The sequence below is a fragment of the Camellia sinensis genome, chromosome 9, assembly GCF_055761805.1.
Source record: "Camellia sinensis isolate YWXY chromosome 9, ASM5576180v1, whole genome shotgun sequence".
NCBI lineage: Eukaryota > Viridiplantae > Streptophyta > Magnoliopsida > Ericales > Theaceae > Camellia > Camellia sinensis.
Window position 1 is genome coordinate 100550636 of NC_138969.1, and position 72089 is coordinate 100622724.

The following is a 72089-nucleotide window of genomic DNA, read 5'->3' on the forward strand; positions in this document are numbered from 1 at the left end:
TGACGATTTTTCCCTTGAAATTAAGCAATGATATCTTCAATTGTCCTTATTTGAAACGAGATTCAAAATTCAGGGTCAAATGTATTACAATTGAAAAGTCAGGAACATGAGTCCCAAATTATAGGGACGGTTAGTGTAATTTGCCCAAAAATAATTTAAAAATAAAAAATTTCATAATTTATCATTTTCTATAATGATTCCATGATTTATGATTTGGAAAAGGAAAGATGAATAAGATCCGTCCTGTGTGCTCTTTCTCTAACTAATTCTTTCTCCTTTCCAAAAACCATAGCCATCATATATTACAACTTCTCCAAGTCAGTCGCATCATCCTCATTCTATAAATATTACATATATGGAATGATGAAACTCATTATTTTTTCTCTTTCTTTATGAGACAATTGGATGTTAGTTTATATTTAGTCTCTTACATTATTTAAATAGACTATTTTATCATTTAAGTATGTTATTTTTTTTTTATTTTACTTTTGACCATTTTTTATTTTTGCATTTCATATTTTGTGTACCATTTCTCCCTCTACTCTCTACTGACCATTATTTGTTTTTTAGTTATAACCATTTTTTGTTAGGAAATATTATTTCACTAGAATTTTTATGCGAAATTTTTATTCTAAAATGAAGTGATAGTGTCATTTGTATAATAAAAAAGCATGTCAATGGACTCTTTATTATTAGCTGATAGATCAAAATCCAACTAAATTATTATTAATAACATTTAGAAAAATACTAGAGACCCCAAAAGTTTTACTAAAATTTCTACCAAATGTTTCATATGGGTGGGAGACCCACACTCATGTGAGACATTTGGTAAAAATTTTGGTAGAACTTTTGAGATCTCTAGCATTACTCTAATATTTTTGTATTGATTTTATGTTTGTGTGTTGTGTTAATACTTTTTATTTTTTATTTTTTTACTTTTAATATTTTTTGATATCATGATATGTGTTAATTGACAATTGGTGTAGAATATTATTTCAAAAGTACCTAATAGTTTTTGTTTTCCTAGCCTAATGAATAAAAGATTATTACATGTAATTTATTTTTTTTCAAAGCTATTAAATATGTATAAATATGTACATTTTATTATGAATTTTTTTTTATTAATGATGTATGTTTACCAATTTAAAAACTATTTACGTAAATAAATTGGTCAAGTGACTCTTTAATTTGTGTTGATTGACATAAATTTAACATGGACTATGTAGCTAAATCATCTCATAAAATTAAAAAAAAAAAAATTAAGTACCCTTACACTTCACGGTCAATTTAAATTTATCATATTCTATCAATTGACAAACCAAATTCTACTAATACGCAAAATAATTTTCCTCATGTACTAGCTGAAATAAATATGAAAATTTAAATATTTCATTTCAATTTTTATGCCACATCGCTTTAAAAATAAAGAGAGATAGAAGATGAGTGGGAGAGAGGAAAAGAGACAGCAACAAAAAAAAGAAAAAGAAAAAGAAGAGATTATTATATCACTTGACAAACTGTGAAAGGATGAATTATAATTACGAATGTTATAAATAATGTAATTATACTTGACCGAAAGTATTATTTTTGTAATTTTAGAAAATTCATTTTTTTAAATTTTACCAATTGAATTATTATATATCTATTTGTTATATAATACTTAGGACACAACAGTAATAGCAATAAAAAATAAAAAAATAAAAATTGTGTAACTCATGCCATGTTTGTGATGCTATCTTTTTGATTAAAAAGTCAAAAAACTAAATAGTGCTAAAATAAGTTTGGCATGTACAAAAAAAGGGGGGGGGGGGGGGAGAGGGGGGGGTTTGTTGTAGGAAATCTTTGTACCAGATTGAAAAGACAACAATTCTTGTGAGTGAGTGCATAAGTGTTTACATCTTTGGAAGGGTAAAATGCAAAATTTTAAGTAACAAATAAAAATATGATATCACTTATTTGCATTTTCCCATACAATTAAAAAACTATTCCATAAATATATTAACATTTTTTTATATATATCTCTTAAAAAAAAGTTGAAAAGCCACTTAATGAGCTAATTTCAAATACTCTCTTTGTTAAAAAATACTAATAATAAAACTTACTTTAATCTTATTTAATTTTTTCTCAAAATTATTTTTAATTAATTAACAAATAAATTTATCAATCATTGTTTAATCCCGGGCATAACACGGATTATATACTAGCATTAATGCATGCATTCAATGACTGTACATTCTAAATACATATAATTATGTGGAAATATAATATAAGTAATATAATTATTTTTTTAATCATTTTCAATAATATAATTATAATTATATATATTTTTTGATTTTCAATTGGTGGTAATTAACAATCTAATCTAAAATTTATAATTTTTTTAAGGACCCTCGGTCCAAAAATCTAAATTTCAATTTTGTTTGTCAATAGTCCAGGCGCTGAAACACTTTGTCTAAAAGAACAAACTCAAGCAAAATGATTGAGGCTTGTGTTGGACACATTCTCTTTATGGTAGATTTCACCCTTGCGTTGGCGCTTCAAGATTTAACGACGTCTACTTCTCAGGATGCAACGACTAATACTTGATTCGCAACACTACAAACTCAAGTCTGGCGAACCAAAACTATGCTAGAACTCTCTTCCTAAGATTAAATACAGAACAGATACAGAAGACAGGAGGACAATAAGATGAAGAATAATGAAGAAATGTTAAAGAAAATTGGATGGAATGAAATGCTGGAATGGTAGGCTATTTATAGCCAACCATGCACCTGTTCAGGTAGGCCTTGGTAGCTGTTCGGACATGGCCGGATAGTTGCGACTGGAACAGTACCGGTTTGGAAAAGAAGCGGCCTAAAAATTTAGAAATTTGAATTTAAAAATTTCGCATAAAATTTGAATTATTTCCGTAAGGAAAAAAAAATTCCGCAAAAATTTGAAAAAATTCAAACGAATTTTGTCCAAAAAATTAAAGTTAGGAGCCGACTCGACCCAAAAGACATACCAAAAGATATGGCTTACAGTGTAGTCAATATCCAGTGGTACTAGAAGAGTAGTGATGTAAATTGGATATAAAAGACTGAAAATCCATGAGTGGATATGCCTTGACCCTGGGAGGCGATGCAATCTCTTGGAAATTATCCAAACAGACTTACATTGAAACCAAAGACATACATTGAGCATCAAATAAAACTAATGAAAAAGTAGAGTGGTTTCAAAATTTTCTAGAAGAGATTCAAAGGCGACCTAAAAATGTGCTAACTGTGGAGAAGTATTTTGTGAATGATAGTACGTGGCTAAGGTGACGCCGAAGTGTCAATCGAGGTGCCACGTGGCCTGGTCATGCTATTGAGATGATCTCGGCTAGGTTGAGGTTATTTGCGGAGATACCAGAATCTAAGGTAAGCAGATAAAGGACAAGAGTCCTAGAATAGGGAAGGATCTCAGTCTGGATAAAGATAAGGCTCAAGAAGAGTTTATCTCTATCTAGATGTGGGTCCAGGATAGGCATTGAGCCTAAATCTACTGAAGTGAGGCTTTTAAAGAGATCAGGTCACTGCTGGTTATAAAAACAGGGTACCCCCGTAGATCTCAGGTATGTGTGGTATACTTTGAGCAGTGACTTGTGAGTTATACTCTGATTTAATATCTTTGAGAGATTACTGACTTGATCGTCGGAGTGTCCCTGGGTGGCGAACCACCGCGGTATTCTCATCTTCTTGCTATAGGTTATTGGGCTTAATCTATTCAGCCAGTGCTCTCTAGCTGAATTCCCCCTATTGGTTGTGTGGTCAAAAATCAACATCCACAATTTGGTGCCGTCTGTGGGAACTTAAGGAGAATAGATGGCCAACAATGGACAAGAAGAAAAGATTAGGGACGACGTCCATAGTGAAAGTTATGAACATACAGATCCTAGCGTCATGGAGGAAAATCATAATAAAGGAGCACAGGATTCGAATCCTGGGGAGAAGAATGTCGGCAAAGAGGGTAACGCCCTAAAAAAAGCTAGTCGAGATGAGTATTACAACGAAAGCGACCTCCGGGTATGGAAGGATATATGCCTGAAGAGGATCGGTGAGATGAAAGAGATGGAAAACAAGGTGGCAGACCTACAGTGGGTTGTCAACTTTATGATACAAAACAATGTGATGCAACCACCGTTCCCGTTGTAGGACACGCCGATACCAGGGGCCAAAACTAATGCCCAAAAAGAAGGGCAGAAAACAATCGTAGTAGTCCCGCAGCATGGCAAGGAAAAGGAGCGCTCACATTGCCTTCACGGGATGTCGGGTGAGCAGAGTCAGTAACAGGTAAGTCGCAGAGGACACCACGAACCAAGTGGACCTATGTCAAAGAACCTTGGCATATCTAAGGGAAAGGCCTTCGTTTTGACACAATGAATAAAGAAAAGTCCAAAAGAATGCACAACGACATTGGGAGCAGTGTGCCAAAAAGGCTAAAATCTGTTGATAGCCAAGCTCCTGGTCGAACGAATGAAGACTTGAGAGACTACCTCCCAAAGAAGCGGCATAATGCCGAGATCACATCCCCATCAAGCCAAGAACGCCGTTCTCAGTGGAGTTGGATACGTTTGAAGCCCCAAAGAGGTTTCACATACCGAAGTTCCAGATTTATGACGATAAGTCTGATCTGAACTTTCATGTTTGTTTATATTTGAATTCGATGGCTTTGTGGAGTGAAAAAGAGCAGTTGTTGTGCAAGGTGTTCCCCGTATCCTTTGGGCAGATCACATCAGATTGGTTCCACAAGTTGCCGAAAGGAACTATGAAGAGTTGGGAAGGCCTAGCCGAGATGTTTGTGGCCAAGTTTGTTACAAACAAGCTATAGCCACTAAGGGTAGACTCCTTGATGGCTTTAAACATTAGCGAGGGAGAAAGCCTCAGGGCTTACACCAAGGGATATTATGAGGTATTCAACCAAATTCCTGCTTGCAACCAGGAGCTGGTGGTCGTATCATTCAAAAACGGCCTGGATGATGAATGCTCACTTCGAAAATCACTGGCAAAAACTCTACCAAAGAGAATGGAGGAGATCATGGCGTGGATTGAGAAGTATGCTAGAGCAGAAGAGGATACGTAAGGAATGGAGACACCAAAGCAAGAGAAGAGAAACAACTCGTCGAAGAGAGGTCATTTTGGTGCAAACAGGCAAGAGACAAGGTTGAGGGCTGCACAGGCACTCACCACTGTATTTAGGATCCCGATCTACAAAGTTCTAGAAAGGATCAGGAACAGCCATACTACAAAACATCAGAGAAAATCCCTGGCAAGTTTAGGGAAAAAAGTATTGGGAAGCACTGTGCTTAGCACAATGAGGATGGACACTTGACTTAGGAGTGCAAGGCTCTAAAGACACACTTGGAGGATTTGGTTAGACAGGGTCACCTAAGAGACCTAGTAGATGAGGCCAGGACAAGGGAAGAGCAAACAAGGCTACCCTAGGCACTAGCAGCACCACCTCCATCACCACCGCCACAGCAAGCAGATGGGCCTCGGGTGATCAATGTGATTCACTCAAAGGTTAATGAGAATGATGTATGAGGAGAGACCCAGAGAGTTAGGCACCTACAACATGTGTATCAGGTCTAGCAAAAGAAGCCTAGGATAAATAAGTACCAGGGACCAATGGTTTCTTTTATTGAGGCAGACTTGGATGTAGTGCAGCATCCACACAACGATGCCCTGGTGATAACGCTGAAGATTAAAGAATGCCAGGTGAGGCACATACTGGCTAATCAAGGTAGTTCTTGTGACATCATGTACGCTAGATGTTACAAGGAGCTCGACCTTCACCCAAATGATCTGAAACAATTTGACAGCCCGATGGTTGGATTCAATGGAACGCCAACGTGGCCTCTTGGAGCCACGAATTTAGAGGTGCAGGTAGGCGCCAAGAAGGTAAGCACGGAGTTTACAGTAATTGACACCCTCTCTCTTTACAATGTTATTTTGGAAAGACTGTGGTTGCACGCAATGAGGGTTATTCCCTCAACGCTACACCAGCTGTTGCGATTCCCAACCGAACAGGGGATCGAGGAGGCTAGAGGGGATCAGGTGTAGGCAAAAAATTACTCCATTGAAGCAATGAAGTCCATCTACAATGTGCGAGAAGCAGAGACAGTAGAAATTGAAGATGAGAACAAAGAGGTCCTAGATGATGTCGGCAAAGAACCAGCCGACAAGGGTGAGAAAGCTTTGAAGAAAATTCTAGTCCAAGAGGGTGATGAAGAACACTTCTTCCTTCTCGACTCAGGCTTAGCCAAGGAGGAGGAAATGAAGTTTGAGGTTTTTCTACGAGCAAACATAAAGGTGTTTGTCTGGACGCCCTATGAGATGCTTGGCATTGACCCCGAGGTTACTTGCCATAGGCTCAATGTAGATATGTCGTCTAAACCTGTTATACAGGCAAGGAGGCTGACGTTGATACATGTGGAGGCAGTCGAGGAGGAAGTAGATAAGTTACTAGAAGCCCAAGCCATTCGAGAAGTGAAACCCTACCTAGCTGTCCAACATAGTGGTGGTGAAAAAGAAAAATGGCATGTGGAGGGTTTGCGTGGACTTCACCAGTCTAAATAAGGTTTGTCCCAAGGATAGCTTCCCGTTGCCTAAGATCGATTAGTTGATGGATGCCACATCAGGGCATGGGAGGATGAGTTTCCTGGACGCATACAGAGTCTACCACCAGATAGCAATATATGCTCCAGATGAAAAGAAGACGACATTCAATACCTCAAAAGGACTCTAATGTTACAGAGTGATGCCTTTCGGGTTAAAGAATGCAGAAGCAACCTACCTGAGGTTAGTAATCAAGATATTCAAGAACCTGATTAGGAGGACAGTAGAGGTCTACATCGATGACATGGTTGTGAAGACCAAAGAACCTGGGAACCATCTGGCCAACTTATAGGCAGTTTTTGATATCCTACAAACAGATCGGCTTCGGTTCAATGCCTTCAAATGTGCATTTGGAGTCGGATCCAGTAACTTTCTAGGATACCTGGTCACCAGGAGGGGCATTGAAGCAGGCCCAAACCAAATTAGGGCCATCCTTAACTTAAAGAGCCCAACAAAAGCCAAGCAAGTCCATATTCTGACCAGCAAGGCAGCAGCCCTGAACAGGTTTATCAGTCGAAGTTCTAATAAATGTAAATCATTTTTTTAATTGTTGAAGAAGGCCACAGATTTTTATGGGCAGAAGAATGCGAAGTCGCCCTTGCCGACTTGAAAAGGTACTTGACAACAGCTCCAGTTTTGTCAACTCCAAAATCTGGAGAAGAACTGTTCATGTACTTGGCAGTTTCAGACCACGCTGTCAGTGTGGTGGCGATCCACGAAGAGAAGAGGGAATAGAAAGCAGTATACTACGTAAGCAAGACCCTAGCAAGTGTGGAAACCAGGTACTTGCCCTTGGAGAAACCCACTCTGCCCTTCTCCATCGTTCTCTCTTTCCAAATCACCTATGTGTTCAATGCTCAATTCCAAAAGGATGAATTTCAATTCGCTTAAAATTTCGCTCTATTCCCCTTTTCTTTTCTCTCACTTTCTCTTTTAGCGCTCAGGAAGAAAGTTTCTACCTAACTCTCCTCGCCCTTCTCTGTGGCGCTCTCTTTTGTTCTAGAAACTAGTTAGTTTGGGCAACTAATAGTTTCGTTAGCTTAAGTGGCTAATTTTAACACAAACTAATCTTGCTCAACTTCCAAGTGAGCAATTGTGGCTTAACAATATTGGTTTCACTTATGTTAAGGTTTCCTAAAAGTTATTCACCCAAAAAAAAAAGGTTTCCTAAAACAACTAAGTGTTCAATTCTCATTTACTAAAGGATGAGTTTCAATTCGCTTTCATTTTTATCGTATTTTCCATTCTTTTCTCCGACTTTCTCTTCTGCCACCCTTGAAGAAAGTTTCTCTCTTACTCTATCTGCCCTTCCCCGTCCATCTCTCTTCTGATCCAGTAACTGATTAGCTTAGGCAATTATTAGCTTAATCAGCTTAAGTGGCCAAATTCAACTCAAACTAAACTTAGTTAGCTTTCAAGGAGCAGATTTTGCCGTGTAATTGTGGCATAACGATATTACTTTAACTTCGGGAACTCATTTCATGTTTTCTAAATCACCTATGCGTACAATTCTCCAGTCCAAGTGGATGAATTTCAATTCGCCTAGGATTTTGCCCTATTCCCCTTTTCTTTTCTCTCACTTTCTCTTTTAGCACTCAGGAAGAAAGTTTCTCCCCAACTCTCTCCGCCCTTCTCCATGGCGCTCTCTTTTGTTCTAGAAACTAATTAGTTTGGGCAACTAATAGTTTCCTTAGCTGAAGTGGCCAATTTTAACTCAAACTAGTCTTGCTCTCCTTCCAAGTGAGTAATTGTAACTTAACGATATTAGTTTCACTAAAGAAACTCATTTAAGGCTTCCTCAATCACCTCAGTGTTCAATTCTCATTTACAAAAGGATAAATTTCAATTCACTTTCATTTTTTTCCCCCTCCAACTCACTCCGCCCTTCTCCATCGTTGTCTCTTTCTAAATCACCTATGTGTTCAATTCACAATTCCAAAAGGGTGAGTTTAAATTCGCTTAAAATTTGCACCTTATTCCCCCTTTCATTTCTCTCACTTTCTCTTTTAGTGCTCAGGAAGAAAGTTTCACCCTTACTCTCTCAGCCCTTCTCCACGGTGCTCTCTTTTGTTCTAGAAACCAATTAGTTTGGGCAACTAATAGGTTCATCAGCTTAAGCGGCCAATTTTAACTCAAACTAATCTTGCTCTAATTCCAAGTGAGTAATTGTAGCTTAACAATATTAGTTTCACTTAAGAAACTCTTTTAAGGTTTCCTAAATCACCTAAGTGTTCAATTCTCATTTACAAAAGAACGAATTTCAATTTGCTTTCATTTTTATCGTATTTCTCTTTCTTTTCTCCAATTTTCTCTTCCACCACTCAAGAGGAAAGTTTTTCTCTAACTCTATCCGTCCTTATCCATCCTTCCCTCTTCTGCTCCACTAACTAATTAGCTTAGGCAATTATTAGTTTAATCAGCCTAAGTGTCCAAGTTCAACTCAAACTAATCTTGCTTATCTTTCAACGAGGAGATTTTGCTGAGTAATTTTAGCATAACGATATTACTTTGACTTAAGGAACTTATTTCATGTTTTCTAAATCACCTATGTGTACAATTCTCAAGTCCAAAAGGATGAATTTCAATTCGCTTAAAATTTCATCCTATTCCCCTTTTCTTTTCTCTCACTTTCTCTTTTAGCGCTCAGGAAGAAAGTTTCTCCCTAACTCTCTCCGCCCTTCTCCATGGCGCTCTCTTTTGTTCTAGAAACTAATTACTTTGGGCAACTAACAGCTTCATTAGCTTAAGTGGCCAATTTTAACTCAAACTAATCTTGCTCTACTTCCAAGTGAGTAATTGTAGCTTAACGATATTAGTTTCACTTAAGAAACTCAATTAAGGCTTCCTAAATCACCCAAGTGTTCAATTCTCATTTACAAAAGGATGAATTTCAATTCGCTTTCATTTTTTTCCCCCTCTAACCCACTCTGCCCTTCTCCATCGTTCTCTCTTTCCAAATCACATACATCGTTCTCTCTTTCCAAATCACCTATGTGTTCAATGCTCAATTCCAAAAGGATGAATTTCAATTCGCTTAAAATTTCGCTCTATTCCCCTTTTCTTTTCTGTCACTTTCTCTTTAGCGCTCAGGAAGAAAGTTTCTCCCTAACTCTCCTTGTCCTTCTTTGTGGCGCTCTCTTTTGTTCTAGAAACTAGTTAGTTTGGGCAACTAATAGTTTCGTTAGCTTAAGTGGCCAATTTTAACACAAACTAATCTTGCTCTACTTCCAAGTGAGCAATTGTGGCTTAACAATATTGGTTTCACTTATGTTAAGGTTTCCTAAAAGTTATTCACCAAAAAAAAAAAAAAAAGGTTTCCTAAAACAACTAAGTGTTCAATTCTCATTTACTAAAGGATGAGTTTCAATTTGCTTTCATTTTTATCGTATTTTCCATTCTTTTCTCCAACTTTCTCTTCTGCCACTCTTGAAGAAAGTTTCTCTCTTACTCTATCTGTCCTTCCCCGTCCATCTCTCTTCTGATCCATAACTAATTAGCTTAGGCAATTATTAGCTTAATCAGCTTAAGTGGCCAAATTCAGCTCAAACTAAACTTGGTTAGCATTCAAGGAGCAGATTTTGCCGTGTAATTGTGGCATAACGATATTACTTTAACTTAGGGAACTCATTTCATGTTTTCTAAATCACCTATGCGTACAATTCTCCAGTCCAAGAGGATGAATTTCAATTTGCCTAGGATTTTGCCCTATTCCCCTTTTCTTTTCTCTCACTTTCTCTTTTAGCGCTCAGGAAGAAAGTTTCTCCCTAACTCTCTCCGCCCTTCTCCATGGCGCTTTCTTTTGTTCTAGAAACTAATTAGTTTGGGCAACTAATAGTTTCCTTAGCTGAAGTGACCAATTTTAACTCAAACTAGTCTTGCTCTCCTTCCAAGTGAGTAATTGTAACTTAACGATATTAGTTTCACTAAAGAAACTCATTTAAGGCTTCCTCAATCACCTCAGTGTTCAATTCTCATTTACAAAAGGATAAATTTCAATTCACTTTCATTTTTTCCCCCCTCCAACTCACTCCGCCCTTCTCCATCGTTGTCTCTTTCTAAATCACCTATTTGTTCAATTAACAATTCCAAAAGGGTGAGTTTCAATCCGCTTAAAATTTGTGCCTTATTCCCCCTTTCATTTCTCTCACTTTCTCTTTTAGTGCTCAGGAAGAAAGTTTCACCCTAACTCTCTCTCAGCCTTCTCCACGGCGCTCTCTTTTGTTCTAGAAACCAATCAGTTTGGGCAACTAATAGGTTCATCAGCTTAAGCGGCCAATTTTAACTCAAACTAATCTTGCTCTAATTCCAAGTGAGTAATTGTAGCTTAACAATATTAGTTTCACTTAAGAAACTCTTTTAAGGTTTCCTAAATCACCTAAGTGTTCAATTCTCATTTACAAAAGGATGAATTTCAATTTGCTTTCATTTTTATCGTATTTCTCTTTCTTTTCTCCAATTTTCTTTTCTACCACTCAAGAGGAAAGTTTTTCTCTAACTCTATCCGTCCTTCTCCATCCTTCCCTCTTCTGCTCCACTAACTAATTAGCTTAGGCAATTATTAGTTTAATCAGCCTAAGTGTCCAAGTTCAACTCAAACTAATCTTGCTTATCTTTCAACGAGGAGATTTTGCTGAGTAATTTTAGCATAACGATATTACTTTGACTTAAGGAACTCATTTCATGTTTTCTAAATCACCTATGTGTACAATTCTCAAATCCAAAATGATGAATTTCAATTCGCTTAAAATTTCATCCTATTCCCCTTTTCTTTTCTCTCACTTTCTCTTTTAGCGCTCGGGAAGAAAGTTTCTCCCTAACTCTCTCCGCCCTTCTCCATGGCGCTCTCTTTTGTTCTAGAAACTAATTACTTTGGGCAACTAACAGCTTCATTAGCTTAAGTGGCCAATTTTAACTCAAACTAATCTTGCTCTACTTCCAAGTGAGTAATTGTAGCTTAACGATATTAGTTTCACTTAAGAAACTCAATTAAGGCTTCTTAAATCACCTAAGTGTTCAATTCTCATTTACAAAAGGATGAATTTCAGTTCGCTTTCATTTTTTTCCCCCCTCCAACCCACTCTTCCCTTCTCCATCGTTCTCTCTTTCCAAATCACATACATCGTTCTCTCTTTCCAAATCACCTATGTGTTCAATTAGCTTACTCTATCACCTATGTGTACAATTCTCCAGTCCAAGAGGATGAATTTCAATTTGCCTAGGATTTTGCCCTATTCCCCTTTTCTTTTCTCTCACTTTCTCTTTTAGCGCTCAGGAAGAAAGTTTCTCCCTAACTCTCTCCGCCCTTCTCCATGGCGCTCTCTTTTGTTCTAGAAACTAATTAGTTTGGCCAACTAATAGTTTCCTTAGCTGAAGTGGCCAATTTTAACTCAAACTAGTCTTGCTCTCCTTCCAAGTGAGTAATTGTAACTTAACGATATTAGTTTCACTAAAGAAACTCATTTAAGGCTTACTAAATCACCTCAGTGTTCAATTCTCATTTTCAAAAGGATAAAGGCGGCGAGAGCTGCTATGGAAAATGCACAGGCCGAGGCCGAGGAGGAAAAGCCCAGGACGGCGGATCGACTCAAAGCTGATGCTGAGAAGAGGGCAAATGTAAGCGAGGACTCGCTCAAGTTAGCCAAGGAGGCGCTTGCCAAGCTCGAGGCCGAGTTTGAGTAGTCGAACCAGGCCAAGGAGAAAACCGATTCTGAGTCTTCGGCAGCGTTCGAAGCGGGAAAAAACTCCGCCCTTCAGGACTATGTAGAGGAGGTTCCCAAATTCGAGAATCGGGGGTTCAAACACGGTTGGCTCAAAGCCCTTGCTACCACTGGAGTTACATTGGCCATGCCAATTCCTTGCGAGCAAGTGGATGTTGAGCCGCTTGAGTCTGACCTTGAGACTTGATTTGGGAGACATTCTAGTTTTGCTAGGCTTTTTGTACTTTCAATGTCTGTTTTTTGTCTAGTAGATTTTCGTCTATTTTGGATTTTCATATGTAAAAATGTCCGCTGTTAGCGTTCAATTTTATGAATGAAAATTTTATATGCTTTTCCAGACATTTTTCGTATTGTTTGTTGTATGAGTAGACAATTAGGAGCATTAGTAGTTATGACAAAATTTCAAGACTACGTGAGCTGGCAGGCTTAGGAACCGAATAACACTTTGATGATTCTTGTGTTGATGAATCGATTCGTGGAACGGTTGGGGCATTTGAGCTGAATGGATTGATGAATCTGCCCTTGCCCCAGCGGGTCCACAATCGCAGCTCGCCGAATAACGTTTTCATGATTCTTGTGTTGATGAATCGATTCATGGAACGGCTGGGGCATTTGAGCCGAATGGATTGATGAATCTGCCCTTGCCCCCCGGGTCCACAATCGCAGCTCGCCGAATAACGTTTTCATGATTCTTGTGTTGATGAATCGATTTGTGGAGCGGCTGGGTCATTTGAGCTGAATAGATTGATGAATCAGCCCCTGGCCCAGCGGGTCCACAATCGCAGCACACCGAATAACACTTATATCGATTCATGGAATGGCTGGGGTATGCGGGCCGAATAGATTGATGAATCTGCCGTTGTCCCAGCGGGTCCACAATCGTAGCCCGCCGAATAACGTTTTCTCATGCGCTCAGCGCACAATCCAGTCGGCACCGGGTTGTTTGGCGCTTCGACATTAAGGATATTGCCTCAGAGGTGTCGTCCCGCAGGTAATAAATGGGCGTGTACTTCGTGAACAAGGGTCCTATTTACGTGTTCAATCGGCAGTTCAGTCCAGCTCTTTCGAGGAATATTAAATAAGCGCAAATGTCAGATAAACTTTTCTTCAACAATAGAGGAGAAGCGAAGACGCTAGCTGAGCTGGGAGGAGCCATGAGTCGAAACGGTGAGCCTTCACATACAGGTAATAGGACTTTGAGGGATCGGGAAAGACGCCAATCTCCTTGTCGTCGGAGTAGGTAGCCCAGAAAGGACAAACAACCTCACCGTAAGTCTCCTCAACCCAGTCCAGGCAGGCAATATGACGCGACTCCTTGTCCATTGAGTTTCGCAGTCTTCGTGGGTAATAGACCAATGATAGAGGCGAACTCAATCATTCGAGATCCAATCATGGCAGTCGAGTTTGCTCGACAGATTTTCCCGCCCGAAGTTCAACAGTCGATGGTAGGTCGGCAGGATTTCGAAGTGTTTCGCGAAGGTGTTCACGGGGCGGTGAGAGGACTATATACGGCTTACGAGATTGGCATGCGTCTCCGCGCCGCACGCCGCGATATCGAACAGAGAGATGACTGCATTCGGAAATTGGAGGCTCGCGTCAAGAAGGCCGAGCGCGAATTAAGGAAAATCAAGTCTGCGGGGCCCCAATCGACCAGCCACCCCAACTCGATTGTTGAAGAGAGGGTTACTCAGGCTGATTAACGACGCGCTCGCCGATCGAAATACGGCTAGTACGTTTACGATCGAGACTGCGAGGACAACGGCTTATGAAAAAGGCTTCCACGACGGCCGAAAGATCGGAATTCAGAAGACCAAGGAGAAGCTCGCCGAAGAAGTCTGCCGATGCAAAAATCGCGAATTTAAGCACGGTTGGATCAAGGTGCTTTAGCAAGCAGAGAGTCTCCGGGTGGCAGGACTGGATTCGGCATTTCCGTTGTGTCAACAGAATGATCTTCCCTTCTTTGCATTTGAAATTGAGAAAAGCGATGACGAAGAAGACGACGAACCAAAGAAAACTTTGTAATACTTTGTAATGCTTTGTAAAAGTGAAGTTATGTATTTACTAGCTGAATTTAATAAAATGCTTAATTTTCAGTTCTTTGTAGTAGCGCACTTGTTGTTTATATTAGATGCTTGTGTGGTTTGAACATTCTTATTCGGAATTTGAAAATTTTGTTCGGCACATGGGTAATTTCTGCGGGTCCTTTTTCGGCCCAAAGATTTGGATTGACTCTGAACTCGGAGACTTCGATTGGCCGATCGTGATATCCATGAAGGGCGCTCCGACTCCGGAGGATTTCTCGGCCTAAAGAGGTCTTGCGCCGAGGGCGCTCTGAATCCGGAGGCTTTGATTTGGCCAATCATGTTATCCACGAAGGGCGCTCTGAATTCGGAGGCTTTGATTTGGCCAATTGTGATATCCACGAAGGGCGCTCTGAATCCGGAGACTTTCTCGGCCCAAAGACGCCTTGCGCTGAGGGCGCTCTGAATCCGGAGGCTTTGATTTGGCCAATCGTGATATCCACGAAGGGTGCTCCGAATTCGGAGACTTTCTCGCCCCAAAGACGCCTTGCGCCGAGGGTGCTCCGAATTCGGAGGCTTTGATTTGGCCAATCGTGATATCCACGAAGGGCGCTCCGAATCTGGAGGCTTTCTCGGCCCAAAGACGCCTTGCGCCGAGGGCGCTCCGAATCCGGAGGCTTTGATTTGGCCAATCGTGATATCCACGAAGGGCGCTCCTACTCCGGAGACTTTGATTTGGCCAATCGTGATATCCACGAAGGGCGCTCCGAATCCGAAGGCATTCTCGGCCCAAAGACGCCTTGCGCCGAGGGCGCTCCGAATCTGGAGGCTTTGATTTGGCCAATCGTGATATCCACGAAGGGCGCTCCAAATTCGGAGGCTTTCTCGGCCCAAAGACGCCTGGTGCCAAGGGCGCTCCGAATCCGGAGGCTTTGATTTGGCCAATTGTGATATCTACGAAGGGCGCTCCGAATTCGGAGGCTTTCTTGGCCCAAAAACGCCTTGCGCCGATGGGGCACCTTTGAACTACGTGTGATAAATGAACGGGAATCTTTGTATTTACAGAAGAAAAAAGATGTACATAGCATTATGTCCCACAAGTCGGGTTAATGATAAAATTTGTATAAATGTGTGGAATTCCAAGGCCGTGGCAGACTCCTTCTTGACATGTCTTTGAGCCGATATGCCCCTACTCCTGTGATCGAATCAATCTCATAAGGGCCATCCCAATTAGGACCTAATTTTCCATCGGCCGGTTTCTTGGCAATTGGCAGTACCTTTTTCAGGACCAACTCTCCTGGTGTGTAGTGACGCGGCTGAACACGTTGATTGTACGACTTAGCCAGCTGCTGTTAATACTGCGCCATAGATGCGAGGGCACGGTCTCTTCGTTCTTCAATTAGGACCAAGTCCAAGGCCAGCATCATATCATTTCGGCCCATATCGAAAACTGTCGATTTTAGGGTTGGGAGGCCGATCTCCAGGGATATGATGGCCTGTGTTCCGAAGTAGAGAGCAAATGGGGTTTCCCCAGTAGACCGCCTTGGCGTAGTTCGATAAGCCCATAACACACTTGGCAATTCCTCGACCCATTTGCCTTTGGCCTTTTTCTAGCCTCTTCTTGATGTCGTCCAAGATAGATTTGTTAGAGGCTTAGGCCTGACCATTGCTTTGTGGATAAGCCGGGGTAGAAAAGTAAGGCCGTATATCGTACTTGCTGCACAGCTCTCGATAGACGCCACAATCGAATTGGGTGCCGTTGTCTGAGATAAGTGCTCTTGGGATGCCAAACCTTGTTATGATGTTTCTCCAAACGAATTGCTTCACGTCGATGTCTCGGATGTGGGTTAGTGCCTCAGCTTCTACCCATTTTGTAAAATAATCTATCGTGACAATCAAAAATCGCTTGTTACCCGGGGCACGAGGCAGTGGTCCGATGATGTTGAGTCCCCATTGGGCGAACGGCCATGGACTGGTTATGGAACTCAGCTCTTCAGCAGGCAGGTGGGTCAAAGGAGAGAACTTTTGGCACTGTTCGCACTTTTTCACGTAGCATTCGGCATTTGCTCTCATTGTCAGCTAGTAATATCCCTGCGTCACGGCTCGGTGGGCCAACGACCGCCCGCCAGAATGGGCGCCACAACTGCCCTCATGTATTTCATTCAAAAACTCTTCAACTTTGTCTGGGTGCACACATTCCAAATACGGGCCAGAGAGGGATTTTTTTATAAAGCCTTCCTTGCGGGTCCAAGTAGTAGCGCAAAGCTTTGTTTCGCAGCTTGTGCGCTTCTTTCTTGTCTTCTAGGAGCTGTTCGGAAGAGAGGAATGCGGCAATGAGATCCATCCAACTTGGTCCAAGTTCTACAACATTGACCTGGAATTCCTCCGAAGAGCAAATGCTTGGCTTTGGGATGAATCCTACCTCGATGGTTCGTTTAATCTCCGAGTTGATGGCGGAGGCTAGGCAAGCAAGTGCATCTGCATGTGTGTTTTGATCACGTGTTATCTGGTTCAGCTCATGATGGTCGAATTTTGCCAGCAAGGAGTTGGCCGTTTTCATGTAAGCCGCCATACGGTCGTTTCTTGCCACGCACTCCCCCTTTAGCTGATTGATCACCAGTTTTGAGTCACAAAATACAAGCAAACGCCGAGCACCCAGAAGATGTGCATTCCTCAAACCGGATAGAAGAGCCTCATATTCGGCTTCATTGTTTGACGCTTCGAAGCCGAGCTTGACGGCCTGCTCAATTATTGCGCCATCCGGAGCCATGATCACAACTCCTGCTCCCCTGCCCCGCTGGTTGGATGATCCATCACAGTACAACTGCCAAATTTCCCCGACATAAATCCTCCAATTCGGCTCCGATCGACTCTCCTCAATGGACTTGAAATCGGCAAGACCTCCAGTGAATTCGGCAACAAAGTCGGCAAGAACCTGTCCCTTGATTGAAGTTCTCGGTAGAAACTGAATGTCGTATTGGCCGAGTTCAAGAGCCCACTTTGAAACACGTCTTGATGCTTCTGCACTTCATAGTACTGATCTGAGGGGATAGTCTGTTAGCACCTCAATGCTGTGGTCCTGGAAGTAATGCATCAGTTTTCTTGCCGCCATGACTAAGGCAAGGATGAGCTTTTCCAGCGGAAGGTAGCGTGTTTCGGCGTCAACTTTGCTCACGTAATACACTGGCCGTTGCTCCCCAGCTCTTCCTTTATCAGTATGGCGTTGACGGCCCTGTCGGAGACTGCCAAATACAAAATGAGCGGGTCACCAGCAGCAGGTGTTGACAAGAGTGGTACGGAGCGAAGGTAGGTCTTGAGCCTGTTGAAAGCGGCTTCACATTCGGCAGACCATTCAAAAGCCTTGCCCTACCGTAGTGTATGGAAGAATTGTCGGCAGCGATCTGTGGACCGACTGATGAATCTGTTGAGTGCGGCGGCCATCCCCATCAACTTTTGAACCTCTCTTACCGAACGTGGGGAGCCGAGTTCCAAGATTGCTGTAATTTGCCTCGGGTTGGCCTCGATTCCTCGATGGTTGACAATGTAGCCCAAGAACTTGCCGGAGCCGATTCCAAACTCACATTTGGAAGCATTCAGCTTCATTTTGTATTTTCGTAAAATGCCGAATGTATTCTCTAGATTGGCTATATGATTCTGTTCTTCCTTGGACTTGACCACCATGTCATCAATGTACACTTCCATTGTGTGGCCGAGTTGCTCCTTAAACATGGCGGTGACCAGTCTTTGGTAGGTTGCCCCTACATTCTTCAACCCAAAAGGCATGACTTTGTAGCAGTAGGTTTCTCTTGGGGTGAGGAATGCAGTTTTGTCCTGGTCTTCTGGGTGCATGGCGATCTGATGGTAGCCTCTCTGTAAGCATAGAGGAAGCTCATACGTTGATGGCGAGCCGTCGCATCGACAAGTTGGTCGATTCTGGGTAGGGGAAAAACCTCAGATTCCTGTGCAAGCATGCAGCCAATTGTCTTGTCTGTCACTAATAAATACAGAATCAACGGTTTCCCCAGCTCTAGCGGCGACAACACAAGTGAGTTCTGTAGATATTGCTTGATCTGTTCGAAAGGAACTTGGCACTGGTCATCCCATTGGAACTTCTTTCCTTTCTTCAGGAGACCAAACAGTGGTTCACAAGTCAAGGTTAATTTTGCAATAAACCGTCTTATGAATTGCACTTTACCCAGAAAGTCTCGCACCTCCTTTTCAGTCCTTGGAGGTGGCATTTCTAAGATGGCCTTGATTTTGAAGGGATCGACCTCGATGCCCCTTTGTGTGATCAAGAACCCCAACATTTTCCATGCTGTAATGCCAAAAGTACATTTTTGAGGATTCAACCGCAACCGATACTCTCTGATCTGTTGGAAAAAAAAATTTAAGTCGGTGTAATGGCCCTCTCTTTCCTTGGACTTGATAATCATGTCGTCCACGTACACCTCAACCTCTTTGTGGATCAGATCGTGCAAAATCGTGGTTGCAGCTCGTTGATATGTAGCCCCAGCATTCTTCAAACCAAACGGCATCACCCTATAGCAGTAAGTTCCCTACGGGGTAGTGAAAGTAGTTTTCTCTCTATCTTCTGGTGCCATCAGAATCTGGTTGTAGCCTGAAAACCCATCCATGAACGAGAGCAGCGCATGCCCAGTAGTAAAGACTACCAATTCGTTGATATGCGGCAGAGGAAAATCATCCTTCGTCGGCTTTGCTCAAATCTCTGAAGTCCACACATACCCAAATTTTGCCGTCCTTCTTCGGCACCGGAACTATATTGGCCGACCAAGTTGGATATACTCAGATACTAACAGGAACCCTGCATCAATCTGCTTGGTGACCTCCTCTTTCATTTTCAGAGCCCAATCCAGGCAGATCCTTCGAAGCTTCTGCTTAAAAAGTCAGGCCTTTGGGTCAAGACGGATCTGGTGCTGTATAATCTCAGGATCGATTCCAGGCATATCTTCGTAGGACCATGCGAAAACATCTTTGAAATCTTTTAATAAAGCGACTAAGCGCTCACGTTCCTCCGAAGACAACGTCGACCCGATCTAGACCAACCGCAGATCCTTCTTAGTACCAACGTTAATTGAGGTGATTTCATCAACCAAAGGTTTTACAAACCTCTCCTGCTCTTGATCAATCAAATGTTTCAAAACCAGAGAAATTTCTTCCTCGTCGTTTTCATCAAAATTTTGAAAATCCTGATTAATGCAATAAACTAAAGGCACACAACAGTACGCAAAAGCCACAGTTGTACCATTCTCATTAATAACTTCCAGTCTGTCTGATTCTTCGGTTACAACCGACTCAAAGGAAAAAGAAAAAGACAACTTGGACAAGACAGTGGCATTCGAGTTATCAACCCCAGGAATACCTGACTCAGACTCAGAAGAACTAGAATCTGATTCCGACTCCACAGACTCTGTGGAATCAGATTCTGGTTCGCTACCTTTTTTTTTGGGTGAATTGGTTCGCTACCTGACCCAGAACTACTTGACAAAAAGCCCTCCTCATACTGCCAAACGAGGGAGGGTGTGCAATGGATGCATCTAGAATGCCAGAAGAAGGGCCCACAGTCATTTGATCCCCAATCATGGAAACAGAGAAATCATCCCCCAAGCACTCCGGTGTGATCTGAGGATCTAAGAGGAGGCAAGCTAGTGCTGCTCCTATCTCAAGTTCTGTGCCCTCGGATTCATCCTCTTTGCACTGCTCAGCCTCAGCTGGTGGGTCGGTTTGCTCTTCCGTAGCTTCATTCCCTGACAACTGAAGGTCAAAAAACACTCCATGTCAGGCGTGGCAATACAATCAATTCGGATGGGTCACATGAAGACAAGAAGCGACCAGAAAACCGGTAGCTATCCTCCCACTCATCTCCCAGTCTCTAACTCGGCTAGTTATTGAACCACTATTCCCCATAGCAGTGACTCCCCAATCACTCTTGGTGGAGATGGCTCAAAACCACCCTCATATCGAGTCACATGAGGATCACACAATCAATCATCATGAAATAACTGACTACAAAAGGTCCGTTGCATTGTGGCTAATAAAAATAAAAGGCCCACCTATTTCCAAAACAAAAACCACTCACCCACTTGGATCTATCAACAACATAGAAGCCTTCCATTGGAGACTGTACGCGAAATCGATAATTATATATATATCAACGATAATTTGATAATTATAACGCTCGCAAAAGGGTTCGAACACTCGGACACTTATTCGAACCCTCTTGCATGATGGCAAATATATAATTATAGTGTTTACTTACCATTTCTCATGGATTAGGGTTCAAACACTCAGACACTTATTCGGATTCTCGTGCATGATGGCAAATATGTAATTATGGTGTTTACTTACCATTTATCATGCATTGCAAGGATACGACCTAAGCACCACAATTTGATATGTAATTGTAACGCCCCCAAAAAAGATATCAATAGAAGGTTAATATTACATAAGTTTATGTTTTCCTTTGAATATCATGAGGTGAGATGTTATTATTATTTTGGCGCAATAATTGAGCAGGCCGTCAAGCTCGGCTTCAAAGCGTCAAACAATGAAGTCGAATATGAGGCTCTTCTATCCGGTTTGAGGAATTCACATCTTCTGGGTGCTCGGCGTTTGCTTGTATTTTGTGACTCAAAACTGGTGATCAATCAGCTAAAGGGGGAGTACGTGGCAAGAAACGACCATATGGCAGCTTACATGAAAACGGCCAACTCCTTGCTGGCAAAATTCGACCATCATGAGCTGAACCAGATAACACGTGATCAGAACACACATGCAGATGCCCTTGCTTGCCTAGCCTCCGCCATCAACTCGGAGATTAAACGAACCATCGAGGTAGGATTCATCCCAAAGTTGGATGAATCCTACCTCGATGGATTCATTCCAAGTCAATGTTGTAGAACTTGGACCAAGTTGGATGGATCCCATTGCTGCATTCCTCTCTTTCGAACAGCTCCCAGAAGACAAGAAAGAAGCGCACAAGTTGCGAAACAAAGCTTTGCGCTACTACTTGGACCCGTAAGGAAGGCTTTATAAAAAAATCCCTCTCTAGCCCGTATTTGGAATGTGTGCACCTAGACAAAGTTGAAGAGTTTTTGAATGAAATACATGAGGGCAGTTGTGGCGCCCATTCTGGCGGGCGGTCGTTGGCCCACCGAGCCGTGACGCAGGGATATTACTGGCCAACACTGAGAGCAAATGCCGAATGCTACGTGAAAAAGTGCGAACAGTGCCAAAAGTTCTCTCCTTTGACCCACCTGCCTGCTGAAGAGCTGAGCTCCATAACCAGTCCATGGCCGTTCGCCCAATGGGGACTCAACATTGTCGGACCACTGCCTCGTGCCCCGGGTAACAAGCTATTTTTGATTGTCGCGACAGATTATTTTACAAAATGGGTAGAAGCAGAGGCACTAACCCACATCCGAGACACCGACGTAAAGCGATTCGTTTGGAGAAACATCATAACAAGGTTCGGCATCCCAAGAGCACTTATCTCAGACAACGGCACCCAATTCGATTATGGCATCTATCGAGAGCTGTGCAACAAGTACAGTATACGGCCTTACTTTTCTACCCCGGCTTATCCACAAAGCAATGGTCAGGCCGAAGCCTCTAACAAATCTATCTTGGACGGCATCAAGAAGAGGCTAGAAAAGGCCAAAGGCAAATGGGTCGAGGAATTGCCAAGTGTGTTATGGGCTTATTGAACTACGCCAAGACGGTCCTACTGGGGAAACTCCATTTGCTCTCTGCTTTGGAACACAGGCCATCATATCCCTTGAGATCGGCCTCCCAACCCTGAAATCGACAGTTTTCAATATGGGCCGAAACGATATGATGCTGGCCTTAGACTTGGTCCTAATTGAAGAACGAAGAGACCGTGCCCTCGCATCCATGGCGTAGTATCAATAGCAGCTGGCTAAGTCGTACAATCAACGTGTTCAGCTGCGCCGCTACACACCAGGAGAGTTGGTCCTGAAGAAGGTACTGCCAGCTGCCAAGAAATCGGCCGATGGAAAATTAGATCCTAACTGGGACGGCCCTTATAAGATTGATTCAATCGCAGGAGTAGAGGCATATCCGCTCAAAGACATGTCAGGAAGGAGTCTGCCACGACCTTGGAATTCCACACATTTACACAAATTTTATCATTAACCTGACTTGTGGGACATAATGCTATGTACATCTTTTTTCTTCTGTAAATACAAAGATTCCCGTTCATTTATCACACGTAGTTCAAAGGTGCCCCATCGGCGCAAGGCGTTTTTGGGCCAAGAAAGCCTCCGAATTCGGAGCGCCCTTCGTGGATATCACAATTGGCCAAATCAAAGCCTCCGGATTCGGAGCGCCCTCGGCACAAGGCGTCTTTGGGCCGAGAAAGCCTCCGGATTCGAAGCACCCTTCGTGGATATCACGATTGGCCAAATCAAAGCCTTCGGATTCGGAGCGCCCTCGGCGCAAGGCGTCTTTGGGCCGAGAATGCCTCCGGATTCGGAGTGCCCTTCGTGGATATCACGATTGGCCAAATCAAAGTCTCTGGAGTCGGAGCGCCCTTCGTGGATATCACGATTGGCCAAATCAAAGTCTCCGGATTCGGAGCACCCTCGGCGCAAGGCGTCTTTGGGCCGAGAAAGCCTCCGGATTCGGAGCGCCCTTCGTGGATATCACGATTGGCCAAATCAAAGCCTCCGAATTCGGAGCACCCTCGGTGCAAGGCGTCTTTGGGGCGAGAAAGTCTCCGAATTCGGAGCGCCCTTCGTGGATATCACGATTGGCCAAATCAAAGCCTCCAGATTCAGAGCGCCCTTAGCGCAAGGCGTCTTTGGGCCAAGAAAGTCTCCGGATTCAAAGCGCCCTTCGTGGATATCATGATTGGCCAAATCAAAGCGTCCGGATTCGGAGCGCCCTCGGCGCAAGACGTCTTTAGGCCCAGAAATCCTCCGGAGTCGGAACGCCCTTCGTGGATATCACGATCGGCCAATCGAAGTCTCCGAGTTCAGAGTCAATCCAAATCTTCGGGCTGAAAAAAGACCCGCAGAAATTATGCATGTGCCAAACAAAATTTTCAAATTTTGAATAAGAATGTTCAAACCGCACAAGCATCTAATATAAACAACAAGTGCGCTACTACAAAGAACTGAAAATCAAGCATTTTATCAAATTCAGCTAGTAAATACATAACTTCACTTTTACAAAGCATTACAAAGTATTACAAAGTTTTCTTTGGTTCGTCGTCTTCTTCGTCATCGCTCTTCTCAATTTCAAATGCAAAGAAGGGAAGATCATTCTGTTGATACAACAGAAATGCCGAATCCAGTCCTGCCACCCGGAGACTCTCCGCTTGCTGAAGCGCTTTGATCCAACCGTGCTTAAATCTGCGATTTTCGCATCGGCAGACTTCTTCGGCGAGCTTCTCCTTGGTCTTTTGAATTCCGATCTTTCGGCCGTCGTGGGGACTGAACTGCTGATTGAACATGTAAATAGGACCCTCGTTCACGAAGTACACGCCCATTTATTACCTGCGGGACAACACCTCTGAGGCAATCTCCTTAATGGCGAAGCGCCAAACAACCCGGCGCTGACCGGATCGGGCGCCGAGCGCGTGCCCCAGCCGTTCCACCAATCGATTCTTCAACACAAGAATCATGAAAACGTTATTCGGCGGGCTACGATTGTGGACCCGCTGGGGCAAGGGCAGATTCATCAATCTATTCGGCCTGCATACCCCAGCCATTCCATGAATCGATATAAAGTGTTATTCGGTGTGCTGCGATTGTGGACCTGCTGGGCCAAGGGCAGATTCATCAATCTATTCGGCTCAAATGACCCAGCCGCTCCACAAATCGATTCATCAACACAAGAATCATGAAAACGTTATTCGGCGAGCTGCGATTGTGGACCCGCTGGGGCAAGGGCAGATTCATCAATCCATTCGGCTCAAATGCCCCAACCGTTCCACGAATCGATTCATCAACACAAGAATCATCAAAGTGTTATTCGGTTCCTAAGCCTTCCGGCTCACGTAGTCTTGAAATTTTGTCATAACTACTGATGCTCCTAATTGTCTACTCATACAACAAACAATACGAAAAATGTCTGGAAAAGCATATAAAAATTTTCATTCATAAAATTGAGCGCTAACAGCGAACATTTTTACATATGAAAATCCAAAATAGACGAAAATCTACTAGACAAAAAACAGATATTGAAAGTACAAAAAGCCTAGCAAAACTAGAATGTCTCCCAAATCAAGTCTCAGGGTCAGACTCAAGCGGCTCAACATCCACTTGCTAGCAAGGAATTGGCATGGCCAATGTAACTCCAGTGGCAGCAAGGGCTTTGAGCCAACCGTGTTTGAACCCTCGATTCTCGAATTTGGGAACCTCCTCTACATAGTCCTGAAGGGCAGAGTTTTCCCCTCCTCGAACGCTGCCAAATACTCAGAATCGGTTTTCTCCGTGGCCTGCTTCAACTCCTCAAACTCGGCCTCGAGCTTGGCAAGCGCCTCCGTGGCTAACTTGAGCGAGTCTTCGCTCGCATTTGCCCTCTTCTCGGCATCAGCTCTGAGTCGATCTGCCGTCTTGGCCTTTTCCTCCTCGGCCTCGGCCCGGGCATTTTCCATAGCAGCTCTCGCCGCCTCAAACTCCACCTTGCTCCTTTGACCCTCGACTTCATATTGCAAACGGCCAATCTTTTCCATTGCGTCATGCTGGCGGTGGCCCAATTCTGCAATCCTTCAAACCGTCTGCAAAACAAAGGATCATCATATGCCAGAAATATCAAGTGTAAACCAAACCAAAGTGTCACGTACCAGAAGAGCCGACTGGGTGGCTAAAGCTACTATAACCAAATCCGGCTCGGAACGAATGGTTGCCCTGTCTGCCGGCAAGGAGATCAAGGCAGCCAGGCTTAGGGCCACGGCTGGATCTTTCAAAGCCGACGCTTTGGAGGAGATCGGCACATTTTTTATCTTTGGCTCGAACAAAAGGAGCAACCACGACCGACTCCTCTAAGCGTGGCCGCTTTTCAATAGGAACCCCTTCGGAGCCGTCCTCACCCTCTACGTTTCACTTTTCGCCCCATTCTTTTGAAATCGGCTATATTTCCACAATCGGGCGATCCTCTTTTTCCGTCTCGGCTACGACGACGTGAGCCGTTTCTTCTGCAACAGCCGGGGCAACAGATTCAGACGGAATAAGTTCCGGCTACGGCCTTTTGTCGGGCAGCCAAACGTTCGGCATTCCCTTTTCGTGCCTTCTGCATCAGGCTTTCCCCAGCCATATCCTCAGAGAAATCACTGGGAAGGTCTCCCAAGTTTGTAAAGATATCTTTGTAGGCGTCCCCTCAGCCCGATGTAGATGGAGGGTCAGAAAAGTTCAACTCGGCTTCCTCAAAAGCCGAATTTATGGCTTCGTCAACTTCCGCAGCCAACTCCTCTAGGTCCTCAGCGATTGGTTCGACCACTTGTTCGTTCTCAAAGTTAGATGATTCGAGGCCGATCTGTCTAAAGTTTTTGAAGTTGGGGAAGATCAAGGCCGTCAGATGGTCATCGCCTCGCGCGATGGGAATGTTGTCTGCCGCCGAGAATGTCGTATAGGTGGGGTCGTACCGCAACGGAATATGGGCTGCCCTTCCTTGCTTTTTAAGGTCTGGACGGCCGAAAAACTGTAACGCGGTCTTGATTTCTACGAGCACAACTTCATCGTCTGAGGCCAACACGCTCTTCAATTCGCTGCCTGCATAAATAAAATAGTTAGGTGAGATACGGTGCCGAATAAATGCATACGTAAATGGCAAAAACAAAGTGATCCGGTCGGCCACCTGGCCCGCCTTTTTGCCTTGGCACAGGATCTAGGCGATCTTCCCCTTTGCCGAATTCCCAATTTCCTCGAACTACGACCATCACGTCGTCGACACGCTTGCCAGAGCTAGCAAGCATGGTCACTAAGTGGTGGTCAGTATCCTTGGCTCTAAGGAAGTAGCGTCCTAGCCGACCAGTAGATTTGGCAAGAACGTAACAGTGCCGAATGGCGGGGATACCTAAATTAATTCTAAGAAGCCGATTTATTTTTACGATTCCCATTATGATGCGGAAAAAGTTCACATTGGGCTGGGAAGGGATGAGACCCCAGTACTGAATGACGACCCTCAAAAGTGGGTGAAGAGGAAAACGGACGCCGCCCTCAGCAATTGATAGGAGAGAAAAGACGATCGAGTTCTCATCTTCCCTTGCCATATCAGTGGTACTGTCTGCCAGAAGTGACAGATGGACGTCGTCGGGGATAGAGAGATGGTGTCTGAAGCCGGAAATTCGATCCGTAGAAAGGAGATCCTTCAGGTGTTTTGCCATTTTTTGGCCGACCCAAGGATTAAAAAAAAAAAAAAAAAAAAAAAACTAAAAGCGGATAAAGAAAGGGATCAAAAAGAATGCAGGAGAAAGAAGACTTACAGGAGGAGAAGGAAAAGGTGAAACATGCCCTTTGCTTGTGTATGTTGACCTATTTCTTGCTTGCCCCTGGCTTCGGAGGGTCTAGCATTCGTTTGATTGAAGTTGCCCAAGGCCTGAAAGAGGGAGACAACCAACTTTGCGGGGAGTCCACTACTCTTGCAGGTAATGTTTCCCACCCTTCTCACATGTGTTTCTCACATCACTCAGCCCTCGGGCTCTGATTTTCTCTCAAAACCCTTTCTCACTTTTCTCTCCACGCACACCTCTCTATTCTTTAATCTCTCTTATTTTTCATCCCTCCCCAGGTATGGCTGATGGAGAAGTTGAAGGTTATGGACACTTGTCCTGCATATTTAGCACGCGGCTATTTCTTTCGCCCTCAGCTAGTTGACTTCCCGAACGAGGGATGGCGGTGCCACTGGATGTGTAGCAAGTCTGCTGTCGACATTGCTTAGCAATGCCCCTGGTTTGATCTACCTGAGATGAGTTACAGCATGTCCCGGCAGCCTGGCATTCAGTTGGTTGGCTTGACACACTGTGTTTTTTACTTCCCATTCTGATTCCGGTGTCAGTTCGGCCACGACCAGACTTGCCTGGGAGAGGGGATAGAGTACCCGGCTTCATTTCTGATCTGAGGAGCACAACTAGCTTGGTATGCCGTAGCATGGAGGACAAGAGAACTTTTGGCCCTCGCTCCCACTTTTAGTTGTGCCCTTTCTAGTGAATGCATAGCTTGGCTTGAATATGATGCACAAACTGGGCCTACTTTGGCATCCGAAGCTTCCACAAGCTCTGGGAGGGGGCGCAGGAACACCTAACTTGACTATGCCCCAAGTTCATTGCTTTAATCTGTACTTTCAAATTTTCTTTTTCAATGTAATAAAAAACAACTTCAATTTGTATCAAGAGCTGGAGAACTATGTGTTGAAATCAATGAAATTGAAGGTTATAGGTATTAAAATTTTTTCGTTTGATCCAAAAATGGTCTAAGCTGTAAAAAATTAATTTGAACAAAATCAACTTTTATTAAAACTTTTCAAAACCATTTTCGATATGGATCACAATTGGACACCCCCGAGATCTATCCTTTTTTTTTTGGGTAAGTTCCGAGATCTATCCTTAACATGCACAACCCCAGATCCAACAACTGGAAAGTTGCCCCTTGTCTGAATAGCACTACACTGGAGATGACAACCGAGCTCTTGAATGCAGAATAGACAAAGATGACCAACATGACCACATGGACACAGCTGATTTGGAAGTGTTTATGGCTGGACTTTAGCGGGTTCTGTAGATATTGCTTGATCTGTTCGAAAGCAACTTGGCACTGGTCATCCCATTGGAACTTCTTTCCTTTCTTCAGGAGACCAAACAGTGGTTCACAAGTCAAGGTTAATTTTGCAATAAACCGTCATATGAATTGCACTTTACCTAGAAAGCCTCGCACCTCCTTTTCAGTCCTTGGAGGTGGCATTTCTAAGATGGCCTTGATTTTGAAGGGATCGACCTCGATGCCCCTTTGTGTGATCAAGAACCCCAACATTTTCCATGCTGTAATGCCAAAAGTACATTTTTGAGGATTCAGCCGCAACCAATACTCTCTGATCTATTGGAAAAAAAAATTCAAGGCGGTGTAGTGGCCCTCTCTTTCCTTGGACTTGATAATCATGTCGTCCACATACACCTCAACCTCTTTGTGGATCAGATCGTGCAAAATCGTGGTTGCAGCCCGTTGATATGTAGCCCCAGCATTCTTCAAACCAAACGGCATCACCCTATAGCAGTAAGTTCCCTACGGGGTAGTGAAAGCAGTTTTCTCTCTATCTTCGGGTGCCATCAGAATCTGATTGTAGCCTGGAAACCCATCCATGAACGAGAGCAGCGCATGCCCAGTAGTAAAGTCTACCAATTCGTTGATATGCGGCAAAGGAAAGTCATCCTTCAGACTGGCTTTGCTCAAATCTCTGAAGTCCACACATACCCGAATTTTGCCGTCCTTCTTCGGCACCGGAACTATATTGGCCGACCAAGTTGGATAGTCAGATACTAACAGGAACCCTGCATCAATCTGCTTGGTGACCACCTCTTTCATTTTCAGAGCCCAATCCAGGCAGATCCTTCGAAGCTTCTGCTTAAAAAGTCGGGCCTCTCGGTCAAGACGAATCTGGTGCTGTATAATCTCAGGATCGATTCCAGGCATATCTTCGTAGGACCATGCGAAAACATCTTTGAAATCTTTTAATAAAGTGACTAAGCGCTCGCGTTCCTCCGAAGACAACGTCGACCCGATCTAGACCAACCGCAGATCCTTCTTAGTACCAACGTTAATTGAGGTGATTTCATCAACCAAAGGTTTTACAAACCTCTCCTGCTCTTGATCAATCAAATGTTTCAAAACCAGAGAAATTTCTTCCTCGTCGTTTTCATCAAAATTTTGAAAATCCTGATTAATGCAATAAACTAAAGGCACACAACAGTACTCAGAAGCCACAGTTGTACCATTCTCATTAATAACTTCCAGTCTGTCTGATTCTTCGGTTACAACCGACTCAAAGGAAAAGAAAAAGACGACTTGGACAAGACAGTGGCATTCGAGTTATCAACCTCAGGAATACCTGACTCAGACTCAGAAGAACTAGAATCTGATTCCGACTCCACAGACTCTGTGGAATCAGATTCTGGTTTGCTACCTTTTTTTTTGGGTGAATTGGTTCGCTACCTGACCCAGAACTGCTTGACAAAAAGCCCTCCGCATACTGCCAAACGAGGGAGGGTGTGCAATGGATGCATCCAGAATGCCAGAAGAAGGGCCCACAGTTGTTTGATCCCCAATCATGGAAACAGAGAAATCATCCCCCAAGCACTCCGGTGTGATCTGAGGATCTAAGAGGAGGTAAGCTAGTGCTGCTCCTATCTCAAGTTCTGTGCCCTCGGATTCATCCTCTTTGCACTGCTCAGCCTCAGCTGGTGGGTCGGTCTGCTCTTCCGTAGCTTCATCCCCTGACAACTGAAGGTCAAAAAACACTCCATGTCAGGCGTGGCAATACAATCAATTCGGATGGGTCACATGAAGACAAGAAGCGACCAAAAAACCGGTAGCTATCCTCCCGCTCATCTCCCAGTCTCTAACTCGGCTAGTTATTGAACCACTATTCCCCATAACAGTGACTCCCCAATCACTCTTGGTGGAGATGGCTCAAAACCACCCTCATATCGAGTCACATGAGGATCACACAATCAATCATCATGAAATAACTGACTACAAAAGGTCCGTTGCATTGTGGCTAATAAAAATAAAAGGCCCACCTATTTCCAAAACAAAAACCACTCACCCACTTGGATCTATCAACAACATAGAAGCATAGCCCATGTAAAATGTTGTCCATTCTGAAATTAAATGGGTTAGAGTGAGAAGCTCCCGCATCTCTCTAGAAACCTGTGTTTCTAGGGTTTTAATTCCTCATTGATTAAGATGACAGGAGTTAATGCGTTGCTTAATACTGAGAGTCTCTTGGATTTACGGGTAAAGGATAAGGATAGGAACGTTCCTACGGTGGGTATAGAGAGTGATACACGAGGGTTGGTAAGCAACAGATTTGGGATTTTGAGTGCAGCGTCCATGGATCTGTCTACAGATCACATAGATAAGAGTGTTTTGAATCTTGGGCATTCTAACGGCACCGAGGTTGTGGAGAAATCCTTGAATCAGGAAGAACGAAGGGTTGTAAAACCCTCAGATTTTCAGCAAGTGGCATATCGTATAGCGAGAATGAGAGACCCATCCTCTTCGATAATGACCTCGCCATCTACCGATGGTTCATTATATTCAGCGCGATGGTCAGATCGTACGGATTTTGAAACCCCCTTGTTTCAAAACCTACCTGATAGTGTCCTGGTTGCTCGAAACAGGTTTGATGGTAAGAATCATGATGATAATCTACTAGATCGACCTATAGAAATAGGGAAGGAAGAGAATACTGTCTCAGTCGAGGTGGTTCAAGGTACTGAAGAGATCCCTTTGCAGACGCCTAACCTAGGTGATGTTGGTCGTGAGGATATGGCTTCCCAAAGGGGTGCGCTTTCAAATTTCAGAGGAGGTAGAGAGTTAGGGGGAGGCAGAGGTCAAGGCCATACGAAATCCTGGGCTGATGTGGCTGCATCCTCATCGAGATCTAATATTCCTTTGAGGTATGTTCCCCCTACCCGTAGTGATGGCTATGTTAGTGTGAGTCTCCCCCCTAGGCCCAACCCCTTAGAGAAATGGGATTCATGTCTGGTTGGGTACTTCCTGGACAAAGGGGTGTCTTATAATTACTTGAAAAACAGTGCTTTTGCTTTATGGAAAAATAAGGGTTTGAAGGAAGTTCTAGCAAATGGAGAAGGCTTTAGCTTCTTCATTTTTGAAAGCCCTGAATGTTGTAGTGTAGTCCTTGAAGGAGGGCCATGGTACATAGGTGGTTCAAACCTTTTTCTGAAAAAATGGACTCGGATGATGAAGCTTTCGAAGGAAAAAGCTACTACAGTTCCAGTATGGGCTAATTTTTTCAATGTGCCTTTTGAGTATTGGTATAGTGATGGGCTGAGCCGGATTGCAAGTGCTGTAGGTACTCCTCTGTTTATGGACCAACTTACTGAACAGGGTAGTAGAGTGTCCTTTGCCAGGGTCTGTGTGGAGGTTGAAGCTACATCCATTCTTCTATCGATGTTCAAAGTGAATTGTGAAGATGCAGAAGCTGTAGTGAAGGTCGAATATCAGGGTTTACCCCCTAAGTGTGACCACTGTGTAGTGTTTGGGCATGACACTACCAAATGTGTTAAGACCCAAGTGGCTGCCCTGTTAAACCTCCAGAAACGAACAGAAGACAACCCAGATCCAGGATGGGAAACTGTCAAAGCCAAGGAGGGTAAGAGGAAGGTTGATGTCCCCAAGATAGATAATCATGCAACTTCAAAGGAGGATGGCCTACCGGAACCTGATGTAAGGCAGAGTCTACAGCAAGAGCACATTCAAGAGGAGCCTGTGGAGATTGAGGGGGAGATTGAGGTTCACAAAACCATCCCAGTACTATCAGCAGTGTCTACCCCATCTGAGGGGGAGATTGAGGTTCAAAAAATGGATGGTTCGGAGGCTTTGCAGAACAGTCTGCTGGAAATTACCAGTTTGGTTCTTCCCAATGATGAAGAATTATGGGCTAAAGTGGAAAAACTAGTGGAAACCACCCCTGGTAGCTCGGCCACTAAGCAGGCTCAAATTGGCACTAAGGCAAAAGGAAGCTCCTCTGGCAAAGGAAACAAAAGCCAAAGGAAGAAACGCAGGTAAATCCCAGTTTATCTGGTTGTGGGTTTCGAATTTTGTTATTTCCAATGTCTTTAAAAATTGCATCTTGGAATGTTAGAGGATTTAATAATCCTCATCGACAAAAGGAAGTTCGGAAATTTTTGTTAAATGAAGACATTAAAATCTTGGGCATTTTGGAAACGAAAATAAAAGCTTTAAATGAACAGCAGATTTTTTCTGGTGTAAACAATTGGCCCTTTTTGACAAACTCACAACCTACTAAATCTGGGAGGATCTATGTCTGCTGGGACCCAGCTTTTTGTAAGGTTACTTTGTTATCAGCTTCTGATCAATATATTTTTTGTGGAGTTCATGACTTTTCTTCTGATAACATGTTCAAAATCTGTTTTGTTTATGCTGATAATAAACCTGATATTCGAAAAGAGTTTTTTGAGTATATGGCTACTATTTCCCATTTGCAGTCCAACACTCCTATTATGTTTCTTGGGGACTTCAATGCTATAAGATACCCATATGAGAAATCTGGGGGCTCTATTAGCTGGTCTAAGGTCAAAGAGGAGTTTAACTTATACATTCTGAAATCTGAGTTGGTTGATCTCTCATACGGGGGTTGCCAATTTACCTGGGCCAATAAGAGAACTAGTGGGGATTACATCGCAACCAAAATTGATAGAGTGCTGGTTAATGAGGCTTGGCTTGATACCTTTCCGGCCTCTTTTGCCACCTTTTTACCCTCTGGTATATCTGACCACTCTCCTGCTGTGGTTAATGTTTCTGACAAGAAATCTTCTTTTAAGAAACCTTTTAAATATTTTGACTTTCGGGCAGACCATAAGGATTTCAATTCTGTGGTTTCTAGAGTTTGGAATCAGTATATTTATGGTGTTCCTATGTACAGGGTGTGCCAAAAATTGAAATATTTAAAGCCTGAACTTAAGGCTCTGAACAAGAAAGACTTTAGTGACATAACCACTAGAGTCCAAACCTCTAAATATGAGCTCTTCTTTGCTCAATGTAAGTTGGATAAGGATCCGAGTAATAGTGAGTTGCAGAAACTTGAGCGCAATATCTACAAGCAGCATGTTGACCTCCTGGCTGTTTGAAGAGAGTTTGGCTCTCCAGAAATCTCGTGTCCAGTGGCTTAGTCAGGGGGATAGAAATAGCAACTTCTTCTTCAAAACCATTAAGGGTAATATCGATAGGGGTAAAATTTTGAATCTGGAGTTGATGGATGGCCAAAAATCTTCTAAACCAGAGGACATCCAAAATGCGTTCACCAACTTTTTCTCAGGTTTATTTGGTACCCCGTTTGATGACCAGTATCATGGTTTTGCTAGAATTCAGTCCCTGGTTAAGACCCGTATTTCTCCTGATCAATCTCTTGTGCTCGCCAGCCCTGTGACTGACCAAGAGATCAAGGATACCTTTTGGTCTCTTAAGGCCAATAAGGCTCTCGGCCCTGACGGCTTCTCTGCGGGTTTTTTTAAGACATCCTGGGCTATTGTTGGGAGAGATGTTATCCAAGCCATTAGAACTTTCTTTGAGTCTCGTAAGCTTCTGTCTGAAGTTAATAGCACCATCATTGCTCTCATTCCCAAAGTCCCCAACCCTGCAAAAGTGGGTGACTTCAGGCCTATTTCTTGTTGCAACACCATCTATAAGTGCATTGCCAAGATCATAGCTAACAGGATTAAATCTGTTCTCCCTGATCTTATTGACCCTGTCCAGTCAGCTTTTGTTCAGGGTTGGAGAATTTTTGACAATATCTTCCTATCTCAAGAACTTATGAGGGGGTACCATAGGCATTCCCCTACTCCGAAGTGTGCTATGAAGGTGGATATCATGAAAGCTTACGATAGTGTGAGATGGGATTTTATTCTTGATATTCTCAAGGCTATGGCCTTTCCTCCTGTCATGGTTTCTTGGATCAAGGCCTGCATCACTAGCCCTTCCTTTTCAATTTGTATCGATGGTAGCCTTCATGGCTATTTTAAAGGAGCTAGAGGTTTAAGACAAGGTGACCCTATGTCCCCTTACTTATTCGTTTTGGCCATGGAAATCCTGGCCAAAATCTTGGCGGAGAAAGCAAACCATCCTCTCTTTAAGTTCCATTGGAAGTGCGATAAGACTAAAATCATCAATCTTTGCTTCGCTGATGATCTCATGATCTTTAGCAGAGGTGATGCCTCTACTGTGAAGCTCATTATGGAAGGCCTTAAGGAGTTTTCATCCCTGTCTGGCGTAATTCCTAATCCCAGCAAAAGTAACATCTACTTTTCTGGTTGTGATATGGAGTTGAGAGCTTCTATTCTTGAGATTTCTAAGTTTAATGAAGGGACTCTACCTGTTAGGTATCTTGGTGTCCCCTTAATTACCACTAAGTTGAGGGCTGTTGATTGTGGTCCTCTCATTGATAGGATCACCAAAAGAGTGAAGAGTTGGACCAATATAGCTTTGTCTTACGCTGGTAGAAGCCAGCTCATTCAATCCATTCTCTTTTCTATGCAAGTGTACTGGTCCTCCCTTTTCATTCTTCCCAAGAAGGTCATTAGGGAGATTGATAGTATTCTTAAAGCCTTCCTTTGGTCTGGTACTGATCTTAAAACTCATAGTACCAAAATTGCTTGGGATTCTGTGTGTGCTCCTAAAAATGAGGGAGGTTTGGGCTTTAAATCTTTAGATATTTGGAATAAAGCGACCATAGCTAAATACATTTGGTTTTTGTTTTCTGGGGGTGAGGGATCGATGTGGTGTCAGTGGGTCAAATCCTACTTATTAAAGGGGAAGAGTTTCTGGAGAGTTAAGGTTCCTAATGAGCCTTTTTGGGTGTAGAGAAAATTATTGTCTCTTAGGAAGTGGGTTTCCCCTCTGATTAAGCATAAGATTGGGTGTGGGGATACTACTCTCCTTTGGTTTGATAATTGGCACCCTATTGGTCCTCTGTGGAACAAATTTGGGGATAGAATTATCTATGACTCTGCCCTTAACAGTGATACAAAAGTCAGTAAAATCATTGATGGGTCTTCTTGGAAGTGGCCTACTCCCAACTCTTGGGAAATTCAGGAGTTAATCTCTTCTACTCCAGTGTGTTTTAATCCCAATCCTTCCAGCACTGATCAAGCTTTTTGGAATCTTACTACTGATGGTAAGTTCTCCATTCAATTAGCTTGGAATCATTGGAGAAAGAAATTCGATAAAGTGGTTTGGCATAAGCTTGTTTGGGGCCCTCACAGAATCCCTAAAGTCAGCTTCATTGTTTGGATGGCTCTTCACAATAGACTTTATACTGGTGATAGACTTCGTATGTTTGGTTTGTCCACCAGCTCTCAATGCCCCTTTTGCCTCAACCTGGAGGAAAGCCATTCTCATCTATTCTTTGAGTGCATCTTCTCTAGTAGAGTCTGGAGTGCCATTGAAGTTGCTTGTAACATTAAGTGGCCTGTTCTTATGGGCCTGAAAGTGTTACTTTGGCTTCTAAGGAGACTAAAGGTAACTCTTTGAGGGTCAACATCATTAGTAATGCATTCTTATGCTCTGTTTACTTGATCTGGATTGAAAGAAATAACAGAATTTTTAACAAAGAACTAAAACCTGAAGAGGTGGTCATTAAATCTGTTATCCAAATGGTTAGAAATAGAATGTTGTCAATTAAGAATATTCCTAGATCCACTAGTGACAGATGGTTTCTCGATAAATGGAATTGGCCGGAGACAATTTTGAAGCCCCATAGCATCAGAAATAGGAGGGCTGCTGAGTGATGTGAGTTCACTAAATGTGGGTCGAGTGATGGCGAGCTTAAATGAGGGCTTTATGTATTTAAGTTTTTTCTTTTGCAGGTGTATTCGGGTGTTTCAAGTGGAGCTATCTATCCTTGAGGGTCGAGTGATGAGAGTTACTTTACATGTTCTCCAATTACATGTGGGTCGAGTGATGTTAGCCATCAATTTTTTTCTAATGCCTATATATATTGTAAATTTTTATGTGCAGGTTAAGGATGCTAATTTTGAGTGGTGTGAGCCCCTAAACTGTGGGCCGAGTGATGAGAGTTCCTACATTGAGTGTACTGCTGCTATGTTCTGTCCTTGTTATCACTGGACGTACTCATTTTTGATTGTTTCTACAGGGTTTATTACAATGTTTAAGCACTACGGTGGCTGTCTGGATAGGGATATATGCTACTCGTCTGATGGCTGTGGCTGTGATGATACTCCTATGCTGGGCAGATTGGGTTGGATGTATACTGGGGTTACTACAATGTTTGAGCTCTATTGGGGCTGTATGGATTGCTGTGGGTTTGATGGCACTAAGATGTTGGACAGTTTGGGTGTTCAAGTTTACTGGCACTTGGTGATATAGCGCCTTTGTGGATACTTGTCTTTCTTTTATTTTTATTTTAATGTACTGTGTTTGGACTATGAATGTTTTGCTGGGTTGTCATTCCTTTTGGCCTAGCCGTGTGGGTTGTACATGGTTTCTTGTTTTGTGTTTTCTGCTGGTTTTAGCTGTTTTGTGGGCTGGTTTGTTACAGATATGGGTCGTTGTTTGGATGTGTTCATGGTCCTCATTCGAATTTATGCGGCTCATGAACATATTTTTGGGGGGTTTATAATTTTCCCATGTTATGCTTTCCTTTCTCCATTTTTGGGTCTTGATAGTTATTCTTGTCCTGTTTTTATTTTGGTTTTGTTTGCTGGTTGAGTGTTTTGGTTTCTTTCATTTGTTCTTGTATAGTTTTCGTTAGGTCCTGGGGTATGCCCCTTGTAGCTGTGTAATTTCTGTTTTTTATTTATGTCTTATTCACCCAAAAAAAAAATGTTGTCCACACAAAAGAGCCAATCAAAATTCAATTAACTCACCACACATCTCCCAGTGCCAGCAATGGCAAATTCCATACCTCAATTCCCCATGGTAGTGTCCCCCTCACTCCACACCAGAAGAGGTCAGAGAACTGCTCTAAGCCGAATATATGTACAGATCATTAACCAAATTACGAAAAACCAAATAGTAGACAGCAGAATCCATGGACTAAACAAATTTAGTAATCCCACATTGAGATGCCCAAAAATAATAAATCACCACCCCACTAAAAAACAGTGGGCTCATTTGATAATATCTCCATTAAGTTCAAAAAGGCCATTAATATAATCAAATCTTCACCAAGTGGGCCCCCAAGAAAATCCCGCCCAAAAATAAATCCGGGCCCAAAACAGTATATATATAAAATATATATATATAAACTCAATTGCCCCCACATCAGCTCAAAGAAATGTGTTAGAATAATAGCACAAATGCCTACTATTTGAAGGTGGCAGGACCCACGTCAAAGAAACCACACCACAAACCCATGTGCTGGTTTTGAACAAACCCGTGGGCCAAGATAATCTCCCACGTGCAAACTCTTCCCCAAAAAAGTAAAATAATGCACCCATATATAAATATATATATATATATATAAAAGGTGAACCAGTTGTATAACATACCAACGCCATCATCACTTTGAGCGGACTAGGCGGGAAATTCTGCCACCTAGAGCATTCTACAAAGCCACTCTCGCCAAGGAGCGTGTAACATGCACAACTCCACACTACTGTAGCAGGCCATCATCTACACGACCAAGTCACCGTCGGACAGATACGCCGGTTAGCAAGAACTAACCCCCATATACACAGTTTCTTGTTTAACGCCCTTTCTTAGGGGTGTGCAGTGGTAGTTTATGTTGGTTATATTTGTTTTTTATTTGTTGTTGGGCGTGCCTGGGTATGCCCCTTGTAAACTTGTAAATTTTCATTGTCTTTATTTTATGACTTACTTACCCAACAAAAAAAATAAAAGAATATTGAGAGAATATTTTTGCTATTTCTCCTCGACATAGGTTTTGAACATTGTGTGTATGGTTCTTTTTGTTTCGTTCTTCGTGGCATTTATTGCCCTCTTCTGTATAGCTCGATAGCTCCTAGGGCATGCCCCTTGTAATTTTTGTATATTTTGCTATTTTATTTATGTCTTATTCACCCAAAAAAAAAACTAACATATTTGTTTTATATATCTCCTGTATCTATTTCTTTTGCAGGTATATGGAGCATTGTTTTCTGAGTGATGTGAGCATATATAATTGTGGGTTGAGTGTAGTGAGCGTCTCTATGAGTGATTTGCAGTGCAAGTTGAGTTTGCAATTAAAATGTTACTTGATTGTTGATAGACTAATCTTGTTTTGGTATCTGCTGGTGACAGGGTTTACTATAATGTCTAAAGCTATGATTGAGATGCATGGGGATGGCATCAATATACATTCCTGGGTGGTTGTTGTTTGTTTCGGTAAACTGTCTGGATCCTTCGAGTTTTGGAGCAGGTTGTTTTCGTAGTGATGGCTGATAGAGGCGCCTCTTGTGTGAAGAAAGTTTCTTCTTATTTGGTTTTTACATCACTGGTTTTGGTACTTATTAGGTACCTTTGATTTTGGGTGTTTCTTTTATTTAGTTGGCTTACCCGTGCGGGATGTGCATGGGAGTACAAAGTTGTGTGGTTGCGTCCTGTGATTTGCTGAATTAGCTGTTGGGTGTGTTCATGCTCCTCATTCAACCTGCATTCGGCCCATGAACGTATTTTTGGGTTAAAAATGGCTACTCTATTTTGGGTCTTTTTGGTTCATTTGGTTTGTATCTAGACTTTGCTGTTTTGTTTTAATTTTTGGCTTTTCTTTTTGGTTTTTTTTGCTTTCTTGTATAGCGATTAGCTAGGGCCTGGGGTATGCCCCTTGTAGTGGTGTAAGTTTTTTGTCTTTTATTTTATGACTTATTCACCCAAAAAAAATCTGAGATTTCATGTTATGAGTTCAAAAACATGGACCTGGGTACCCATACTTGAAGATTTCATGAAAACAAACACAAAAACATGGAACTTGTTACAAACTTTTGGATTAAAACAAAGCTTTTCTTGAAAAACATAAAACATCATTTTCTCTTTCTAAAACAAAACTTTAAATCAATGCATGGCTCATGAATCATGCTAGATCATGTAATGTGATCAGTCAACGTAAAGAACAACGAGAGTAGATCAAGAATCTGACCTCAAAACACGAATCAAACGGTTCAAACTCTAAGGATCAAGCTTGGAAATTTAGTTCTTTCTCAAGAACTCCTTCTTCTCCTTCCTAAAGCTTCTCTCTCTACAAGGCAAAGATATGGCAAAATGATATGGGTTCCTCACTGCTAGCTGGCTAATACCCACTGGTAGGACACGTGGCATCATCTGATTAGCTCTCCTCAGAAAAAGGTGCAAGCGTGAAAAGACAAGAGTATGACAAAGTGTGTACAACAAGTAAGATGGCATGGGCACTCTGACAAGGCAATGATCCCGGATCAAGACATAGACTTTGGACAAGAAGGTTTTAATGATCTCGGCTAGGAAGGATAACACTTGACCTAGGTGTGCCACCACACCTTGGCCTAGATGTGCCACACCTCGGCCTAGGTCATACCAGTCCCGAAATAAAAGGATGATACGCATCTCGGCCTAGATGATACACATCTTGGCCTAGGTGATGACATCTCGGCCAATATGCCAGAGTGAAGGTGGAGGTCAACCAAAATGGTTCCAAGATAGTCCTAGGTATTGGCGCTCAACGGCCTACGTGTGAGAGGTTCAAAGGTGTTACCTAGGCTTGAGACAGCAAGGATAGATGACCTAGGCACCAAGCAAGGAACAAAGCATGCATATAATACTTAGGCAAAACATGATAGCATCAATACAAGACAAGAACCTTCACTTGGGCAAAACAAATGCAAGCTTTTTTTTTGGGTGAATAAAAAGACAAGAATGAGGCAAAATATAAAGATGCAAGCTTAACCAGGCAAAATCGTGTAAATGCATATATGAGCATGACCAAGACAAGAATGAGGGTTGTTATAATAAGTGACGTGGCATTTAGGTAGGTAGGAGGGAGAGAGATATAGTGACGTGTCAAAAAAATTGGATATGAACTTCTTCGGCAACTGTATCTGAACTACTGTAAAATTATTTTGCGATACAATGGTCACACAATATCGTGACCCTTACATCAATAATCGTACATGTGTCGCAATAACAGATCCCGTTCATTCATTCATGTAACAAAAATGTAGCGTGGACTCACAATACTTCAGCCAAGTATATTTTTTTTTTTGGGTGAATAAGACATAAATTAAAGACAAAGGATATACAAGATTACAAGGGGAATACCCCAGGCCCTACAGCAACTATACAGCAAAATCAGCAACCAAGAAACCAAGGAGATAAAGCAAAAAGAGAACCAAAAACACACTGTTCAGCAACCATATCAAGAGAGATAGGGAAAATGAACACTGCGAAAGAACAGCCCAAAACCGAGAGCTAACAGCCCCATAGCAGCACTAAACATCGGCCCCAAATCTGAAAACAGGATTGGAGAACAAAACAGAACCTGTGCATTACATATCTAGGAGTAAGACGCAAAGCCAGCACCAAACAGTAAAGCAAAAAGCCAAGTATATTGAGCCACCTCAGCACTCTGTTACACTCTTTCCCCTATATATACACATCATCATCACCCCCATACAACAATACGAAGTGCCTTATGTTTCCTTGAGGCTAAATTGCGCTGCCAACGAGCGCCTTTGCCGCCATTGTTGCTCAGCATCTTAGACCTTGTTTGTTTCTCTTAAAGATCGTCTGGTTTTTGAATCAAAATGACTGTGAAAGACAACTCTCGTTCTGATCTCCAGAAATCGAAGGAGTTTTTCTCCGAAGGTAAAATCGGCGGGAAGAGATTTTCAAAATGACAATTTGATTGGAGACTGTACGCGAAATCGATAATTATATATATATCAACGATAATTTGATAATTATAACGCCCGCAAAAGGGTTCGAACACTCGGACACTTATCCGAACCCTCTTGCATGATGGCAAATATATAATTATAGTGTTTACTTACCATTTCTCATGGATTAGGGTTCAAACACTCAGACACTTATTCGGATTCTCGTGCATGATGGCAAATATGTAATTATGGTGTTTACTTACCATTTATCATGCATTACAAGGACTAAGCCCCACAATTTTATATGTAATTGTAACGCCCCCAAAAAGGATATCAATAGAAGGTTAATATTACATAAGTTTATGTTTTCCTTTGAATATCATGAGGTGAGATGTTATTATTATTTTGGGGCATTACATAAAATATTACAGAAGTTACTCTTTTTTTTTCTTTTTTTTTTTCTTTTAAACAACCATGAAATTAAAACAACACATACAAGATAAATCAACATATTTTTTTCATTAAAATAATTATATTTTTTTTATCATTTCTGAAAAATATTATATCACAATGATTAATATCATCCTTTAATATACCTAAAAAAGATCATATTAAGTATGAAATAATGTAAGAACCGTTAGGTCTAATCTCAACGCCAACTCTTCACTGTCGAAACCCCTTCCTACTTTGTATCGCCTTCGTAGAAACAGTGGCTAGAGAAAGAGATGAACGAGAGACAATCAACGGAGAGTGACCATGAGATGAGATAATGAAACAGAGGGAGAAGCGTTGTGGTGAGAGAGCGAGAGAAAGAGAGAGAGAAACGAAATCTAATATGAGAGTTAACCGACTAAGAAGGTACCCATTATTTACCTATTAAATTAATCAACGATCAAGATTAAAAGTTATGCATCCAATGGCATATGATATGCAACCTAAAGGGGGTGTGTATTGTAGAGCTTTGTTATAAATAAATGTTTTCTTTGCATTTGTTCAAACCCTAAACACCTCTCTATCTCACTTGATTTTTCAAATCCTAAACAATAGAAGCTAAGCATCAATCTCGTGTGATCTTCATCCATTAATTTGGAATTGGTAAAATCTAAGCACTAAATCCTTGATTCCCTACATTTATTTTTATATTTCTCTATGTTTTTGAGATTTAATTGAGGTTTGATGAATTAAGATGTTAGTAAAAATCCACGATTAACCAAAAAGATGGCAAATTAAGAATGTTGTACCAGTTAGACCAATCATCAGACAAACCTTAGATGATGTTATTCAAACACAAGGAGGTAATGTTTATCAAAAATTTCAAAGGCCTCTCACCCGAAGCTTGTCCAGTATGAGTCATCACTCTTCAAACCTGCCTTATCGAGTAGATTTACCTGAATCCTTCAGACATGCTATGTCTGAACCAATTGAATCAGTCAACCAAGGGATGCCTTCTCGGCCTCCTAGTCAGCCTTCTCTTGACCCCCTTCCTGAAACCCTAATCCACGGTATTCGCATATCTGAAAACCAAATTCCTCATGGGGTTTATGGAACCAGAAGGCTTGAGAGCCCAACTATTAGTGATATGAATTTTGAACTTTAATGGATTTCACAACAACAAGTGAAATAAGAAAACAATTAAACAAGGATTTTATGTAGGAAAAGTATCAGGATTTTAGGATGTGGTATTTTAATAACCATACTGAACAATAGCTTCAACAGTTGCAAAACAGTATTTTTTTTTTTTTGGGGTAAGTCATGAAATAAAGACAATGAAATATACAAGTTTACAAGGGGCGTACCCCAGGTACACCCAACAACAAATAAATAAAAATTACATAACCAACATAAACTACTAAAGTACCCCTGTAAAGATGGGGGGAAAGCACAAGAACAACAAAAAACCAAAAAAACCCCAACTTTGCCCATATATCTTTTTGTCCCCCAATAACCCCTACCATCAGAGATAATAGATGGAAACTAGGGGTGGATATATGGGCAAAGGTACAAACAACACCACAAAGCTATTTAAACGTAACAAAACAAACACACAAGGCTACAACCCAAAAGCCCGATCCAAACGGATAGTCACCCCCACAAGCCGCCAGTCTCTACCGAAGATGAGCACATGGAGTCCAGTAAGCCTTCCACTCCTCACAGCCGTGACATCCTAGCCACTTAACCAAAGCCATGATAGAGGAAAAAATCTACCCCACGACACATCCTGACAGAGTCACATGAAGCTAGCACGAGTAGTAGCCATAATCAACGGTCTTAGGAGTTGTAGCGCAAAAACAATAGCCCCACAGCAACAGCCCAATACATAGTCAAAAATCGCTTAGATCAAACATCACATCCCCCAGTCCCTTCCTTGGTAGATCGCAAGCCTCAAACCCCATAGCAGTGTGCCCTTCACTCCATGTCAGGCGTGGCAATACAATCAATTAGAATGGGTCACATGAAGACAAGAAGCTACCATAAACCGGTAGCTATCCTCCCGCTCATCTCCCAGTCTCTAACTCAGTAAGTCATCAAACCACTATTCCCCAAAGCAGTGACCCCTCAATCACTCTTGGCGGAGATGGCTCAAAACTCACCTCATATCGAGTCACATGAGGATCACACGATCAATCAAAATGAAAAAATCAACTATGAACAGTCCGCTGTAATGTGGCTAAATAGAAATAAATGAGCACACCAAAACCCACTGAGACAAACCCAATATAGCACAGCCCAAACTGTTGAGAATAATAAACTGAGCCACTGAAGAAAACACACAAAAGATAGTGAGCCCAAGAAACGCCCACTTCCTTGACCAATAATCCAGCCCACAGATAGTCCACACTAACAGATAAAAGTTGCACCGTGGGCCCCCCCAAAAAAAATAAACGGTGGGCCAACAATAGCCACTATACAAATTTTGCCGGGCCCCACATCCAACCAACATACGCAATCAACAACCCACTAAGATATATATATATATATATATATATAAATATAATATATATACGAACTCACTCAGTTTGAAGCCCAAAAATAATTACCTTCCAAGCACCCACGTGCTGTCCAGTTACCTACATGACGTCAGGTCATCCCCCTTGAAAATGAGGAAGGAGCCCCTAGTCTGTTACCTTCACTCTGAACACAATAGCTTGATGATGCTAATCAAGCAGAACACACGCAATTGCTAATCGTGAAACACACGCTTCACCAACTTCACGCACTACATGCGCGAGAACGTGAAGTACACCCAATACCACCACTACCGCAGCAACGGCTCTGGTAACCAGGCTAAGCACGCTGGCATAGATTTTTTTGGGTAGATAAGTCATAAAATAAAAGACAAAAAACTTACACCACGACAAGGGGCATGCCCTAGGCCCTAACCAAAGCACTATACAAGAAACCAAGAAAAAACAAAAAACTAAGCCATTCCAGAATTACCCAGAAAAACTGACGAACAAAATAACTATCTGGACAAAATAAATAAAATAAGCCTTAACCTAAATAAACCATACATAATAGGAAATAACCAAAGTGTGTTCATGTGCCGCATGAAACTGTAATGAGGAGCATGAACACACCCGATATCAAGTAGCAAAGGGTCAGATGAAAACAGTGGACACCCGTGTACATCCCACACCGGTAGGCAAAAATACCAACACACTCTAAGGAAAACAAACATAATAGAGATTGATATTTCACACACGAGGCGCATATAGCAGCCATCAACACTGTCAGATCCAGCTTCAAGCTGCGAGTCCACCCGAACTGAAGAACACACCAACACATGTAACCCGAACAGATTCTACACATTATAGTAGACCCTGTAATCCAGCAAAGACCAAACAGAATTAAATAGTCAACAACAGAGTACTTTGCAAAACTCAGAAACCTGAAACAGTTAACATCACACATATAATTGCTCACTACACTCAACCCACAAGTAACTATGCTCACATCACTCAGAAAAAACCAGCTCCATACACCTGCAAAAGAAAATATACAGAGAATATATAAAACCATGTTAGTTCCTCTCAATGTGGCTAGTAAGTTGGGGGTTATGGAGTGTTTATTCCTCACACGAAACTCAACCCTCAGATTGATTGGCATACACTCATCCATCGATTTTCCAGGACTCCAGGCACCTATATGAATAACAAACATTAGGAAACCCCACAATGTAGTTCCTAACCTTCACTCAACCCACATTTTGTGAACTCTCAATCCTCACATCAGCAGCAGCAGCACGCTTCAGCATAGTATGAGGCAATTTCCATGAGCTAAGATACCATCTGTCATTATGGTTAGACTTCAAATTGGTAATATGCATTACCCTGAATCTAACCATATCCACAATACACTTAATAACAACCTCTTCAGGGACCATATCTTTACTAAACACTCTATTATTCCTAGCTACCCATAACTGGTACACAGTACAAGTAAATGCAAGCTTGGTAATAATAGCCCCCAGGGATTTCCCTTTCACAGATTTAGCAATGAGCTGGACCAAATCATCCCAAAGGAGGGATGGCCAATCAACATTAATTTTACCTTTAATACAAGACCACACCCTTTCCGAGAATGGACATTCAAAGAAAAGGTGGTTATGATCTTCATTATGGTACTGACAAAAGGCACACACAGCAGATTGCGTCACACCAAAAAGGTGCAACCTATCCCCAGTGTTCAGACGGCCAAGAATCGCCATCCAAACCACAAAACTCACTTTAGGGATATTGTGGGGGCCCTAAATTAAATGAGACTAATCCACATGATCAAAGTGAGTCCTTAACGCATTCCAAGTGGATTGAATGGTGAATTTCCCATCATGAGCAGGACACCAACTAACACTATCATGACCACAGTAGGGAGGAAATTTGAAGGAGTTTTGTTAATGAGGTCCATAATCTCCCAAGAAGAAGGAAATGGCCATCTCCAAGTATTACCCTTCACAATCTGACTAACCTTAGCATCTATACTTAAGGCGCGGTGTCATACACAATACGAATCCCAAACTTATCCCAAATAGAATCCATGGGGTGCCAATTATCAAACCATAAGAAAACTCCAGATCCATCTCCCACCTTATATTTGATTAAGGGGTAAATTATAGGTCTTTGGGAGAGAACTTTCCTCCAGACCCAAGAGGGGTCATTTGGCACCCTAACTCTCCAAAAACTCCTACACCACATAGACTGCTCACCCCCAGAAAGAAGGAACCAAACATGCTTAGCAATAGCAGCTTTATTCCATACAGAAAGAGACTTAAACCCCAGACCCCCTTCCTTCCTGGGAGAGCATATTCTATCCCAAGAAACCTTAGCTCCATGAGTTTTTAACTCACAACCCAACCAAAAAAAAGCCCTAAAAAGACTCTCGATGGACCGAATGACCTTCTTTGGGAGAATGAACAAAGAGGTCCAATACACTTGCATCGAAAACAAAACAGATTGGATCAATTGAGCTCGGCCAGCATAAGTAAGACACTTATTTGTCCAGCTCTTAATCCTTTTAGTTATCCGATCCACAAGTTGATCACAGTCAGTGACTTTAAGTTTCGTGGAAACTAATGGAACCCCCAAGTATCTCATAGGCAGCTTGCCTTCACTGAATTGACAAACCCCAAGAATCTCATCTCTCAACTCATTATCACAACCAAAAAAGAAAATATGACTCTTAGCGGGGCTAGGTGACAACCCAGACAAGCGCTTAAATTCTTCTAACCCTAGCTTAATGGACCGAATAGTGAACACATCCCCCTTACAGAAGATCATTAAATCATCTGCAAAGCACAAGTTAACAATTTTAGGTTGATCACATCTCCAGTGGAATTTTAAGGTAGTATGCAAAGCCTTCTCAGCCAAAATTCTTGAGAGAACTTCCATGGCTAAAACAAATAGGTAAGGGGACATAGGGTCACCTTGTCTCAAACCTCTCTCCCCCCTAAAATAACCATGTAGACTCCCATTAATGCAAATGGAATAGGTGGGACTAGTCATGCAAGCTCTGACCCAAAAGACCATGTTAGGGGGGAAACCCATAGCATTAAGGACATCAAGAACAAACTCCCATCTTACATTATCATATGCTTTCATAATGTCCACTTTCATGGCACACCTGGGAGAATGAGAGAATTTATGATAACCCCTCATAAGTTCCTGTGAAAGGAAAATATTGTCAGCAATTCTCCTACCGGGGACAAAAGCTGATTGCACAGGGTCAATAAGATCATTCAGAACAGATTTGATCCTATCAGCAATGATCTTAGAAATACACTTGTACAAAGTATTACAGCAAGAAATGGGTCGAAAATCCCCCACTTTTTCAGCATTGGGGATCATCGGGATAAGAGCAATGGAGGTGCTATTTATTTCCCGAAGAAGCTCTCCCGATGAGAAAAAGGATTTGATGGCTTCGACAACCTCTCTACCCACAATGTCCCAGGCTTTCAGAAAAAAACCCACAGAATAGCCATCAGGGCCGGGGGCTTTGTTGGTTTTTAGAGACCTGAAAGCATCAATGATCTCTTTTTCAGTAACATCCCTAGCAAGACTATGATACTGAGTTTCAGACACTCTCTTGGTGATAAGACCATTAATCCTCTCAGACCCATTATAGTTGTCAACAAAAGGCTTTCCGAACAAATTAGTGAAGTAATCCACAAAAGAGTTATGGACCTCAGCACTATTAGTCACCCTCTCCCCATTCGGAAGCACAACACTATGAATGCGCCCCTTATTCACATTCCCCTTAACAGTTCGAGAGAAGAACTTTGAATTCCTATCCCCTAATCCAAGCCATTGGACACGAGATTTTTGATGGGCAAGGCTTTCCTCAGCTTTACTGAGATCAACATATTTAATGTAAGCAGCCCTTTCCATTTCCTGAAGGTGAAGATTCATCGGATCTTTATCAAGCTTAATTTGTGAATTAAGAAGTTGATCCTTAGCAGCACCAACACGGATGGAAATCTCACTATACTCCTTTTTGTTCAAATCTCTTAGGATAGGCTTAAGGGTTTTAAGCTTCTGACAAACCCTAAACATAGGGGATCCCCTAATGTATTTAACCCAAACACCATGGACTCTAGGGAGGAAACTAAAGTGATTAGCCCAAAAGTCAAAAAACTTAAAAGGCTTTTGAACTTAGCCTCCTCACCCCCAAGATGCACAACAACTGGAGAATGGTCAGATATACCAGGAGGCAGAAAAAGAGCATAAGAGTTAGGGTTAGCAGACAACCATCTCTCATTAGCAAGAACTCTATCAATTTTTGAAGTAATAAAGTTACCACCCCTCCGCTTATTGGACCAAGTAAATTGACACCCCTTGTAACAAAGATCATCCAACTCAGACTCCAAGACTAGTCTATTAAACAACTCATTTGCTTGACTCCACGTCTCCTTCCCCCCCATTTTCTCATGAGAGAACCTAACAGCATTAAAGTCACCAAGGAAAATGGATGGGTGACTCGCATGATTGAGAGCAATTTTTTTTAAATCAAAAAATAAGGGAACTCTCAACTCATGTTTATTTTCAGCGTAAACAAAAGTGGCAAAGAATCTGGAATCTGTATCAAAAACATGAACTTTGACAAAAATATGCTGGTTTGATTTTTGAAGCATCAAAATATCACAAAAGTTTGGGTCCCAGCACACCCAAATTCTAGCTGGCAGATCTGGTTGTGAATTCGACAAAAAATTCCAATTTTTAAAGCTATTTGCAAAAAGTTTAGCTTCATTCTCCATTTTAATTTTTGTCTCCAAAATACTCATTATTTTAATGTCTTCTTTTCTAACAAAATCAGTAACTTCTTTGTGTTTAGATGGGTTGTTAAACCCCCTAACATTCCACGATGATATTTTAAAAGACATGATAAACATAATGGAAATACAACCAGATCACCACAAAAACAACAAAAAAATAGTTACCTCCTTTTCTTCTTCTGGCTGCCTGATTTGCCAGAAGACTTCTTCTTTGTTGAGCTACTCACTTTGAGACCAACCTCCCCCTTGCCTCCCAGAATTTCAGGAGAATTAGCTCGCATTTCCTCCTTTCCCACATTTCGGACAATATCCTCAGCTGCAGGGCTAGCATTTTCTACAACCTCAGGAAGGGGAAGATCAATAAGTTCCGTATCAACCTCAGTAGAAATGTCAGCCACTAGATGGAGGTTAGCCCCCTCAGATTGGATCTCAGGTTCACCCCTCTTAGTAGCAGATGAACTGTTGGCTTCAGGAGGGACACTGTGAACAGGAGATGAAGGATCCCCCACTTTTTTCTTTCCCTTATCCTTGACTATGGTCCACCCCTCATCATCTTCAATCTGTTCCTCTGAATTCTTCTGTAATTCAATGAGGTGAGTTACTTGAGCAGAAAGACAATTCTTAGTCTCATGTCCAAAAACATGGCAATGTGTGCATCTCGAGGGAACCCCTTGGTACTCCACATGGATATTCATAGAAGCATCACCATCAGTGAGAAGAAAACTGTCAGGGAAGGCCGATTCAGCTGATATATCCACACACAATCTAGCAAAGGAGATCCTACTTCCAGAAGAGGTAAGTTGATCCATAAATAAAGGGACACCCACAGCACTAGCAATTCTCCCTAACCCTTCCCCATCCCAATATTCCAAAGGAATGTTAAAAATTTTCACCCAGATAGATGGTTTTCTTGTCTTCCTTCGACAGTTTCATCATACGATGCCACTGTTTAAGGATAAGTAGAAAACCACTTACATACCAAGTCCCCCCTCCAGTACATCAATACAACAGTCATCATTCTTCAGAATTTCTACCAACCCCTTATGCTTCCACATATTATTAGCATTATTTTTAATAAGGGTGTATGGCAGATTTTTGTCAATAAAGTATCCTACCAAGCAAGCATCCCATTTCACCGTGGGGGAGGGGGGAGGCATCTCAACCACAATTTTATCTTGATCCATTTTGGGGGGATAGTATTTGAGTTTTACCTCTGATCGGACTGAAGACGACGCCACGTTAGCCCACGTTCTACCCTCAGGGGGTCTATTCTGCCCTCGTCCTCCACGACCACCCCTAGTGTTGGTATTTGCACCTCGACCACGGTGTTGAAAACCACCACGAGTGTTACCCTTAGATCCTTCAGGATTGAAGCCCGAATCCTCAGAACCACGATCATTTTGACTACCTCTAGGGCTGCCATGTGGACCAGATGCATCAACACCCAGATCTTGGTCCTCCATAACAAGATCCCCTTTTTCCTTTGCAACCAGTGCGAAGATTGATCCACCACATCCGCAGTCACTCCGTGAGCGATACCCCGATTTTTAGTAATCTCAACGCTATCAGGCAAGTCCAAAAGCTTTGATCGCCTTTCTCCTTCAACCCTATCGGACCAATTAGTGGACACCTCCAGTCCAAGAGGATGAATTTCAATTCGCCTAAAATTTCGCTCTATTCCCCTTTTCTTTTCTCTCACTTTCTCTTTTAGCGCTCAGGAAGAAAGTTTCTCCCTAACTCTCTCCGCCCTTCTCCATGGCGCTCTCTTTTGTTCTAGAAACTAATTAGTTTGGGCAACTAATAGTTTCCTTAGCTTAAGTGGCCAATTTTAACTCAAACTAATCTTGCTCTCCTTCCAAGTGAGTAATTGTAACTTAACGATATTAGTTTCACTTAAGAAACTCATTTAAGGTTTCCTAAATCACCTTAGTGTTCAATTCTTCTTTTTTTTTTTTTTTTTTTTTTTGGGTGAATAAGAAATAAATAAAACAGAAAATTTACACGAATACAAGGGGCATCCCCCAGGCCCTACCACAAATTACAAACAACGCCCAAACTGAAAAGACTAGAAGAGACTCCAGCCACCAAACAAAAAGCCTACCATCACACTAAACCAGGAACACGCGCAGCCATGACAACTTAGCGGAACATAATATTTGTTCAAGAACCATGTCCCCACATCAGATAGGGGTCTTGCACAAATACAACATCAGCCTATTCCCCTTTTCTTTTCTCTCACTTTCTCTTTTAGCGCCCAGGAAGAAAGTTTCTCCCTAACTCTCTCTGCCCTTCTCCATGGCGCTCTCTTTTGTTCTAGAAACTAATTAGTTTGGGCAACTAACAGTTTCATTAGCTTAAGTGGCCAATTTTAACTCAAACTAAGCTTTTTTTTTTTTTTTTTGGGTGGGTAAGTCATAAATTAAAAACAAAGAATTACACATTTACAAGGGGCATACCCCAGGTAATACAAGATATCTAACTTGACCCCCAAAAAGGAGGAAAGAAAACAAATAATTCATACTATAACAAAAAACAAGAAAATCCAATATGCCCATATGTCTTTTTTTTCCCCCAAGTGGCCCTACTATCAGAGATAATAGAAAGAGAATTGGGGAAGAAATATGGACTATTACAACAGTTGAAATGCTCACTGGCAACCACGGCCCACATACAAAACCCACTAAGCCATAATAATGGCCCAAACAGATTACACCAAGAATGGGCCCGAAAGAGCGCAATTAATGGCCATAAACAAGAGTCCTCGTGGCCCACCAAACACACCACAAAAAAATTAGTGGGCCAAACATATAACCCACATGGCCATACAAGACAACAATACAAAATATACATATACACCAGCTTTGTCCTAGAGCAGAGCAAAATGTGGGGGAAAGTGACAACCAACAGCTTTGCAGCTGGTCCCTTTGCCCCAAACGGGTCAACTCCCAGTGCCCATATCACGCGCCAACAGTTGCGTGTAACATCAACATCCTCATCAAAACCATCCACTACCGGCGCCGAAGTTAGAGAACCCAACACCAGCGATACACAGCCACGCTCCACATCAGAACCCGACCAGCAGGACATCGGCGCCAGAAAAGATCCAAGGCCAGAGCAACACCGCCGGAAAAAACTCAGCACCAGAAACACCTAGTACCCCGTCAACCTCGCGCTGGGACCGAGATCAACAGCACCGTTGGGACATCACCATGGATGGCGGAACCACCGACTTGAATCAATGGAAACTAAATCTCCATAATCACCAGCTTGGAGATCCAGACCAGAAGAAAACAGGACACACTGGCCTCACCCCATGTGTCCAAGACACGTCGTCGGAGACGCACAGTGTCCAAACCATAGCAGCACGCCAACGGCACATGAATCACCAACGACGCACCCCAACCTGTGACTATCACCAGCTGCCGGAACCACCAGTCAACTTTAACACGCCAGAAAACCATCGCCGGCAGAGAACTATGAAGAACTAGCTACCATTGAGGCAACTGAACACAGCGAGCCACCTTCGACAACCCCACCCTCGCCAACATCAAAACAGCGGCTTGACACCTTGTTAACACAGACGCCGAAGCTACAAACCTTGGTGTTGGGGTACCAAATTTCAACACAACACTTGGACCAAACAGGCACAGCCACTACATAATGAACACCGTCGTAAACTGTAATACCTCTGTTCCGTAATACGTTAATTGGTCCTTAACATGATGTGATTATGTGTTTTGATATGATTTTGTGTTCCATTATGCGAAAATATATGGTTTTGAAGTTCTATCTGTTCACCGTAGGAATATCTGTTGAATAATCTGCCTTGGGAATTAAATTGAAGGCCTTATCGGCCACAGAACCCGAAATTGATTGCGCCATTGTGATTGACATAATTTTTAGACCCTATGGTGAAATTTAATTAGAAATTGATTCGGGTCAGATTAAGTTGATTAAATTGATAATTTAGTGCCCAATTGTTTATTATTATTATTTTGGAATAGTGGGGTTTGATGTAAAAAGGCACTACACCCTCAATTCCTTCCCTTATGTGGCTTTGGCTGATTAAACTCTCTAGAGAGAGTGAGAGACCCGAAATTGAGAGAGAAAGGGGGAAATCATCTAAGTTTGCTCTTGAAGCTTTGGAGTCTTGAAGGCTAGCTCAAGAATTAACCATAGTTGTGAAGATTAAAGCTCTTTGGTGAGTAATTTTGTAAATTCAGAGTTGAATAAGAATAAAGAACATGAATTTAATTGAGTATGATGAAATTGAATTGGTTTTGTTGAATTGAAGGCTAAATTGTGCATGCATGTAAGAAATTGTCTTAAATTGCATATTTGAGCACAAATACGTATAATCCATGTGAAATGTTAAAGGAAACTCATGTTTTGACCACCTCTTCACCAAATGAGTTGAGAATGGTGAGCATCTCCCACATGCATGTACAAATTATGGGAGAGTAAGTCTTGAATGTTTGAATTTGAGCATGTTGGTGATGAGTTTGACATATTTTGGGGCATACATGTGAATTATTTGTGAATTAAGCTTCATTGGGTTGTGATTTAAGGTTTACATCATGTTAGTATAATTATATTTGAGAATTGAGCCATAACATGCATGATTTGTTAGTTCAAAATCGAATTGGAGCTCAAGAACTCAATCTGGAAAACCCAGATTTTTGATGTCCACTCGAGCTGGTTAAGTGCCACTCGAGCGGGAAAATCGTGCTCCCAGCACTTTTTGCAGAGTTGGATTTCCGCTCGAGCGGGAAATCTCACGCTCAAGCGGGGAGTTTTGTAAACAGGCCTTCCGCTCGAGCTCTCTATTCCACGCTCGAGCGTATTTTTCATGCAACCAGTACTTTTGCAGGCCTTAAGGGTCCGCTCGAGCAGGTAAGTTGACGCTCGAGCGGGGACCCTGTTCTCTGAAATTTTATATGCTCGTTCTGTGTTTTGTTTTCCGTTCTCTTTCACTTGTAAGCACTCTTAGGCATATGTTAAGCATTGTGAATGAATTAATGAGATAAGAATAAAGCCTAAAGAGGAATATGTGAATCAAAGAACGGATTGAACTGTTAGTGACCCCTTTTGTGTTCATGAAATGTGTACAAGCTCCAGGGCAAATCCACAAGCCGATCACTGTGAGTAATATCGATATTTGAATGATTGTGAATGTCCAAAACTCGGTTAAGGTTTCCTAAAAGTTATTCACCAAAAAAAAAAAAAACGTTTCCTAAAACAACTAAGTGTTCAATTCTCATTTACTAAATGATGAATTTCAATTCGCTTTCATTTTTATCGTATTTCCCATTCTTTTCTCCGACTTTCTCTTCTACTACTCTCGAAGAAAGTTTCTCTCTTACTCTATCTGTCCTTCTCCGTCCATCTCCCTTCCAATCCACTAACTAATTAGCTTAGGCAATTATTAGTTTAATCAGCTTAAGTGGCCAAATTCAACTCAACCTAAACTTGGTTAGCTTTCAAAGAGCAGACTTTGCTGAGTAATTGTGGCATAACGATATTACTTTAACTTGGGGAACTCATTTCATGTTTCTAAATCACCTATGCGTACAATTCTCCAGTCCAAGAGGTTGAATTTCAATTCGCCTAAAATTTCGCCCTATTTCCCTTTTCTTTTCTCTCACTTGCTCTTTTAGCGCTCAGGAAAAAAGTTTCTCCCTAACTCTCTCTGCCCTTCTCCAAGGCGCTCTCTTTTGTTCTAGAAACTAATTAGTTTGGGCAACTAATACTTTCCTTAGCTTAAGTGGCCAATTTTAACTCAAACTAATCTTGCTCTCCTTCCAACTGAGTAATTGTAACTTAACGATATTAGTTTCACTTAAGGAACTCATTTAAGGTTTCCTAAATCACCTTAGTGTTCGATTCTCATTTACAAAAGGATAAATTTCAATTCACTTTCATTTTGTTTTTCCCTCAAACTCACTCCGCCCTTCTCCATCGTTCTCTCTTTCTAAATCACCTATGTGTTCAATTCACAATTCCAAAAGGATGAATTTCAATTCGCTTAAAATTTCGCCTTATTCCCCTTTTCATTTCTCTCACTTTCTCTTTTAGTGCTCAGGAAGAAAGTTTCACCCTAACTCTCTCAGCCCTTCCCCATGGCGCTCTCTTTTGTTCTAGAAACCAATTTTTTTTTTTTTTTTTTTTTTTTTTTTTTTTTTTTTGGGTGAATAAGAAATAATAGAAACCAATTAGTTTGGGCAACTAATAGGTTCATTACCTTAAGTGGCCAATTTTAACTAAAACTAATCTTGCTCTAATTCCAAGTGAGTAATTGTAGCTTAACAATATTAGTTTCACTTAAGAAACTCTTTTAAGGTTTCTTAAATCACCTAAGTGTTCAATTCTCATTTACAAAAAGGATGAATTTCAATTTGCTTTTATTTTTTTCGTATTTCCCTTTCTTTTCTCCAATTTTCTCTTCTACCACTCAAGAAGAAAGTTTTTCTCTAACTCTATCCGTCCTTCTCCATCCTTCTCTCTTCTGTTCCACTAACTAATTAGCTTAGGCAATTATTATTTTAATCAGCCTAAGTGTCCAAGTTCAACTCAAACTAATCTTGCTTATCATTCAACGAGGAGATTTTGCTGAGTAATTTTAGCAGAACGATATTACTTTGACTTAAGGAACTGATTTCATGTTTTCTAAATCACCTATGTGTACAATTAGCAGAACGATATTACTTTGACTTAAGGAACTGATTTCATGTTTTCTAAATCACCTATGTGTACAATTCTCAAGTCCAAAAGGATAAATTTCAATTTGCTTAAAATGTCATCCTATTCCCCTTTTCTTTCCTATGACTTTCTTTTTTAGCGCTCAGGGAGAAAGTTTCTCCCTAACTCTCTCTGCCCTTCCCCATGGCACTCTCTTTTGTTCAACCTTTTGGGCAACTAACAGTTTCATTAGCTTAAGTGGCCAATTTTAACTCAAACTAAACTTGCTCTACTTCCAAGTGAGTAATTGTAGCTTAACGATATTAGTTTCACTTAAGAAACCCATTTAAGGCTTCCTAAATCACCTAAGTGTTCAATTCTCATTTACAAAAGGTTGAATTTCAATTCGCTTTCATTTTTATCGTATTTCCCTTTCTTTTCTCTAATTTTCTCTTCTATCTCTCAAGAAGAAAGTTTCTCTCTGACTTTATCTTCTCCATCGTTCTCTCTTCTGTTCCACTAACTAATTTGCTAACGCAATTATTAGTTTAATCAACTTAAGAGGCCATTTTTCACCCAAAAAAAATAAAAAATAAAAAAAGATACCATTTTTTTTTTTGGGTGAGTAAAGAGGCCAAGTTCAACTCAAACTAATCTTGGTTATGTTTCAAGTAGGAAATTTTTATGAGTAATTGTAGCATAACGATATTTACTTTAACTTAAGGAACTTATTTCATGTTTTCTAAATCACCTATGGATGAATTTCAATTCGCATAAAATTTCGTCCTATTCCCCTTTCTTTTCTCTTGCTTTCTCTTTTAGCGCTCAGGAAGAAAGTTTCTCCCTAACTCTCTGCGCCCTTCTCTTTGGTGCTCTCTCTTCTGTTCTAAAAACTAATTAGTTTGGCCAACCAATAGTTGTATTAGCTTAAGTGACCAATTTTAACTCAAACTAATCTCGCACTCCTTCCAAGTGAGTAATTGTAGCTTAACGATATTAGTTTCACTTAAGAAACTCAATTAAGGTTTCGTAAATCACCTAAGTGTTCAATTCTCATTTACAAAAGGATGAATTTCAATTCGCTTTCATTTTTTTTTCCCCTCAACCTCACTCTGCCCTTCTCCATCGTTCTCTCTTTCCAAATCACCTATGTGTTCAATGCTCAATTCTAAAAGGATGAATTTCAATTCGCTTAAAATTTCGCTCTATTCCCCTTTTCTTTTCTCTCACTTTCTCTTTTAGCGATCAGGAAGAAAGTTTCTCCCTAACTCTCTCCGCCCTTCTTTGTGGCGCTCTCTTTTGTTCTAGAAACTAATTAGTTTGGGCAAGTAATAGTTTCGTTAGCTTAAGTGGTCAATTTTAACACAAACTAATCTTGCTCTACTTCCAAGTCAATTGTGGCTTAACAATATTGGTTTCACTTAAGAAACTCAGTTAAGGTTTCCTAAAAGTTATTCACCAAAAAAAAAAAAGGTTTCCTAAAACAACTAAGTGTTCAATTCTCATTTACTAAAGGATGAATTTCAATTCGCTTTCATTTTTATCGTATTTTCCATTCTTTTCTCCGACTTTCTCTTCTACGACTCTCGAAGAAAGTTTCTCTCTTGCTCTATCTGTCCTTCTCCGTCCATCTCCCTTCCGATCCACTAACTAATTAGCTTAGGCAATTATTAGTTTAATCAGCTTAAGTGGCCAAATTCAACTCAAACTAAACTTGGTTAGCTTTCAAGGAGGAGATTTTGCTGTGTAATTGTGGCATAACGATATTACTTTAACTTGGGGAACTCATTTCATGTTTTCTAAATCACCTATGCGTACAATTCTCCAGTCCAAGAGGTTGAATTTCAATTCGCCTAAAATTTCGCCCTATTTCCCTTTTCTTTTCTCTCACTTTCTCTTTTAGCGCTCAGCAAGAAAGTTTCTCCATAACTCCCTCCGCCCTTCTCCATGTCGCTCTCTTTCGTTCTAGAAACTAATTAGTTTGGGCAACTAATACTTTCGTTTAGCTTAAGTGGCCAATTTTAACTCAAACTAATCTTGCTCTCCTTCCAACTGAGTAATTGTAACTTAACGATATTAGTTTCACTTAAGGAACTCATTTAAGGTTTCCTAAATCACCTTAGTGTTCGATGTATGTGATTGTAAACGATGTATGTGATTTGGAAAGAGAGAACGATGGAGAAGGGCAGAGTGGGTTGGAGGGGGAAAAAAAATGAAAGCGAATTGAAATTCATCCTTTTGTAAATGAGAATTGAACACTTAGGTGATTTAGGAAGCCTTAATTGAGTTTCTTAAGTGAAACTAATATCGTTAAGCTACAATTACGCACTTGTAAGTAGAGCAAGATTAGTTTGAGTTAAAATTGGCCGCTTAAGCTAATGAAGCTGTTAGTTGCCCAAAGTAATTAGTTTCTAGAACAAAAGAGAGCGCCATGGAGAAGGGCGGAGAGAGTTAGGGAGAAACTTTCTTCCTGAGCGCTAAAAGAGAAAGTGAGAGAAACGAAAAGGGGAATAGGATGAAATTTTAAGCAAATTGAAATTCATCCTTTTGGACTTGAGAATTGTACACATAGGTGATTTAGAAAACATGAAATGAGTTCCTTAAAGTAATATCGTTATGCTAAAATTACTCAGAAAAATCTCCTCGTTGAAAGATAAGCAAGATTAGTTTGAGTCGAACTTGGACACTTAGGCTGATTAAACTAATAATTGCCTAAGCTAATTAGTTAGTGGAGCAGAAGAGGGAAGGATGGAGAAGGACGGATAGAGTTAGAGAAAAGCTTTCTTCTTTGAGTGGTAGAAGAGAAAATTGGAGTAAAGAGAGGGAAATACGATAAAAATGAAAGCAAATTGAAATTCATCCTTTTGTAAATGAGAATTGAGCACTTAGGTGATTTAGGAAACCTTAAAAGAGTTTCTTAAGTGAAACTAATATTGTTAAGCTACAATTACTCACTTGGAATTAGAGCAAGATTAGTTTGAGTGAAAATTGGCCGCTTAAGCTAATGAACCTATTAGTTGCCCAAACTAATTGGTTTCTAGAACAAAAGAGAGCGCCGTGGAGAAGGGCTGAGAGAGTTAGGGTGAAACTTTCTTCCTGAGCACTAAAAGAGAAAGTGAGAGAAATGAAAGGGGGAATAAGGCGGAAATTTTAAGCGAATTGAAACTCACCCTTTTGGAATTGTGAATTGAACACATAGGTGATTTAGAAAGAGACAACGATGGAGAAGGGCGGAGTGACTTGGAGGGGGGAAAAAAAAAAAAAATTATTCACCCAAAAAAAGGGGAAAAAAAATGAAAGTGAATTGGAATTTATCCTTTTGTAAGTGAGAATTGGACACTGAGGTGATTTAGGAAGCCTTAAATGAGTTTCTTTAGTGAAACTAATATCGTTAAGTTACAATTACTCACTTGGAAGGAGAGCAAGACTAGTTTGAGTTAAAATTGTCCACTTCAGCTAAGGAAACTATTAGTTGCCCAAACTAATTAGTTTCTAGAACAAAAGAGAGCGCCATGGAGAAGGGCGGGGAGAGTTAGGGAGAAACTTTCTTCCTGAGCGCTAAAAGAGAAAGTGAGAGAAAAGAAAAGGGGAATAGGGCAAAATCCTAGGCGAATTGAAATTCAACCACTTGGACTGGAGAATTGTACGCATAGGTGATTTAGAAAACATGAAATGAGTTCCCTAAGTTAAAGTAATATCGTTATGCCACAATTACACAGCAAAATCTGCTCCTTGAAAGCTAACCAAGTTTAGTTTGAGATGAATTTGGCCACTTAAGCTGATTAAGCTAATAATTGCCTAAGCTAATTAGTTAGTGGATCCGAAAAGAGATGGTCGGGGAAGGACAGATAGAGTAAGAGAGCAGCTTTCTTCAAGAGTGGTTGAAGAGAAAGTCGGAGAAAAGAATGGAGAATACGATAAAAATGAAAGCGAATTGAAACTCATCGTTTAGTAAATGAGAATTGAACACTTAGTTGTCTTAGGAAACCTTTTTTTTTTTTTCTGTGTGAATAACTTTTAGGAAACCTTAACATAAGTGAAACCAATATTGTTAAGCCACAATTACTCACTTGGAAGTAGAGCAAGATTAGTTTGTGTTAAAATTGGCCACTTAAGCTAACGAAACTATTAGTTGCCCAAGCTAACTAGTTTCTAGAACAAAAGAGAGCGCCACAAAGAAGGGCGGGGAGAGTTAGGGAGAAACTTTCTTCCTGAGCGCTAAAAGAGAAAGTGAGAGAAAAGAAATGGGGAATAGAGCGAAATTTTAAGCGAATTGGAATTCAACCTTTTGGAATTGAGCGGTGAACACATAGGTGACTTGGAAAGAGAGAACGATCTATTTGATTTGGAAAGAGAGAACGATGGAGAAGGGCAGAGTGGGTTGGATGGGGAAAAAAAATGAAAGCGAATTGAAATTCATCCTTTTGTAAATGAGAATTGAACACTTAGGTGATTTAGGAAGCCTTAATTGAGTTTCTTAAGTGAAACTAATATCGTTAAGCTACAATTACTCACTTGGAAGTAGAGCAAGATTAGTTTGAGTTAAAATTGGCCACTTAAGCTAATGAAGCTGTTAGTTGCCCAAAGTAATTAGTTTCTAGAACAAAAGAGAGCGCCATGGAGAAGGGCGGAGAGAGTTAGGGAGAAACTTTCTTCCTGAGCGCTAAAAGAGAAAGTGAGAGAAACGAAAAGGGGAATAGGATGAAATTTTAAGCAAATTTAAATTCATCCTTTTGGACTTGAGAATTGTACACATAGGTGATTTAGAAAACATGAAATGAGTTCCTTAAGTCAAAGTAATATCGTTATGCTAAAATTACTCAGAAAAATCTCCTCGTTGAAAGATAAGCATGATTAGTTTGGGTCGAACTTGGACACTTAGGCTGATTAAACTAATAATTGCCTAAGCTAATTAGTTAGTGGAGCAGAAGAAGGAAGGATGGAGAAGGACGGATAGAGTTAGAGAAAAGCTTTCTTCTTTGAGTGGTAGAAGAGAAAATTGGAGAAAAGAAAGGGAAATACGATAAAAATGAAAGCAAATTGAAATTCATCCTTTTGTAAATGAGAATTGAGCACTTAGGTGATTTATGAAACCTTAAAAGAGTTTCTTCAGTGAAACTAATATTGTTAAGCTACAATTACTCACTTGGAATTAGAGCAAGATTAGTTTGAGTTAAAATTGGCCGCTTAAGCTAATGAACCTATTAGTTGCCCAAACTAATTGGTTTCTAGAACAAAAGAGAGCGCCGTGGAGAAGGGCTGAGAGAGTTAGGGTGAAACTTTCTTCTTGAGCAGTAAAAGAGAAAGTGAGAGAAATGAAAGGGGGAATAAGGCGGAAATTTTAAGCGAATTGAAACTCACCCTTTTGGAATTGTGAATTGAACACATAGGTGATTTAGAAAGAGACAACGATGGAGAAGGGCGGAGTGAGTTGGAGGGGGAAAAAAAATGAAAGTGAATTGAAATTTATCCTTTTGTAAGTGAGAATTGGACACTAATATCGTTAGTGAAACTAATGTCGTTAAGTTACAATTACTCACTTGGAAGGAGAGCAAGACTAAAGGAAGGGAAATACGATAAAAATGAAAGCAAATTGAAATTCATCCTTTTGTAAATGAGAATTAAACACTTAGGTGATTTATGAAACCTTAAAAGAGTTTCTTAAGTGAAACTAATATTGTTAAGCTACAATTACTCACTTGGAATTAGAGCAAGATTAGTTTGAGTGAAAATTGGCCGCTTAAGCTAATGAACCTATTAGCTGCCCAAACTAATTGGTTTCTAGAACAAAAGAGAGTGCCGTGGAGAAGGGCTGAGAGAGTTAGGGTGAAACTTTCTTCCTGAGCACTAAAAGAGAAAGTGAGAAAAATGAAAGGGGGAATAAGGCGAAAATTTTAAGCGAATTGAAACTCACCCTTTTGGAATTGTGAATTGAACACATAGGTGATTTAGAAAGAGACAATGCTGGAGAAGGGCGGAGTTAGTTGGAGGGGAAAAAAAATGAAAGTGAATTGAAATTTATCCTTTTGTAAGTGAGAATTGGACACTGAGGTGATTTAGGAAGCCTTAAATGAGTTTCTTTAGTGAAACTAATATCGTTAAGTTATCACTTGGAAGGAGAGCAAGACTAGTTTGAGTTAAAATTGGCCACTTCAGCTAAGGAAACTATTAGTTGCCCAAACTAATTAGTTTCTAGAACAAAAGAGAGCGCAATGGAGAAGGGCGGAGAGAGTTAGGGAGAAACTTTCTTCCTGAGCGCTAAAAGAGAAAGTGAGAGAAAAGAAAAGGGGAATAGGGCAAAATCCTAGGCGAATTGAAATTCATCCTCTTGGACTGGAGAATTGTACGCATAGGTGATTTAGAAAACATGAAATGAGTTCCCTAAGTTAAAGTAATATCGTTATGCCACAATTACACGGCAAAATCTGCTCCTTGAAAGCTAACCAAGTTTGTTTGAGTTTAATTTGACCACTTAAGCTGATTAAGCTAATAATTGCCTAACATAATTAGTTAGTGGATCAGAAGAGAGATGGACGGGGAAGGACAGATAGAGTAAGAGAGAAGCCTTCTTCAAGAGTGGTAGAAGAGAAAGTCACAGAAAAGAATGGAGAATACGATAAAAAGGAAAGCGAATTGAAACTCATCGTTTAGTAAATGAGAATTGAACACTTAGTTGTTTTAGGAAACCTTTTTTTCTTTTTTTTTGTGTGAATAACTTTTAGAAAACCTTAACATAAGTGAAACCAACATTGTTAAGCCACAATTACTCACTTGGAAGTAGAGCAAGATTAGTTTGTGTTAAAATTGGCCACTTAAGCTAACGAAACTATTAGTTGCCCAAACTAACTAGTTTCTAGAACAAAAGAGAGCGCCACAAAGAAGGGCGGGGAGAGTTAGGGAGAAACTTTCTTCCTGAGTGCTAAAAGAGAAGGTGAGAGAAAAGAAATGGGGAATAGAGCGAAATTTTAAGCGAATTGAAATTCATCCTTTTGGAATTGAGCATTGAACACATAGGTGATTTGGAAAGAGAGAACGATGTATGTGATTTGGAAAGGGAGAACGATGGAGAAGGGCAGAGTGGGTTGGAGGGGGAAAAAAAAATGAAAGCGAACTGAAATTCATCCTTTTGTAAATGAGAATTAAACGCTTAGGTGATTTAGGAAGCCTTAATTGAGTTTCTTAAGTGAAACTAATATCGTTAAGCTACTAATTACTCACTCGGAAGTAGAGCAAGATTAGTTTGAGTTAAAATTGGCCACTTAAGCTAATGAAGCTGTTAGTTGCCCAAAGTAATTAGTTTCTAGAACAAAATAGAGCGCCATGGAGAAGGGCGGAGAGAGTTACGGAGAAACTTTCTTCCTGAGCGCTAAAAGAGAAAGTGAGAGAAACGAAAAGGGGAATAGGATGAAATTTTAAGCAAATTTAAATTCATCCTTTTGGACTTGAGAATTGTACACATAGGTGATTTAGAAAACATGAAATGAGTTCCTTAAGTCAAAGTAATATCGTTATGCTAAAATTACTCAGAAAAATCTCGTTGAAAGATAAGCATGATTAGTTTGAGTCGAACTTGGACACTTAGGCTGATTAAACTAATAATTGCCTAAGCTAATTAGTTAGTGGAGCAGAAGAGGGAAGGATGGAGAAGGACGGATAGAGTTAGAGAAAAGCTTTCTTCTTGAGTGGTAGAAGAGAAAATTGGAGAAAAGAAAGGGAAATACGATAAAAATGAAAGCAAATTGAAATTCATCCTTTTGTAAATGAGAATTGAACACTTAGGTGATTTATGAAACCTTAAAAGAGTTTCTTAAGTGAAACTAATATTGTTAAGCTACAATTACTCACTTGGAATTAGAGCAAGATTAGTTTGAGTGAAAATTGGCCGCTTAAGCTAATGAACCTATTAGCTGCCCAAACTAATTGATTTCTAGAACAAAAGGGAGCACCGTGGTGAAGGGCTGAGAGAGTTAGGGTGAAACTTTCTTCCTGAGCACTAAAAGAGAAAGTGAGAGAAATGAAAGGGGGAATAAGGCGGAAATTTTAAGCGAATTGAAACTCACCCTTTTGGAATTGTGAATTGAACACATAGGTGATTTAGAAAGAGACAACGCTGGAGAAGGGCGGAGTCAGTTGGAGGGGAAAAAAAATGAAAGTGAATTGAAATTTATCCTTTTGTAAGTGAGAATTGGACACTGAGGTGATTTAGGAAGCCTTAAATGAGTTTCTTTAGCGAAACTAATATCGTTAAGTTAAAATTACTCACTTGGAAGGAGAGCAAGACTAGTTTGAGTTAAAATTGGCCACTTCAGCTAAGGAAACTATTAGTTGCCCAAACTAATTAGTTTCTAGAACAAAAGAGAGCGCCATGGAGAAGGGCGGAGAGAGTTAGGGAGAAACTTTCTTCCTGAGCGCTAAAAGAGAAAGTGAGAGAAAGGAAAATGGGAATAGGGCAAAATCCTAGGCGAATTGAAATTCATCCCCTTGGACTGGAGAATTGTACGCATAGGTGATTTAGAAAACATGAAATGAGTTCCCTAAGTTAAAGTAATATCGTTATGCCACAGGTACACGGCAAAATCTGCTCCTTGAAAGCTAACCAAGTTTAGTTTGAGTTGAATTTGGCCACTTAAGCTGATTAAGCTAATAATTGCCTAAGCTAATTAGTTAGTGGATCAGAAGAGAGATGGACGGGGGAAGGACAGATAGAGTAAGAGAGAAGCTTTCTTCCTGAGTGGTAGAAGAGAAAGTCGCAGAAAAGAATGGAGAATACGATAAAAATGAAAGCGAATTGAAACTCATCGTTTAGTAAATGAGAATTGAACACTTAGTTGTTTTTGGAAACCTTTTTTTTTTTTTTTTTGTGTGAATAACTTTTAGGAAACCTTAACATAAGTGAAACCAATATTGTTAAGCGACAATTACTCACTTGGAAGTAGAGCAAGATTTTTTTTGGGTGAATAAGAAATAATATAAAACAGAGAAAATTACAAAAATACAAGGGGCATACCCCAGGCCCTACAACAGAAAAATAACACGAGCCTCGACCCACAGACACCGAAGCCCAAGGAAACACCAAAAAAACACTATACCAAACCTAGGAGCTACATCCGAAAATTCGGAGAGCCAAAAAGAAAACTTAGCCAATCGAATTGTACAAAGGCCATATCCTATGATGAATAGGGACCTTGTACAAAAGACAGAACCAACATCCGACAAGCACCACTACACCAGACAAAAACTCCCTACACAACCCGTAGGGATGGGCATCAACACACCCACAAAATCTCCCTACACAACCCGTAGGGATAGGAACCTGTAACAAAAATAAAAATACTACAAAAATAGTAACCCAAGCAAACCGAAAAGATGAACCAAGAGGGGCCCATCCTACCGAATTGCTCAAAAAGAACCTGTTACACAAGACACTAAAGTACACATGAAACCTCCTACACAACCCGTAGGAGTAGGCAAACTGTAAACTACACCTGTGTACAAATAAAAATAAAATGAAAGACCACTGATTTGCTCCCACTTGTAGCATAGCAAGGCGCTTGAAACAGCCATCACCATGATACATACACACCCTGCCAACTACCACCCAAATCTGAACAGCAATCAGCCACCACTCCTCCACAACAAGAGAGTAAACTGTTAACAGCCTCAGGTGACAACGGAATGAGGAGTTATCACACCACCGAACCACGACATAAACCACAACCAGCAATGGATAGAAATTACCACCTCCGTAATGAAGATCATAAAGTAGCAGAAATAGCAAGCACACTGTATAAGACCTCCCCACACTCGACCCACAGTAAAAAACATTCTTACACGCCATATAGAACCTCACATCACTTGACCCACACCTCACCAGATTTCTCAATGGAACAAGATAGATAGTATACTTGGAAGCTCCATAAACCTGCATAAAACAAATATAATATATAATAAATGTTAGGGCAAAACATGTATACTGTCTCTCTTCACTCAACCCACAGTGGCATAGAATACTTTGCTTGCTCACATCACTCAACCCTCCAATCAGCCACTTCAATGATATAGGATTCATCATGACCTGATAGGAAAGGAGAGAACCTACAAAAGAACACCCAATTAGTAAAACCCCACAGTATATGCTCACCATCACTCGACCCTAATTGTAGGTGAACTCACACCACTCATTCTCCTACCATCTGCAGCAGCATTGGTCGGCTGCATAATTTTGTAGGGAAGGTTCCATTTCTCCAAAAACCAGTGATCACCTGCAGAAAATTTAATGTTATCCAAAGAAAGGAGCCTACCCCTAACCATTTGGATAATAGAGTTAGTAACAACCTCTTCAGGTTTGTGGACCTTACTAAAGATTCTACTATTCCTCTCCATCCAAATGTGGTAGACAGTGCAGAGAAAAGACAACTTCAGAATCAGCATTTTCAAAGAATTACCACAGGTAGATTTAGTAGCAAACTCAACAGTGCCCAACCAAGGCAGAGAAGGCCAGTTAGCATTACATTTGGCCATCATGCCACCCCAAACCCTAGAGGAAAAAATACACCTGAAGAAGAGATGGGAGTGATTCTCCTCAGGGGCTTGACAGAAAGGGCAGTAAGGATTAGAGACAAGACCAAAAGATTGAAGCCTATCACCAGTATTAAGTCTCTCGTTAATGGCCAACCAAACAAGATTAGTTTGTGTTAAAATTGGCCACTTAAGCTAACGAAACTATTAGTTGCAACGAGGGGGAATTAGGTTGAGAGCCGAGCTCCCTCCGTTGTTACCCTTGGAGATTTTTTGATGGTTCCATATCAGATTATTTGTCTGGTTGGGTGGTCTTGTGTGTTGTTGAATCTGGTGCTCCTCCGGCCAGTTGTTTTAGCTCCTATACTCATTTTTGAGTGATAGTAAGCATGGGTTTCCAGGTCTGTTAGCTTCTGGTGTGTAGTGACTATGTGGGTCTTTGGCCGGGTTCTCTTGTTGTTAACCCGTCTCTCTAGATTTTTCTATAATAGACGGATGAGGTTAATGGGTGTGTAAATCTGGGTTGTTGAGCTCCGGTTGTGGGTGGCACCTTTACCGTTTTGATCAGTATACTCAGGTTCAAGTTTTAAGCTCGTTCTTGGCTATTCTAGATGGTGGTCCAAAGGCGATGTTGATCGCTGGTTATGATGGGTCTCGTTGTGTTACAGAGAATGTGTGGGCATTGCTAACCGTGTGTGGTCATCGTTTGCTGCTGATTTTTGGTGGTTTGGCTGTGGTTTCACAGTCTTCATGCAAGCTTGTATCCATGGCTGCCATGGTGGTCAAGAATACGTGAGTTTTATTGGGTGCATATTGTCATCGGTTCTAGGTTCATAACTTGTGATATGCTAAGCATCTCCCTATGGTGATGCTGGTGCCGTTGATTTTTGGGTCTATTGTGTGCAATGTCGGTGGTCTCATCGGCCATGGTAGTGGTTCAGCTGTATGCCGTGTCGGTTCTCGCCGTCCAGGTTGCTTCCGCAACTTTGGTTCCGTCGGTCTAAGCACGGACTGATGAAGCTTTATGAGCTATGCAGGGTTCCGATCTCTGTGCTAGCTCATTTGTTTTCCGCTGGTCGGAGTTGTTACTGGTTTGTCTTTTGAGATGGAGCGTGACGGTTACGTGTGGTCTGTCGCGTGGACGATGGCTTCTCCGCCCAAGCGTGCTGTGTAAGCTTTGGCTCAAGGATAGCACGTGGTTCATGGGGCAGACCAACATGGTGGCTGGTCAGTTTTTTGATTGGGTGCTGTGTCCATCATCATTTGAATTGCAGAGGTATGGTGATAATCAAGGTATAGGTATGCCATATATACACGTTACTGCTGTTTGAAAAGTGACGTTAGTGGGTATGGGTTGCACGTGGGTTTCTTTTGCTGGTCTTGATCCCACGTGAGAGTAGTCCTTCATGGATATTGCATATATTTTTCCAAAATGGTGGTGGTTGATTTTTTGGGATGGTATTGGGCTGTGGGTCCCGCAGGGCATTCATTTATATTTTATTTTGGGGTGGCAGTTTGTTAATATGTGTTGATTTGTTAAGTGGTGGGCCTTTTTATTGGTTTAGTGGGTTGTCCCACGGGTTTGCTGTTGATTTGGGCTCATTGATTTTTCTTGGGGCATATTGCATATATTTATATGATTGGTGAGTCCAAAAATTCCTGTTTAGCCACAAAGTAGCAAACCATTTACAGTTGATTTTCTTGTGTTGATTGTTCGTGTGATCCTTATGTGACTCGATATGAGGTTGGTTTTGAGCCATCTCCGCCAAGAGTGATTGGGGAGTCACTGCTTTGGGGAATAGTGGTTTGATAACCAGCCGAGTTAGAGACTGGGAGATGAGCGGGAGGATAGCTACCGGTTTTCTGGTCGCTTCTTGTCTTCATGTGACCCGCCCTAATTGATCGTATTACCACGCCTGACATGGAGTGAAGGGCACACTGCCGTGGGGTTTGAGGTTTGTGATCTACCAAGGAAGCGACTGGGGGATGTGATGTTTGATCTCATGATTTTATTGGCTGTGTTTTGATTTGCTGCTGAGGGGCTATTGCTTTCACTTCAACTCCCTAGACCGTGACTTATGGTTCTTGATCGTGCTAGCTTCATTTGACTTTGCTGGGATTTCTCATGGGGTAGACTTTTTCCTCCGTCACGGCTTTGGTTAAGTGGCTTGGATGTCACGGCTGTGAGGAGTGGGATGCATATTGGATTCCATGTTTTATCTCCAGTAGAGACTGGGGGCATGTGGGGTTGCCTCTCATCTTTGTTTCGGCTAGGGGTTGTTTTTTTTTTTTTTGGGTGAATAAAGCTAGGGGTTGTTGCTTTGTTAGTGTGTTTGTTTTGTTTATTAGCTTGTGGTGTTTTTATGTATGTCTTTGCCCATATATCCATCTCAAGTTCCCATCTATTATCTTTGATGGTAGGGGTTACTTGAGGACATAATGGATATATGGGCAGAGTTGGGTTATTGTGTTTTCAATTTCTTGTTTACACCCTTTCTTAGGGGATGCAGTGGTAGTTTATGTTGGTTATATTTGTTTTTTTATTATTATTGTTGTTGGGCGTGCCTGGGGTATGCCCCTTGTAAACATGTAAATTTCATTGTCTTTATTTTATGACTTACTTACCCAAAAAAAAGAAACTATTAGTTGCCCAAACTAACTAGTTTCTAGAACAAAAGAGAGCGCCACAAAGAAGGGCGGGGAGAGTTAGGGAGAAACTTTCTTCCTAAGCGCTAAAAGAGAAGGTGAGAGAAAAGAAATGGGGAATAGAGCGAAATTTTAAGCGAATTGAAATTCATCCTTTTGGAATTGAGCATTGAACACATAGGTGATTTGGAAAGAGTGAACGATGTATGTGATTTGGAAAGAGAGAACGATGGAGAAGGGCAGAGTGGGTTGAAGGGGGAAAAAAATGAAAGCGAACTGAAATTCATCCTTTTGTAAATGAGAATTAAACACTTAGGTGATTTAGGAAGCCTTAATTGAGTTTCTTAAGTGAAACTAATATCGTTAAGCTACAATTACTCACTCGGAAGTAGAGCAAGATTAGTTTGAGTTAAAATTGGCCACTTAAGCTAATGAAGCTGTTAGTTGCCCAAAGTAATTAGTTTCTAGAACAAAAGAGAGCGCCATGGAGAAGGGCGGAGAGAGTTAGGGAGAAACTTTCTTCCTGAGCGCCAAAAGAGAAAGTGAGAGAAATGAAAAGGGGAATAGGATGAAATTTTAAGCAAATTTAAATTCATCCTTTTGGACTTGAGAATTGTACACATAGGTGATTTAGAAAACATGAAATGAGTTCCTTAAGTCAAAGTAATATCGTTATGCTAAAATTACTCAGAAAAATCTCCTCGTTGAAAGATAAGCAAGATTAGTTTGAGTCGAACTTGGACACTTAGGCTGATTAAACTAATAATTGCCTAAACTAATTAGTTAGTGGAGCAGAAGAGGGAAGGATGGAGAAGGACGGATAGAGTCAGAGAAAAGCTTTCTTCTTGAGTGGTAGAAGAGAAAATTGGAGAAAAGAAAGGGAAATACGATAAAAATGAAAGCAAATTGAAATTCATCCTTTTGTAAGTGAGAATTGAACACTTAGGTGATTTATGAAACCTTAAAAGAGTTTCTTAAGTGAAACTAATATTGTTAAGCTACAATTACTCACTTGGAATTAGAGCAAGATTAGTTTGAGTGAAAATTGGCCGCTTAAGCTAATGACCCTATTAGCTGCCCAAACTAATTGGTTTCTAGAACAAAAGAGAGCGCCGTGGAGAAGGGCTGAGAGAGTTAGGGTGAAACTTTCTTCCTGAGCACTAAAAGAGAAAGTGAGAGAAATGAAAGGGGGAATAAGGCGGAAATTTTAAGTGAATTGAAACTCACCCTTTTGGAATTGTGAATTGAACACATAGGTGATTTAGAAAGAGACAACGCTGGAGAAGGGCGGAGTTAGTTGGAGGGGAAAAAAATGAAAGTGAATTGAAATTTATCCTTTTGTAAGTGAGAATTGGACACTGAGGTGATTTAGGAAGCCTTAAATGAGTTTCTTTAGGGAAACTAATATTGTTAAGTTACAATTACTCACTTGGAAGGAGAGCAAGACTAGTTTGAGTTAAAATTGGCCACTTCAGCTAAGGAAACTATTAGTTGCCCAAACTAATTAGTTTCTAGAACAAAAGAGAGCGCCATGGAGATGGGCGGAGAGAGTTAGGGAGAAACTTTCTTCCTGAGCGCAAAAAGAGAAAGTGAGAGAAAGGAAAATGGGAATAGGGCAAAATCCTAGGCGAATTGAAATTCATCCTCTTGGACTGGAGAATTGTACGCATAGGTGATTTAGAAAACATGAAATGTCCGCTGGGTTCTTCAAAAATTCTTGGGATATTGTTGGTAAGGATGTCACATTAGCCATCAAGTCATTTTTTGATACTGGTAAACTTCTTTCTGAGGTCAATAGTACCATCATTGCTCTCATTCCTAAAGTTCCCAACCCTATGCATGTTGGTGACTATAGACCCATCTCTTGTTGTAACACCGTCTACAAATGTATTGCCAAGATCATTGCTAATAGGCTTAAATTGGCTCTTCCTGATCTGATTGATCCTGTGCAATCTGCCTTTGTCCAAGGTAGAAGGATCTCGGACAATATCTTCCTGTCCCAAGAGCTTATGAGAGGTTACCATAGGAAGTCCTTTACGCCTAAGTGTGCCATGAAAGTGGACATTATGAAGGCATATGATACTGTGAGGTGGGATTTTATTATTGATACTCTTACAGCTATGGCTTTCCCTCCTTGCATGATTACTTGGATAAAGGCTTGTATCACGAGCCCTTCTTTTTCGATATGTATTAATGGGAGCCTTCAGGGGTATTTTAAAGGGGCTCGGGGGTTAAGACAAGGGGATCCTATGTCCCCGTATCTTTTTGTGATGGCTATGGAGGTCCTTGCTAGGATTTTGGCTGAAAAGTCTAGAAATCCCCTGTTCAAATTCCACTGGAGATGTGAAAAAACCAAAATTGTCAATTTATGTTTTGCTGATGATCTGATGATCTTTAGCAAAGGGGACCCTGGTACTGTTAATCTTATCATGCAGGGTTTGGAGGAATTTAGAGAGTTGTCGGGTCTCACTCCTAATCCTAGTAAGAGTAACATTTTCTTCTCGGGTTGTAGCATACAGCTTAGAGAGGAAATCCTTCAGATTGCAAAATTTACTGAGGGTTCCCTTCCGGTCAGATATCTTGGTGTGCCTTTAATCACTACTAAGCTTAAAGTGTCTGACTGCCATATTCTGGTGGAGAGAATTACCATGAGGATCAAAAGTTGGACCAATAAATTGCTCTCTTATGCTGGTAGAGCCCAACTCATAAAGTCTATCCTGTTTTCTATGCAGGTTTATTGGTCCTCTCTTTTTATCCTTCCTAAGAAGACAATTAGCGACATTGAGAGTATTCTTAGATCCTTTTTTTGGTCTGGGGTTGAGATGAAAAAGCATAGTGCTAGGATTGCTTGGAAGTATATCTGCAGAAATAAGAGTGAAGGTGGCCTTGGCTTTAAGGATCTGGAAGTCTGGAACAAGGCTGCTATAGCCAAACATGTTTGGTATCTGTTTTCGGGCGGGGATTGTTCTATGTGGTGCCAATGGGTCAAGTCCTACTTGCTCAAAGGTAGGAGTTTCTGGTCCGTTAAGACCCCTAGTGATCCGTCTTGGGTTTGGAGGAAAATTTTGTCTCTCAGGAACTTAATTTATCCTCTCATAAAATTTAGGATTGGTAATGGTGACACTGTGTTTCTTTGGTATGACAACTGGCACCCTCTAGGTTCTCTTTGGCAGAGGTTTGGGCCTAGGATCCTTTATGATACTAACCTTCCTGACAGCTCCAAGGTTAGTTCTATTGTCTCTAATTGCTCTTGGAAGTGGCCTGTTTCTAATTCTTGGGAGATTAAAGAGTGGATTTCCTCCACTCCTTCATCTCTCTTACCTTCTCCGGGCTCTTCTGACACTCCGGTTTGGAGCTTGACTGCTGATGGTACATTTTCTATCCAATCTGTTTGGGATTGGTGGAGGGAAAAAGGGCCTAAAGTCCCTTGGTCTAAACTTATCTGGGGCCCCCCTCTTATTCCTAGGGTTAGTTTTATTGTTTGGCTGGCCATTAATGAGAGACTTAATACTGGTGATAGGCTTCAATCTTTTGGCCTTGTCTCTAATCCTTGCTGCCCTTTCTGTC

General features: G+C 41.2%; 3 protein-coding genes across 3 annotated transcripts in view; 2 read left to right on the forward strand and 1 right to left on the reverse strand.

Moving 5' to 3' along the window:
• The first annotated feature begins 5648 nt into the window (after window positions 1-5648).
• LOC114303929 (uncharacterized) lies at window positions 5649-6083 on the forward strand. Its single transcript, XM_028249105.2, has one exon. It carries the CDS (start codon window positions 5649-5651, stop codon window positions 6081-6083), a length of 435 nt encoding a protein of 144 aa, XP_028104906.2.
• Window positions 6084-44874: 38791 nt separating this feature from the next.
• Window positions 44875-45623, reverse strand: LOC145799653 (uncharacterized). The gene is made up of 2 exons (XM_082889261.1): window positions 45120-45623; window positions 44875-44898 (listed from the first exon to the last, which is right to left on the reverse strand). Exons 1-2 carry the CDS (start codon window positions 45621-45623, stop codon window positions 44875-44877), a joined length of 528 nt encoding a protein of 175 aa, XP_082745387.1.
• A 24590-nt stretch (window positions 45624-70213) lies between these two features.
• Window positions 70214-72089, forward strand: part of LOC145799654 (uncharacterized) — a 3193-nt gene continuing 1317 nt past the window's right edge. The window contains exon 1 of the mRNA XM_082889262.1: window positions 70214-72089. This exon is cut by the window's right edge and continues 402 nt beyond it. Within this exon, the coding sequence (XP_082745388.1) occupies window positions 70214-72089 (1876 nt within the window).

What these genes read in the sequence shown, in the direction of transcription:
- LOC114303929 (XM_028249105.2), top strand. Translation starts at nt 5,649, where the DNA reads ATGGTTTCTTTTATTGAGGCAGACTTGGATGTAGTGCAGCATCCACAC.
- LOC145799653 (XM_082889261.1), bottom strand. Translation starts at nt 45,623, where the DNA reads ATGGCGATTCTTGGCCGTCTGAACACTGGGGATAGGTTGCACCTTTTT. An exon ending in GGATTGAGAGTTCACAAAAT is followed by an intron (nt 44,899 to 45,119) that starts GTGGGTTGAGTG and finishes TTTCTTTTGCAG; the next exon opens with GTGTATGGAGCTGGTTTTTT.